Below are 72089 nucleotides of genomic sequence, written 5' to 3' on the forward strand. Positions count from 1 at the left end.
GGTAGTTTTAGGTGTCTATTACTTGAAATCACAAAAAAAAAAAAAAAAAAAAAACCAATTAACTAAGTTTTAAGAACCATTTTCATCTAAATTCATCCAAATATGTCCTAAATGACATCTACTTTGCTCATTTTCTTTATTTATTATCAAATTAACTCTTTCTTTCTCATAATATGTCAATAATAGGTAGTTTTAGGTGTTTATTACTTGAAATCACTAAAAAAACCAATTAACTAACTTTTAAGAATCATTTTCATCCAAATATGCCCTAAATGACTTCTACTTTGCCCATTTTCTTCATTTCTTATCAAATGAACTCTTTATTTCTCATAACATGTCAATATAAGGTAGTTTTAGGTGTATAGGGATTGAAATCACAAAAATGACAAATTACTTAAGTTTTATGAACCATTTTCAACCAAATATGGTCTAAATGACTTCTATTTTTGCCCATTTTCTTCATTTCTTATCATATGAACTCTTTCTTTCTCATAACATTTAAATATTAGGTAGTTTTAGGTGTATAGGGCTTGAAATCACAAAAAAAAAAAACTAACTATCAATATAGGACCAAATACGTCTATAATGATTTCTACTTTGCCCCATTTTCATGAAATCAATTAAATAAGTTTAGATTCTAAGTTATATTGAAGTTGTTACAGCAATTTGCTTTTCTTTGGTGTTGGCTGGCACTGTGCCTTTCCCAGGCACATCCTTGAAGTGCATCTTCTGAAAAAGATCAGGAGTTGTTGGTAACTGGCCTTGATTCTTCGCGGCCTTTGATTGTACATGCAGAAAATCATCGTTATTATGTAACATCACCATTACATAGTAATACACAAATGCCTTCTATTTTACTTTCCTATTAAACAAACGTTCCATCATTTTTGCATGTTGTTTAGCTGACATAGAACCCTGATAGTGGTTTAGTTCAACCACATTTTCCTTGGAACCGCCCCTTCTGTTCTTCCTGTTTTGGGCAGACCGCTTCTTATATGTCGGATATGTGGCAACAATATCCATCATCTTCTTGTGGACTTCCTCATTGAGCTAGCTTGGCTTGGCGCCATTCATCTTATGTGTGACTATGTAGAACATAACACGTAGGCTAGTTGCAAACTTGCTTTCGAAGGTTTGCTTCACATGCTTGTTCAACTGAGGTGCCCATGTGAATTGTTTCTTCGAATGATAAACTTTAAAAGTTATAAACTCAACTCTATCAATACACTTAATAAAACATGCATTAACTAACTTTAAAATAGCATACGTTGAACAAGTTCCACCAATATTTTTCCGTTCCTTCATCAACTTCTCCATAATTCCTCCAAGGGTCTCGATAGTATCCAGTTAGCGTACCGGAGACCACACTACTCACCTTGTTATCATCAAACCTACATTAAACGAGAAACAACCATGTTAGATGATCATCAACAAAAAGTAATATAGAACTTGTTAAAAGTAATAAATAGGTTAATTTTACGAAAATAAGAATATAAGTCCAATTTATTAAATGTACGTACGTACCAGAGAATAGTACGGTCTAAAACCGGCAACTCAATGTTGTTGTGTCTGTATTTGTGCTTGGGTGAAGGCGAGCTCCTGAATGGCACCAAAATCATGTGCCTCCGCTTCCTCCACTTCTTTGTCGTCGTCGTCGATCACCATGTGAGCTTTCCCCTTCCCCTTTGTTTTCTTCGACGATTCTCCATTTTTACCCCCGCCATGACCACCTGAAATAGTTGTTAGTAACATGACATGATATTATAAATTACAAGTATAGTGCAATGTAACAAAATTTTATACAAAAAGTAATGATTCATTATACGACCAAGTCATATTTTGATTTTACAATAACAAGCAAATTCTTAAAGGAGTTTAACATATTCTCCTATTTATTAATCTCATCACTACTATCACTACTGTAATCATCACTACTATCATCTAATAATACATCAATGTCATCAATCTTGTCACTATCACTAGAGTCGATGCTAGATGCATCATCTTCATCACTTGAGATAACAAAGCCATCGTCATTATCTTCATCATCATCATTTAGGACATAGTCTGGAATGTCACTCGATGGGAAAAATGTTAATTTTACTTGTGGGGATGGGGCCTACAAAAACTCTAAGTCCACCGTACCGGAGCATCAACCATTGACCTAGCTTATGTTTTAAACACAACCCACCATTGAACTCGATCCCGTTTTAGGCTAGGGTATGATGCGTAATACACTTGAGTCACTTGGCGACGGGGCCTGAAAAAACTCTAAGTCCACCGTACCGGAGCATCAACCACTGACCTTGCTTGTGTTTTAAACACAACCCACCATTGAACTCGATCCCGTTTTAGGCTAGGGTATGATGCGTAATACACATGAGTCACTTAGTAAGATAATACAAAGGGATCATAATTGGGGTATTTCTTAGTATGATTTACTTCGACAAGCTTGTATTGTTCATGTATGTTCATTCCCCTACCACAATCCATCCAACTACACGTAAGCAAAATAGTCTTGTACTCTTTTTCGGGACCAGTGTAGACAATTTCAATTATGTCGTCTAAAATGCCGAAGTGTAGGGTTTTGTAGTGACCCTCACTACGCGGAATGAAACCCCCAAGACCCGCCCCCATAATTAATGCAACTAATACAAGCAAAACATAATTAAAACATAATTAAGAGAAAGGATAAGAATTATACCCTCGACGCGTGCTTCGCTCTTACACCGAGATCTTACTTCAACCTCGATAATGCGAGGCCTCCAACGGGATCGTACCCTCGAACCCGACCCGATCGTCCTAAGTCTCGAAGGTTAGTCAAGGCCCGGACAAAATATAAACTTGGAGTTTTACGAATTTCAAAGTATACTCAACAATGGAGTTTCCTTTACTTTTCCACTCAAGTGTGTTCTTTCCCAAATACCCAAGCCTTGGTATTTATAGGGAAATGAACCCTTGATTTTCATTTCCCAACCAATGTGGGAGAATGAATAATATTGATAATTAATTTAATTCTAAATTAAATAAATAATCAAATAAATCACAATGCAACAAGTGTCAAGGGGGGAGAGAGAGTTAAGTGAGGACCAAGAATAAGTGGGGGGGACCATTGCCTTGCTCCCCAAGGAATTTCCCAAAGGTTGGTCCCCACCCCTCACAAAATCGGCATCAAGGGGCTGCTGGGCTGGCATCCAGCTAGCACGCCAGCAAGCAGTGCCAGCCAGCACCAGCCCAGCCAGCACAAGCATGATGCGTGTGGCTGTGCTGGGCAGTGCCTACGCTGCTGCTGCTTGCTAGGCGCTGCTGCCCAGCAATCGCACATGCATACGCAAGCCCAGCCATACATCACATGCACGCAAGGCCCAGCATGTATGCTGCTAGCGAGCCACGCATGTTGGATGGCTTGATGCTTGGCGATAGTGCTAGGCACACACGCACACGCACTGAGCGAGGATAGCATTGTGCTGGCACCTAGGCCACGCACATGCGCATTGCGGTGCACAGCGTGCTGCTTGGTGCTGCCATGCGAAGGCACGCACGCAGGCTAGCACATATGCTGCTGCGATGCTAGGCATGCACGCATGCCAGCACTTGTGCTAGCGATGGTGCTGCCATGCTAGGCACACACGCATGCTAGCGCCTAGTGCTAGCGATGGTGCGCCTAGCACACCTAATGTGTCTAGGCTTGCGCCTAGCCATGCTAGGTGCATGCTAGCTTGATCTAGTCTAGCGTTCACATGGCTAGGCCACTGTGATGCTACGGCTATGCTCGAACTTGTTGCTTGTGATTTTGCGACGTTCGGCCTCGACGCCCTAGGCTCGATATCCGACCTCTGTGTTCGTAAAACTCCGACGACTCATTAAATCCGTCGGATTAATTCGTCGTCTCGGATCAATTGTTCGATTGGGTTCGACCCGAAGGGTTCAGTTAAGATTAAGCTGTAATATTAATTATACCTTAATATTACTGATCGGAAGCGGCCTCCACCTAGGCATTCCGATCACTTGACCTTACTGAAGAATTAGCTCTATAATAATTCTGAACCCTCTATCAAAATAATACACTTGCTGGAAGGACACCATTCATTTTAATCTCCCACATGTCCTTCCGGACAAGTGTGCATACAGTGTATAGCCCATTTCCTATGTCGCTTAATGTCTCTTCGTGAACTATAAGGTAAGATTCATCGTCATCCTTATTACGTTCAGAAGTGTTTCTCGATCTCCGAGTTCGACTGTCAATAAGCAGATGATTTCTAAAATCCATCTGAACATGGCCATGCATTTTCACAGTCTCGCTCTTCGAGCGGCCTTGTAAACAACAAAGACATGTTCCCTATTGTTAATAGGAGGACATTCTTAGTCTTGCATTGTAAGTTTCTCTTACTAAGAGGACCTAATCTCCTGAGTGTTCCCTTATGATCCCAAGTTACGACAGACGTTAGGCAACATCAAAGAGACTAGTACTCAAACAAGAAAACTTCACAACACTCATGGTTAAGGAAACAGGTTCCGATAGCTATAATGAGAAATGTAATTACGACAATTTTGAATCTCTAGAAGTACTCTCATAGATCTTTCCAGTGCAGTTCCGAACTGGAACCTGTGGAAATGATTTATGACCATTACGTCCTTGCAGCACAAGAAACGGTGTTGTAAATCATACTACACACTAATCTCTGGTGGTCATCAATCGTCCATCAGTTAGATGACCTAGATTAGGGACAATTTTTGATTTAAATATTCAATGTTCACTTAACAGGTGTTTCTTTATCCAAGACATGGTCTTGATACCCTATTTTGAATATTTCCATAAATCGAATGGAATCATTATTTAATTCTAAACCAAAATTAAGTAGCAATGGAGTGAAAAATAATTTTACATTAAAAATTAGGATATTTTGGATTTTAACACCTGACAAAAGGCTGAAAATGGTTTTTAACACCCCCCAAAAAAAAACTTTTATTTTAACACCTCCCAAAAATATAAAAGTTGGAAGTTAACACCAGTTAACGATTTCCGTCACGGAAATTTAACGTGGGTCCCACAAATTGGCTTCAACTTCAATTTTCACCCAGCAAAACACGAAACTTCCTCTCTGAACCTTCATTTCATTGATTTTATCCATTACAGATTTTTGGTGCTCATAATTTACAGATTTACAGATTTTTGGTGCTCATAAATCAAACCATACAAAAAATAAATAAAAATTCAACACCGGTTCATCTTCTCCTTCGTTGGAGAACAAAGCGACTGAGAACTTCCATTTTTTTTACCACCAATTCCGCCGCCCATAAAGGGCCCTGTACGGCTACTGACCAAGCCTTCGCAGCCAGCAAACATGTTAACTGGGGACCGGCCACCAAAATTAAATCAACCACCCAAGAAACCAACCTTGCCCCATCCCGTTAGCCACCCAGCTCCCTCCCCCGACCGACGACCGGCGAACCCATCCCACCCCTTTTCCCCACAAACGCAACCCAACCCTCTCCCTTTTCCCCTGCTGCCCCGACCCAAGCCACCACACCGAAACCACAATCAAAGATCTGAATCGCCGCAACCACCACCACTACCACCACTCTTCTGCAACACTTTGCTCCAAACCCTAACGAATCGACCCGCCTTAACCTTTTCGGCCACCCTAACCCCTAAACCACCACACCGTAACTTTTTTCGGCAAACTTAAATTGATTTCTAGACGAGGTTCGATGGATCTGCGATTTGCTCTGATTTCGGGAATTGATGTTGGGAATTGATTTTTTGCGGTTTGAGTGAGGAGGTGGCTGCAGGGGTTGCGATTGTGGGCTGGTATTTGGAGAGGAGCTGATTTGGTTGCGAGAACGGGGAAAGGGAAGGGGGGTGGGTTCGGTTGGCAGCGTAGGGGTGGGGGAAAGGGAGGGGGGAGGGAAGGGGTGGCAGTTGAGGGGAGGGTGGGCAAGAACGAAGGAAAGAGTTTGGGATGGCAGCCATGAAGATGAAGGGAGGAAGAAGACGAAGAAAAGATGAAGGGAGGAATAAGAAGAAAAAATGGGATGGCAGCCACGAAGGTGGGTTTCGTAAAAAATTGAAAACGAAGGAGAGTTGAAGCCAATTTATGGGACCCACGTTAAATTTCCGTGACGGAAATCGTTAACTGGTGTTAACTTCCAACTTTTATATTTTTGGGAGGTGTTAAAATAAAAGTTTTTTTTTGGGGGGTGTTAAAAACCATTTTCAGCCTTTTGTCAGGTGTTAAAATCCAAAATATCCTAAAAATTAATTACTCCATTAATGAATGGTTTCAATACAGTGTCTTACATTAAAACATCAAGTTTAATTAAAACACATGTACAGTGAGTTTCAAAGCCAGTCTCCAACGTGCTTGATTCCCATTGCCTCAATGTGCTTGTTGTGTTTCACTTGAGGCAGAGGTTTAGTCAAAGGATCGGCCACATTATCATCAGTGCCGATCTTGCAAATTCTGATTTCACCTTCGGATTTCCATTCCGTTATCACGTGAAATCGCCTTTGGACATGTTTGACCTTCTGGTGCTATCTTGGCTCTCTAGCCTGAGCGATAGCTCCGTTGTTGTCACAGTAGAGATCTATCAAACCTTGATGGAGGGTACAACACCAAGTTCACTGATTAACTTGTGAATCCAAACAGCCTCCTTAGCGGCTTCTAAAGCAGCCAAGTATTCGGCTTCAGTTGTAGAATCTGCAGTGGTGCTCTGCTTGGCACTCTTCCAGCTGAACGCTTCTCCATTCAGATAGAATATGTATCCTGACTGTGACTTGAAGTCGTCTCTGTCAGTCTGGAAGCTAGCGTCGGTGTAACCTTCAACAACCAGGTCGTTATGGCCACCATAAACCAGGAATATATCCTTGTTCCTTTTCAGGTACTTTAGGATGTTCTTGGCCGCATTCCAATGCGCCTCTCCTGGGTTTGATTGGTATCGGCTCGTAACGCTTAAAGCATACGATACATCTGGCCTGGTACATATCATGGCATACATAATCGACCCAATTAGCGAAGCATATGGAATCAGATCCATTCTCTCTCGCTCAACAGGTGTATGTGGACACTGTTTCTTGCTGAGAGTTACGCCATGGGACATGGGTAGATGCCCTCTCTTGGCATTCTCCATGTGGAATCGTGCCAATACCTTATCAATGTAAGTACTCTGGCTCAATCCAATCATCCTCTTAGATCTATCCCTGTAGATCTTGATGCCCAATATGTACAGTGCCTCTCCTAAGTCCTTCATTGAAAAGAACTTTCCCAACCAGCCCTTTACGGACTCCAGTAATTTTGTGCTGTTTCCAATGAGCAGTATGTCATCGACATATAGGACTAGGAATGCGATGTCACTCCCACTGACCTTCTTGTATACACAAGATTCATCTGGATTCTTGATAAAACCAAACTTGAATCGCAGAAAGTCATCAGCAAGTAATCGTAATATTTCATAATCTGCGAATGGTTTTGACATCCATCTGCCATATTTCATAATCGTAATATGCAGCAATCGATAGAATAATCCGGACAGACTTTAGCATTGCAACTGGTGAAAAGGTTTCATCATAGTCAATCCCGTGGATTTGTCTATAACCTTTCGCCACCAGTCTAGCTTTGTATATTGATACATTTCCATCCTTGTCTGTCTTCAATTTGAAGATCCATTTACAACCAATGGGTGTGTAACCCTCGGGCAAATTCACTAAGTCCCAGACTTGGTTTTCAGACATGGAGTCCATCTCGGATTTCATGGCCTCTTGCCATTTAGCAGAGTCGGGGCTCGTCATAGCTTGCTTGTATGTCGCTGGCTCATCTCCATCCATAACTAGGATGTCTTGATCATCAGTTAAGACAATACCGAGGTATCTGTCTGGTTGAGATCTTGGCTGTTGCGACCTACGTAGGGTAATAGGTTGAGCATTTACATTGTGTGTTTGATTCTGACCAATCTTCTCAGCTGATTCCAAAGCACTTAGATTGTCAGTTTTATCAGGTTGACATTGTTGCTCGTCCTCACGAACTTCGTCGAGTTCGATTTTCCTCCCACTTGTCATTTTGGAAAGGTCTTCCTTCTCCAAAAAGACACCATCACGAGCAATTAACACTTTGTTCTCGGATTTATTGTAGAAGTAATACCCTTTGGTTTCTTTTGGATATCCTACAAAGAAACACTTGTCTGATTTGGGGTGAAGTTTGTCCGAATTTAATCGTTTAACATATGCTTTGCATCCCCAAATCTTGAGAAAAGAAAACCTAGGAGGTTTCTTAGTCCATAATTCACATGGAGTCTTATCAACAGCTTTTGATGGAGCTCGGTTCAGTGTTAGTGCCGCGGTTTGTAGCGCATGTCCCCAGAAAGAGATAGGAAGTTCACTAAGACCCATCATTGATCGAACCATGTCTAACAAGGTTCGATTCCTCCGTTTGGATATTCCATTCCATTGAGGAGTTCCAGGAGGTGTCAACTCTGAAAGAATACCATTTTCTTTCAAGTGATCATCGAATTCATGGCTCAAATATCCGCCACCTCGATCCGATCAAAGTGCCTTAATTTTCTTGCTAAGTTGATTTTCAACTTCTTTCTGAAATTCTTTAAATTTCTCAAAAGATTCAGATTTATTCGACATTAAGTAGATATAGCCATATCTACTAAAATCGTCATAAATGAAAATGAATTCTTAGATGTCTTAGTTAGTAGTATCAACTCTTGTCTAATTATATGTAAAACATGCAATTTCCATTGAACATATATTTGCAAGACAATTTTTGAAACAAATATTGTCAAAGTCTTACATTAAAATGACTAGGTGTCCAACACCATAGATCATAGTATGTTCAAAAGCATGATGAAAACTAAGATTAGTTTAATTACATGTCATAGACAAAATAGTGCATGCAAGCACGACCGAAAAACCATCTTCGTCGTCTACTTGTCCTTGCACCAACACTTGATAAGCTTCTCACTTGGTTCCTGAAAAGGCAATATAAAGTGAGTTATACTTGGTATCTAATACCTATGATAAGCTTAATTCACAAGTGTTTAGGAAGATACTTGAGACAGATGCTCCATTCCTCTCTTCCTCCTCCCGGAAGAGTTTGCATTCTCTTTTGTAGTGGCCTTGCCCACCACAATAGAAGCAACGCATCTTTTCCTTGACCTTCTTGAACTCCCTTCTCCTTGCTCTCAAGGGCCTCTCAGTCACTCTATATGCGGTGGCTCGGTTGAGTAGTTGCACCACCTCCATTAAGGAGTGTGTCTCCTTTCCGGCAGCTATATGCACTCTAAGTGCATCATAGCCTGAGTGGATCGAAGCAAGAAAGATATGCCCCGCCATCTCATCCTCCAATGAGATTCCGAGAAGCTGCATATGTTTGAAGAGCCTAGTCATTCCAAGCACATAAGGTTGGAGGGGCATGTCGGGTCTCAATTTGGCATTGTAGACCTCTGTCCAAAGCCGAAGCCTTTCCTTAGCAAGACAACCCACATTTGGTGGCTTTATCTTCATGTTTGAGAGTGACCTAGTCAGATCAAACACGAGTCCATCATAGTTTCCATTGTCACTCTTGGTGACTCTTACATTGACAACGTCCTCAAGTGCTTTGAGGAACATGTCCGGAAGGTAGGAGGAAAGGCTTTCCATCCAATCTTCAGGGATGGAATTTTCCATGAGTCGTGAGACTTTCTTGCAATTGGAAGACCATTATTCATGAGCCTCATCAGTCATGATCCCCTTAGAGAAGAAGCTTCGAATGGGAGTATCAAGAGTATACTCTAAGGAACAATTCCGGAGAATTTTCCTGAGTTCCTCCTCCCACTCCTTAAAGTTGACCAAGTTGAGCTTAATAGCCAACTTTTCGGGGATTTCTGGGCACATATGGTTGTTTTTTGAGTTACTTGCAGACATTGTTCTACAATCGAAAGAATTTGAAATGAAAAACCATTCATATAATTCAATAAGTTTAAAATCGTTCATGCAAATTTTCAATCTTATTGTGCATTTTATCCACGCATTGATAAATTTGTCCCTTTTGGGCGAGAATAAAATGATTCCGAGATCCTAAAGATCAAGAAATGGTTAAGCATGCTTTGGCTTGTCTTAACATTAAATATCTTAAGGTAAGCAATCCAATTGCTAATAGCTCTAAGCTACTCTCAGTTTGATAAAATGTCGCATCTAATGCATTCTTGACATTTTATCTCTTTTGCCACGACATCTAAGGACTCCTTACTGATGTCGTTGAGCTAAACCAAGACAACTTGTATACCTAGTATACCTTACGTTCCTAGGGAAGTAATGATGCCTCGCTTTGGCGTAGCCCATCACATACGCGCATTAGTTCGGTAAGTGTTGTTCTTGGAACGGCAAATTTTAGCTCAATATTTTAAGGGACCTAGGGTTTCTATGTTGGTTGATTTAAGTGAACTAAACTAATCGTCGCAACATTTGAAATCCTAGACGTGCATCTAACATTCATATATAACAATAATATATATAAAGCATAAATTGATGCATTTGGCAACTAGCATGACCCCTTGAAATCTTCAAATCTTCAAGGGTCTTCATCTTGGCTCGTCTTCATCGAAACGTCGTCTTGAGACATCTTTGCCAAAATAAAATAACTAGCTACTACGACTAAGATTAATCTAAAGTACAAAAATACTTAACGGTTCGCAGACCGTATTTAGATTTACAAAAATACATAACGGAACGCAGTCCGTATTTTCTATCCTAGTCGGGCCCTACTAGTTGCCTTTTTTCAATAACCTGTTTTGAAAACCATCTTCCATTCACCCATTCACTATTTGTGAATGGCCCATGCATATTACGAAATACATAATTAAACACGCAAAACTAGTAACTAACTTAGGTGGTTAATCCGATTAATGCGCCTAATTAAAACTAGTCAAAGTTGTTTAATCCATTATTTATAAAATGCAAATTGCTCAAGTAATCAACTAAGCTCCCACTAAATTCCGCATCCATACTTAATCAATCCGATTAATTAAGTTGGCTCAACCCATAATTTGTCAAAATTTTGCAAAAAAGGAAAACGAGGTTTTAACCTCATTAAAATAATTACATAAATATTTTAAAACCGGGAAAATTCTGATAAGTCGTGTTTTGTATATCTTATTTAGCTTATTTTTAGTTGGTTTTATTAGCTTTGTTGAGTGTTTTGGTCTATTTTGATGCGATTTGGGTTAGTTTCGATGATTCGATGCTTTTATGGGTAGTTTTGTTGTTTTTGATGTATTTCAGGAATAATGGAGCTAATTTGGATATGTTACGAAGCCATGAAGCTAAACCGAGGCCCACGAACCTTCACGAAGCATGATGATTGAAGAAAGAACGATTTAGGGCTTTCTGGAGCAAGGCACGACCGTGCCTAGTTGAGGCACGTCCGTGCCTCCAAGTCAGTATACTCATCAAATTGCTTAGACATTAGGCACGTCCGTGCCTAGCAGGAGGCACATCCGTGCCTATAGCTGTATTCAAAGACCAGCGCAGGCACGTCCGTGCCCATCATCAGGCACGTCCGTGCCTAGAAGTCAGAAGCTACCCAAGTTTATGCACGCAGGTAGGCACGTCCGTGCCTATGAGGAGGCACGTCCGTGCCTCCTAGGATTCTTGTGCACCAAGCCTTTTGCCGATTTTCTTATCTTTTCTAGGCTTTTCTTTACACTAAGTGGTATTTTATTCTTTCATTAAGTTTTTATTAGTCTCTAGTTTTACATTGCTTAAAAACCTAGTTCTCTCTATTAATTTGCATTGCTTTGTAATTCAAGATTCAAGAATTCTACTTTCAATTCCTCAATTCAATTCAAGATTCAGTATTTTCTTTTAATCTCTTGTTTCTCAATTATGTTTTCTTTAATTATTTTTGTTATTGTTTCTTTCAATATATGTGAGTAGATTCCCTATTCCAAGATCTAGGGTAGCCCAATTATGATTGATGCATGAATTAAATCTTTAAATTCTCTAATGACTTTTGCAATTGCTATGATAAATTGATTGTGATTATGCCAATACTTGGTTAGACGTAATCTTAGTATTGTGATTATTCCATTGTTTCTATCACAGCGAGAGTTAGGTTTAAACGGATTTGAGTAGATCAATTTAGGGTTTGATATTCAACACGAGAGTAGTTGGGTTTGATAATTGGGAAGTGAGAGTAATGTGTTTAATGTCTCTAATATGCATGATACCATGAGAATAGGCTTGATTGTATGTTAGGGAAGCCATTGATACTCGAGAGAGGCCTTGGTAATTATTAGGGTTTACTTTTCCCCGTTCAATTGTAATCGTATGTTAGGGGTAGAAATATAATTGCATCATTCGTGATTGTGGTGATACTTGATCTTGGATGTTTTAATTACCTGATTTCTTCATATTCTTTAGTTTATTTTCAAATTTTCCATACATTAGTTCCTTAGTTAATCGATCACTATTGATTCTTGCTTAGTAGGAATTTGAGTCTATTTAATTATTTATGAACCTTAGTCTCTTGGGATTCGACCCTTGCTTGCCAGTCTACATATTTTGTTAGGTACGCGACACGCCTATCAAATTCATAGCTCAAGTTTTAAGCAAAATAGCCACCACAATGCATGGTGCATTGCGTACCATGGCTGTTAGGCAGCAGTGGGCTGGCTGGCTGGGGCTTGCTGCCTCGCTGCCCAGCAGCAGCACAAGCATGCCAGCAGCCTTCGCCACACACGCAGCAGTAGCATCATGGCTTGTGCTGGCGCTTGGTGCTAGTATGCTGCGCCTAGCACAACACACTACGCTGGCCAGCACCAGCAGCTTGCTACGCATGCTAGCTCGCATGTTGGCGCCTGCCAACAAGTGGTGGGCTGGCTAGTGCTTGCTACCACGCTGCCAAGCATCATCCCCAAGCATCCAGCAGCCTACGCCACTGCCCAAGCCCGGTGCACTAGCACCCCTCGCCACACAGCCACGCACCTTCAATGCTCAGCCTTTGCGCGCACCATAGGCAGCCTACATGCGGGCTGCTAGGAAGCCCAGCTAGCCTTGGTGACACTTGCGGTTTTGCATCGATTTGCGTGAATTTTACTCGGGATTTTAATCCCGATTTATGTGTGGCATAAATTAATTCTAAATTTTATTTTAGAATCAATTTGAGGAAAAATAAAATAAAATAAGTCTAACTTAATTAATTTTAATTTTAATGGTGCACAAGCCTAAATCATCCAAAAATTTATTTTGAAACAATTTTAGGTCTTTCTTTATGCTTAAAATTGAATGAGTTATGTCCATAATTGATTTAGCCAATATGCAAATTAATAATGGATTTGACAAATGGGAGTTGGAAAATAAATTAACCATCTAATGATATCCAACTTTCATACTTGTGTAAAATACCAAGATTACATCTTCCAATATGAAGATTAATCAAAATTTTACTCACAAGTATTTGAACTTCATGGATTTTAATCAACCAAATATGAAAGAATCCAAACTTTGTTCAATATGGAATTTAGGGTTAAAGTTCCAATCATTTAAACTTTTAAATATTAGATCTTTAACATACTTAGGAACTTATAATTACACATTCACATCAAACATTCACACATTAATGCAATTTATTTGCATAATTGTGAAAAATCAAGTTTGTGTGACAAAAAGCATATCAACTCAAGCACTAATTAAAACTCCATAATTATGCTTAAGGATATTTAAAATAGCAGTAGATTAGGGATGCAATAATGCATTTAATCTAACCCTGTAATGCTTGCATTAATCAAGACTTAAAAAGATTTAAATTTTTCGTTGAAAAACGAAAAAACCCAAAAACTTGGGTTTCTGGTTCGAATTTGGCTTCTGGACAGTCTTCAAAGAGGGTTGAATCTATTTCAGAATGTCGATTCCACCCAAAAAAACACTATTTTTGAGCAAAAATCTGGGTTCAACAGCCAAATCGAGAAAAATATGAGTTTTAAAATTAATTAAAATGAGCTTCTAATCAAATTAGAAAAGCAAAACCAGAATTTAAATCTTACTTTAAAACACCTTAATTAATAAATAATTGCAAAAATTGAAAGAAACACCTTAATTAAACCCCCCAAGACCCGCCCCCATAATTAATGCAACTAATACAAGCAAAACATAATTAAAACATAATTAAGAGAAAGGATAAAAATTATACCCTCGACGCGTGTTTCGCTCTTACACCGAGCTCTTACTTCAACCTCGATAATGCGAGGCCTCCAACGGGATCGTACCCTCGAACCCGACCCGATCGTCCTAAGCCTCGAAGGTTAGTCAAGGCCCGGACAAAATATAAACTTGGATTTTTACGAATTTCAAGGTATACTCAACAATGGAGTTTCCTTTACTTTTCCACTCAAGTGTGTTCTTTCCTAAATACCCAAGCCTTGGTATTTATAGGGAAATGAACCCTTGATTTTCATTTCCCAACCAATGTGGGAGAATGAATAATATTGATAATTAATTTAATTCTAAATTAAATAAATAATCAAATCAATCACAATGCAACAAGTGTCAAGGGGAGAGAGAGAATTAAGTGAGGACCAAGAATAGGTGGGGGGGACCATTGCCTTGCTCCCCAAGGCATTTCCCAAAGGTTCGTCCCCACCCCTCACAAAACCGGCATCAAGGGGCTGCTGGGCTGGCAGCCAGCAAGCAGTGCCAGCCAGCACCAGCCCAGCCAGCACAAGCATGATGCATGTGGCTGTGCTGGGCAGTGCCTACGCTGCTGCTGCTTGCTAGGCGCTGCTGCCCAGCCATCGCACACGCATACGCAAGCCCAACCATACAGCATATGCACGCAAGGCCCAGCATGTGTGCCGCTAGCGAGCCACGCATGCTGGATGGCTTGATGCTTGGCGATAGTGCTAAGCACACACGCACACGCACTGAGCGAGGCTAGCATTGTGCTGGCACCTAGGCCACGCACATGCGCATTGCGGTGCACAGCGTGCTGCTTGGTGCTGCCATGCGAAGGCACGCACGCAAGCTAGCACGTATGCTGTTGCGATGCTAGGCATGCACGCATGCCAGCACTCGGTGCTAGCGATGGTGCTGCCATGCTAGGCACACACGCATGCTAGCGCCTAGTGCTAGCGATGGTGCGCCTAGCACACCAAGTGTGTCTAGGCTTGCGCCTAGCCATGCTAGGTGCATGCTAGCTCGAGCTAATCTAGCGTTCACATGGCTAGGCCACTGTGATGCTACAGCTATGCTCGAGCTTGTTGCTTGTGATTTTGCGACGCTCGGCCTCGACGCCTTAGGCTCGATATCCGACGTCTGTGTTCGTAAAACTCCGACGACTCATTAAATCCGTCGTATTAATTCGTCGTCTCGGATCGGTTGTTCGATTGGGTTCGACCCAAAGGGTTCAGTTAAGATTAAGCTGTAATATTAATTATACCTTAATATTACTGATCGGAAGCGGCCTCCACCTAGGCATTCCGATCACTTGACCTTACTGAAGAATTAGCTCTATAATAATTCTGAACCCTCTATCAGAATAATACACTTGTTGGAAGGACACCATTCCTTTCACGAAGTACTCTCCACCATCCTCACTTGATACACACACACCATAATTCATTGTATATTTGTGTTTGCCATGGGCATAGTTATGGAAATTAAATCCAACGACAAAAATCTGCCTCCACGTTCAAATACGCCTGAAAAGACACATGCCTAATGCTTGCAGGACATCAGAATTTGGTTTCTCTTCAACCACCTATCAACGTTTTCTATATAAACGTCACAATTCATGATGAATTGAATAAATTGAAGTGTAAGATGTAAAATTCATAATTATGTCACGGTTAGAACGTTTATATCACCTTGTGATGAAACCAATTAAAGAATTCAGCTTTGCATTTCTCCATGACTTCTTCTCTACGTAGATGAGGTAGAGTACTAGCTAAGAATGTACTCCTCAAACTTCCTAGGAAGTCAAAGACACGAGGTAAATCAGCATTGCAATCATTTTAATTGTTCATAACTTTGAATACAATTCATTCCTAAACATATTATACCTTTCGTATTCACTAAGAATGTCGCTGTTTCGTAACACGAACAAATGAGCACACTCGAGTTCCTTTTCGAGTTTTACCCTCATTTGACACACGACCGCTATCCACCGTGAACAACTCTGGTATTTCAGCGTTGTCCATTGTGGAGTCCACGTCGGCATTCACATTTCGCCCGAGATCTCGTGTTTTTGTGTCAACTGACGCCTAAAAGTAATTGGAGCAGAAGTTTGCTATCTCTTCGGTGAGATAAGCATTGCATATGGAACCTTCAACTCGAGCCTTGTTTCCAATTTTTTGTTTCAAGTGATTGAGAAACTTGCAATCATAGTTATATTAATGTATAAACAAGTCATGACAATGAATGGGTTGTAAAAAAGAGGATGTGAATGGGTCTTTAATTTACCTTTCGAAGGGATACATCTATCTATATTGAACAGGACCACATAACTTGCCCTCATATGGCAAATGAAAAGGTAAATGCTCCATGGAGTTAAAGAATGTAGGAGGGAAAACCTTCTCAAGCTTGCAAAGGATCTCAGCTATGTTTTTCTCCAATTGCTCCATGTCACTAACTGTGATTGTGTAGCAACACAAATCGTTGAAGAATTGGCTGATCTATGTAATTGCATTCCAAATATACCCAAGGAGAAATTCCCTCAAAGCAGTGAGCAACAACCTCTCATGAACACGTGACAGTCATGACTTTTTATTTCGTGTAGCTTACATGCTTGCAAATCTACGCATTTGCTCAAATTAGAGGCGTAACCATCAAAAAACCGCGGCTTTTTAAACCCACTCACACAAAACTTTTCTTTGAGCCTTGTCAAGAGCGAATGGATCCTTTGGCATGAACTCTTTTCCTCTATCATCCTCCTGAAGATGAAGCTGCGGCCGTTTACAATATTTGGCAATGTCATTTCGAGCTGATGGCGTGTCACATGTATGCTTTTTTACATCCATTATAGTGTGAATTAACTGATTAAAGAAGTTCTTTTCAATGTGCATGACATCTAAGTTGTGACGAATGAGAAGATGCTTCCATTATGGAAGCTCCCAATGTGTGCCTTGCTTGAACCACCTTTTTTTAGATTTTTTGAGGCGTTTAAGTGCATCGGGCCCATCTGTTGCCTTCGGAAGGTCTTTCACACATTCCCATAGTTCTTCTCCTGACATGATGTGTGGAGGTGCACCTTTTTCAACTTTGTTTTTACAAAATGCAGTTATACTATTTTGAAAAGGGTGATCAGTCGAAAGGAATTGCGGTGGCAATCAAACCAAGAAACTTAAACACCATGTTTGAGCCAAAATGCTTTGCTTTTCTCCATGAAATATGGACAAGCCTTCTTACCAGCTGTGGTCCAATCGGACAACATACCATAAGCCGAGAAGTCACTAACGGTCCATAGGATGGTTGCTCGAAGATTGAAATTCTGTTTCCTCGAAATATCGTAAGTATTTGCGCCAACTTCCCATAATTGTTTCAACTCTTCTATCAACGGTTGCATGTACACATCCAAGTTTCCCTTAGGGTTTTTAGGACTAGGAACGAGCAACGAAGGGAACATGAATTGCCTTTTCATACACATTGAGGGAGGCAAGTTATAAAGGGTCAAAATGACAGGCCAACAAGAATATTGTCTCCCAAACTTACCATGAGGAACAAAAACATCTGTACACAAGCCAAGTCGAACATTATGAGGCTCGGAGGATAACTTGGGAAAGCAACTATCGAGGTGTTTCCAAGCTTCAAAACATTCAAAGGCACTAAGCTACCTTTAGAAGTCTTCTTATATCGGTCGCTGCCACACACCCTACATGTAGATAGCTGAGCATCATCCTTCCAAAACAACATACATACTTTCAGGCACGCATGAATCTTTTGATGAGGCAGCTCCAACCCCTTCACAATCTTCTTGACCTCATAGAATATGTCGGCCATATGGTTGTTGCTAGGAATGACCAAAGAAGCAAACCCATCAACACATCTGTGGGGCAAATTATACTCGCACTTTAGACTAGTAATTCTAGCAGCCATCTCTAACATAGACAATGAACTCCCCTTGTATAATAGTTGTTCAGAAGCCTTTAATAAATCCAGAAAATTCTTAGCTTGTGCATTAGGCTCTTCCTCTGATGAAACACTAGCCTGTTTGGAATGCCCTTGACCTTGAGTATGACCAAAAGCATCAAAAACCATTTCACGATATTCATTGGACCGCCATTCAGGAACTCCTGGAAACCCTTCCCCATGACACATCCACTCATAGTAATTAGGTACAAAACCCTTGTGATATAAATGAATTTTAACCGTTTTCACATCCCAAAGCCGTTTATTCTTACATTTAAAAGACGGACACCTAACTTCATTCGGGTTACTACTCTCGGGATGATCTTTGACGTACTGAATGAATTCATCAACCCCTTTCACGAACTCTGGATTAATAGAATGTCCAACCTTCTTTTGAACTCTGTTCGTTTCATGATTACAACTTCTACACAATTCACGCATATGTATAATCACATTAGTCACAAAGCGTATTTAATATTCATTATTCATCGAAGTGTTATGAAAATGCAAATGAGATTTGAAATGATGTCCAAGGGTCCTTATCACTCAAACCTAACCCATCCTTGTACGTTTAATCCCACTAGTGAATGTAAGCCAGGTTTTCAATTCTATGGAAAATCTGGCAGCATTTCCCTATAATTCTCCAAGTACACGATGTAGGCGATTAGATACACCTACATATGTACCTAGAGAACATTGTAGAGAAATGGCAAGCCATGATATTCCCTATAATCAATAACAAGGCATACATTCACGACCTAAGTGAGAATTAACATATAAGGACAGTCCCAACCGGGGACTATTCAAGACATATTCCTAATGTGTATGCCTTGAATGGGTATCCAGGCATATGATTATGCAAATGATTCATTTACAAAATATATAAAGTAAAGGACACATGCATTATATTAAACAAATATATTATAATTTACCTAAACTAAACAAATATATTAAACAATTATTAAACATTATACAAAACAAATATATTAAACTAAATAAACTAACATACAATATATTAAACTAAACTAAACTAATATACATCATTATATTAAACTAAACCAAACTAAACTAACATATCATAATACAACATATTCATTTCAAATATTTCAACATATTTAAACATAAAATACAACAAACATGTATACACTACACAAAAAACAATGATAAACTAACATATATCTATATACAATTAGTCACTAACATGCCATGTATAAACTAAAATAAGAATTTTAGGTTTTATAATGTCCCTAACCTCTACATCTGCACTATTTATTGACAATCAAACCAAGTAAATCTACAAATCCAACAAATAATTAAAATTAAAAACTTAATTAGGATTATGGAGGAGGCGTTAGTTTTGATTAATTTAAAAAAAAAAGGGCAAGTCTTACCGGCTGCAGAACGGCGGGAGGATGGAGGCGGTGGTGGTTTTGGTCGCAACGGCGAAGGAGGAGGGTGGATGTTGTAGAAATGGTGATGGGTGGTTAAGGTTAACCGGAAAAAAAAAACCCAAATAAAACACTACTTACCGAGTGGCGGCCCAGGAGTCACAAGGGGGCGGCGGTGAAAGACGGGTGGTTGCGGTGAAACGACGGTGGTTGTTGTTGACATGGTGTTGATGGTTAGGGTTTACTAAATAAAAATAAATAAATAAATAAATCAAAATCCATTACTCTTACCAATCGATGGCCAAGGAATCAAAAGGGACGACGCTCACAGGCTGGTGGTTGTGGCGGATCAACGTTGGTTGCCCCCTTTCTCTTTCTCTTTCTCTTTCTCCCTTTTCGTCGTTCTTTCTCTTCCCCCTTTCTCTTTCTGTTTCGAAAAAGCAGATCTAAAGCCCCCCTTTTTTTATTATATTATTTCCGACGGAATGATTTTCTGTCGAAAATTAGTATTTCCGACGGAATATTTCGTCGGAATATATTTTACGATGGAACATTCCGTCAGTAAGTACCTTTTCCGACAGATTAAATTTCATCGGAAAATTCGAATTTTCCAACGGAATTTTAGGTCCATTGGAACGATTTCGTCGAAAATCGGCCTATTTCTAATAGTGTAAGCTTTTCCGGCCACCTCCCCTCCCCAGCCCCACTTCTATTTCAAACCGACCTCCCCCTGCCAACCTCCGTCCCTTCACCATTCCCCCTTCCTCATCCCCTCCCCGAACACCTCAAAACCCCTCCCTTTTCCCTCGCTTCTTGATTTCCAGCCACCTCCCAAACAAATTTTTGATTTCCGGCCTAATTTCACCCCCACCCACGCAAACTCACCCTTGAAATCTCGTCCAGCCTCCCTTAACACCCAAAAATTCTCAACCCCCTCAAAAACCAGAACCCCTTTTTTATTTCTAGATTTTGGAGTTTTGGGATTTTTCGGGTGTTTTAAATTCTGGGTTTCAGGGACATTGGAGTGGATTTTGGGGGTGGTTGTAGGGAAGGAGGGGGTTAGAGACGGCTAAAGAAAAGGAGGGCAACAAGAGTGGGGGATGGTCGGAAATTGGAAAAGGGAGGCGGAGGGGCAACAAGTGCGGCAAGGGTAGGTGTAGTCTAAAACTGGACAAAAGAGGGGGAGGCGGCGGCAAGGGGCTGGGGTTGGTTGAAAACTGGAAAAGGGAGGGAGAGGAGGGGCGGCAGGGGGTTAGTAAAGGTCACGTGGTCCAGTCAATGCGGAGTAAAAAGTCGACGACGAGATTCCAGCTCTTATAGTCTTTTACAACATTTTGCATTTTAACAGTACTATCTTACAACATATTTTATATAGATAGTTCCTCACAAAAATAAATTTTTATTAGCTAGTTTCTCACAAAAAATCCTAAAAATAATGATAAAACCGCTAGCCTATATATTCCAAGGCCATATAAAATTATGGACGATAAATGAAAGAGCAAATTAAAGAAAATCAGTGAGATCGAAGGAATTGCTGATGGCTTTGAAAGAATGAAGATGAGAGCATAGAAAATGAAGAACAGTTCTGATGTAGGGTTTGAGCATGTGAGGTGACGGAAGGGATATTTGGTTGTTGGGAAAACACCCTAGAGTTAAACTACCTAACTAACCACTAACCTAAGCATAATGGTAAGTAAGGGTCATTTTTCCACAGGGACTAAGGGGAATCACCAACAAGTGTTAATTATAATAAGCTAGACCGGATCAAGGATTGGAAGTTTATGGACTAACTATTTTAGACTAAAGAAATTACAAGGGAAAGAAGTGCTAGGGATAAATGGGGTTCACACCAACCAAACCAAATAATCGATAACAAGGATAAATCATGAACGAACATACATGGGTGATAGAATGGAAACTCAATGTTGCCTTCTTTCAAAGCCACAACACTAAAAATTTCCTAGACCAAACAACTAACATGATAAGAAACAAAGTCTTAATGATAGGATGTGGGTTTCTAACTCGAGTTTGTCTTTCGATCGCTCCAAGATAGCATGAAGTACAAATAATTGGGATTTCTCACTGAAATTACTACACTAAAGCATCCTAATCATAGAAACAAGGCATCCACATTCATGAACGGAGTATAATCTAATCACACAAGAGAAGACTCACAATCCAACTCCATTTCTCAATGCAAGTATAGGAAGTGAAGTACATGAGTATAAAGTTGGCCACCAAAATACACATTCAAACAATCAATTCATGAGCAAACAATCTTCAAACCATATAGAACACAAAAACATCTCAGATTTAATCAACCCATGGCTTAGTTGGGATTTCACCCAACCCCTAGCTAAGTAACTACTCACAAATCATGGATAAGAGTAACATTCTAACATTGAGCATGCAAGAATAATTAACAAGGATTAAGAGAAAATTAAGATTCACATAACCATATAAAAAAACAGAAAATAATTAAGAAGAGAAGAGAGTAAGAGATTACTACTTGAAGCTTCAAAGTTAAAGAGAAATGTTGAAGTTGAGAGAATAAAGCTTGAAATTATTATCTTCTACAATGCTTGAGTTTAAGAGATTCTAAGTTAAGATAACTAATTAATTAAAGATCTACATTGTTAATTAATTAAGAGGAAGAGCCTAAGAAGACTAAGGGTGAAGAAGATCTCCCCTACAAATGAAGCTAAAGGGATATTATATATCCCCCAAGTAAAAGGACGGAGAAAACAAGAATCGGCCCATCTACAGGTCGGCACGGACGTGCAGACCTGTTAAAATGAGAACAGTAGCTACTTCCTAACCTTGCACGGACGTGCAGGTCTTTGCACAGACATGCAACTTTTTGGCACGGACGTGCAACTTTTTCTAGCGAAACAGCTTCATTTCGAAAGGTCATAACTTCTTCATTACTCATCGGAATAAGGCATGTGACCAATCATTGGAAAGCTCTTGAGATGAACTTTAATCTCCAATTTGAATTACTTCAAAAAATTGAAGAAAAAAGTTATGGTCATTTGAAGTTGACCTTAGTGCAAATACCCTTCCAAATGCTCTTATTTCACTCTTGGACACTTTTCCTTGCTTCTTTCATTCTCCCATAGTTCCCTTATTTCCTCTTCTTATCTCCAACTTCTTTTTATCTTTGTCCAAAAGTTTCAAAGTGCCATCTTTATACCTAAATATACACCAAAACACTAGCAACCCTGTGAAGCATATGAGACACAAAAAAATGCATAAAAATAGAGTAATTAGTGAACTAAGGCATTGATATCTCACAATTCTAAGGCTCAAAATCACTCTAAAATCATACAAAATTACAAGCTACCATGAAGTGAGCTTTTAGAGTATGAAGTGAGCTAGGCTATTAAAATATAAGCATTAACACAAAACTAAAAGTCCAACAAATTTACTTTGTGTATGCTTAAGTTTTGGAACCGGGTACCCACCGTGTAACAGGTCCAAAAAATCAAGAACAGGGGAACTGGGACCGAATCCAAGAATTTGGAATTAGATTCGGTACTAGTGGAACGTAACCCGTTCCGGGTCTGGACCAGGCGGGTTCAAAGCAGTTCCTCGGGACCAGGTACCCACTTTTTCTACTTACCCCTACTTGTAACAAAATATGAAATCTCCAAAATTCTATAATGTAATTCCTTAAATAAAACACCACAATATGCTGACGTGACAAAATTTGATTGGCCCGTATTTAGTATTTTGATTTTTAATTTGAATTATTTTTTATGTCCATAATATAATGTATTAAAATTGTATTTTATATTATGTATTCTTTTTAAAACATGTATTTTTTTACAAAAATAGATAATTATAAATTATGAAAATCTATTTTTATAATATTAATTAATTTTTGAAATTATACTTATAATTAAAAATCAGAAAATCATTATAATTTGTTGAAAAAAAAAAACGAATTTCTTGTAGTGAATGTTCTTTTGTTGCAAAGAAAACGAATTTCTTGTAGTGAATGTTCTTCATTCATGTCATAGATTAGTCACCCATTCCCAAAATCATTGTAATTTGATCTCAAATCCAGCCTTAAGTCCCAATGAAAATCCGTCAATGAATTGTGTTTTTGGTCATTACTTTGTATGTTATTCACCTTAAGGTTCAAAATCTGGGAATCTTTTCTTTTTTTTTCTCTTTTTTTTTTATTTTTTTTATGTTTTGCTGTTATTTGTGATTTCAAAAACAATATTGGTAACGTATATTATGGTGACCTAAAACTCAGATTGTTCAATTTTGTCAAAGAACAAGGGGTATCAAGGTTGTAGAAGATGTAAAGATTGCATTTATTTTTTGTTCGCAATCCTAGTTTGATCCGAAAAGAGATATGTGATTTTTTTAATCTATTTGTATTTAAGGCATTTACCTATGTTTATTTTGGTCATCATGGCATCACCTTACATTGTTTAGGTAATGACCAAATTAAATACAAGTAAATGCCATAACCACAAATAGATTATAAAAATCGCACGTCTCTATTTCGAATCAAACAAGGTTTGCGAAAAATCCTCATCGATCGTTACCCATTAGTCATTAACAAAAATTGAAAGATCTGTGTTTTAGATCATCATAATACACACTACCAATGTTATTTTCGTCCTCAAAATTAACAAGCAACTTGATTTTTACATAATTAAAATTATCAAACCCTAAGGATGAAAATTGTATACTAATTATGTAAGAAAATTCGAAAACCCAATAAAAAAATCAGATCTTTGGACGAATTGTTGGTCGGAATTTGGTCTGAGTTCCGACTAGATTAAATTATACAAGATTTGGGGGGTGGTTAATTAGGATCATGAATGAAGAACAATGATGAATATTTGATTTTCTAAATTTAAATTATATTTTAATTTTAGGAAATGATTTTAAAAAAATAAAAATTGATTTTCAAATACTATAATCTGTATTATTATAAAAAAATATACTCATATTTACAATTATACATACACTAGATGAAGCCCGTGCGATGCACGGTTTGTTTGAATTTTTTAAAATAATTTTTTTTGTATTTATGCGCTAAAATTTGTTATATATTTAAATAAAATTCCTAATCTCAAAAGATAATATTTTATATTTAGTTAATTTAAACTTAAAATCCTCATTGGCCAATTTTGCTTATGTGGCATTTGAATTATGTAATTCTAAAAGAAATTAGAAATCTCTTATTTAATTGGCTACAACTAAAATTTCTAATCCTACATGGCGCGCTAAGAAATTTTAATCCTATATGGCTCTCTAAAAACTCGGGAAAAAATTCCCCTTCATATATATACTAATTTTGTGCCCCATGCGATGCCCGAGTTGTTTACTGAAATTTAAAATAATACTTTTTATCTAAAATGTATATATATGCTATTTGAATTTTCTAATCATAGATTAATATCACTTGACAATCATACTTGTCCGTTTATGGGTATTTTATAGATTAATAATCACTTGACAATCTTAAAAAATTAGAAGTAATTATGCACAACAAAAAAAGAACGGTTGTCTAAAGTTGTGATCTTTTTTCATCTGTTCTAAACATCTAAGCAAGGAAAGACCAACTGGTTGCATGTTAAGACTTAAGAGAATGGTTATATATAATAACATGTCTATTTGATTTTTTTTTTTCCTTTTGTACCTTTCTGGATTCGTCATTTGTATAAAAATATTGATATTTTATTGAAAATAAAATTCTAAACCAAAAGTTTTATTGAAAATAAAACTCTAAATTAACTTTTTTATCATACTAAATCATCCAAATTTTATTAAAAATAAAACACTTAAATAAGTTTTTTAATCCTATTGAATCTATCCAACTTTTTTATCCTATTCAGCAAAAAATATATTCAAATAAATCCCACTGTCATATTAATAATTAATTGTTGCCTACGTGACGCGACACTTGGTGAAAATTTAGAATGTCAAGTGTCGTTATCTCGTGGCCTGGCTGCAAGACCGGCTTTATTTACTTTTTACCCGAGTGATGCCCAGATTGTTGATAAAATTTTAGGATAAACTTTTTGGCTTGAATGTTAAATATAGTCATATAATCCCTTTCATAATGCAGAATATTTAGACATACAATATCTCTTATTTATAAAACTTATTTTTACTTATTCTGTACAACTGAAAGTATTTTTACCAAACTAATTTTTTTTTTTTTACTGAATAAAACTTATTTTTACTTATTCTGTTTTTTTTTAAAAAATAAATTAATGTATCATAAATGGATCTTATTTTAAAGATTTTTTAAAACGACATTTATGGTAGAAATAGAACCAATTTATAGGATATTTATTAAAAGTTATGATAAATTTTGTATATATGAAATATTAGAAGTTTGTCGATAATAAAACTCTATACTACATTTTTATCTTAAAAAATCTAGTTGAAATTCTCTTACTTAGCATCATATGTGTCACAATAATACCCATTTGTCACCTACGTGGCGCGACACTTGGCAAAAAACTAGAATGTCAAATGTCGATATCTCGTGACCTGGTTGCATGACCGAATTTATTTATTAGTGATATGATATTATATTATAGTACATTTTGGCCTTTTAAAAATAAAGGAAAATTTGAGTAACCAAAACATGTCACGTAAGCATGTTATGGTTTTTTTTTTTTTTTTTTTTAAATCTACCATAAATTATATGTTAACATAATTGGTCAAAATTTTGCCAGCTTTAACTTAAGTCTACAACAACAGATTGACTTCAAAACTACTTGAGATCACGTACAATAAAATATACGAGGAGTCAATTTTAATAGCATAACCATACCAAACTTGTTCTTCTAGTGATTAAAGTACTCCTTAAAATTGATTCTAATTCTAAAAATATTAAGGCGAAAAGGAAAGAAAAGAAATTTATTTTTTTTTCCCCCTTAAAAATATCAAAATGAGAGTTAGGAAACTTAATAAGGAGTAATACAAAGCAACAAATTGCTTAGACGACTAAAAAGATAAGAGAAGTTTAACATGGGAGAGCCTAATCTCGCGGTATACTTAGCTGTGAGTTTTGTAGGTTCGGCAGCTGCTATTCTTGCTTGGGTTGCCGAGGCTAAAAAGATTAAGGTACGATTTCATTTAATTTAAAACTTAACAATATAGTTCTCGAATTAAATCCCTGAAAATGAACGATTAGATTTGTTCACATTGATGACAATCAGGTGGCAGACGTTAGTATGATGGAGCTCGGAATATGCAAATACCCAAGTTCTCCGGCTAGCATACTTGGGTACATAGCAGCAGTGCTCGTACTTTTAAACCAAATAGGTATAAGTGCTATAGCTCGCTCTGCTTGTCGCGGGACAAATAATACCTACACTCAAAAATCCTTTGTTAATCCAACTTTCTGCTTCATTTTATCATGGTACGTAACTGATCGTTTTCATTTGGTTTTTTTAAGTCCAAAATTGTTGTATCATTATTACAGAACTTGGAATTAACGAGCGCACGTCTCTTTAATATAATACCAAGTATTTGTTATGCCCCATAAATTTAAACAACGTAACATTTTTTGTACAACGTGGGTTGTACTTGTACGTGCCCTTAGAATAATTGATACTTTGTATATGTAAATTTTCCGTTTTTGTCATACGTTACAGGATTTGTTCTGGTTCCGGAATTGCTCTCCTAATATCTGGTGCATATCTCAGCGGTCACCAAGAATTTCTAGCTGCAACAAAAGTTTGCTACACCTTAAAACCTCGCTTATTTGACGCGGGTGGCTCGATGGAAATTATTGGATGCACCCTAGGTCTGTGCTCTGCTTACTACTTCTGGGCTAATAGTCAACCAGCACCCAACCAAGCGGTTTCACATCAAGATGGCGTTGCAATGGCTGATTCTCGCGTTGATGCTGCCCCTACGTACTCGAACAACCCCAAGCAACAGCAATATGTTTGAATTCATGTCCTTAAAAGGGTGCTTCTAAAGTTTTAAAGCAGACTGTCGAATTTGAGATTTTTTTTTTTTTTTATTTTTTTTTTGAGGCATGTTATTAGCATTGAATCAAATGTTAATTTATTTAAGGAAAAATACACTTTAATAAACCCAACTATTGGCGATTTACTAGCAGACCAATGGCAGAATCAGCACAATTAGTGGAGAAAACGCGACGGAAATGCGACGGCGACGACATACGGGGTTGCTGATTTGGTGTGCGAGATAATAGGAAGATGCGGTGGTTATTGGTCGCGCTGCTGGTCGGTGTTTTGAGACGCGAGCTGCTAGGTTTTGTGTGATGAGATGCGGTGTGATGGTGCGTGGCTGGTGCGCAGTGGTTTACGTGGTGTTGCGCGGTTGTTTTGGTGGCTGCTATATGCTTTTAGGGGTCAGGGATGGATGGTAAAGGCCGGCCGGCTGTTTTCGGTGGTTAAGGGGGGGTTGGCCGGCCGGTTTTCGGCGAGGTTGGGGGCTGGGGTTAGGGTTCCGGTGAGGTTAGGGGGCGGGGAGAGGTGGCTGGAATTTTGTTTTTTTTTTTATTATTTTATGTTTAATATGTTTTTTTAACTCTTAATTTTGCACCATTCACATGTTGACACATGGCGATTTTTGAAAAAAAAAAAAAAAACAACCTCTTTCAGCAGGTCACCGGTCATTGGGACCATTAGAGGCAAACTGACCCCATTGTTAGGATTATTAGATAATAAACCTTAGTTGGGATTATTAAAAGTAAATCACTCATAATTGGGATTATTAAAATGTATTTTTACTTTATCTAAAAAGCTACTTTTTTATTGCTAAAATTTTGTTATTATTTTGAATATCGCACATATTTGTCAATGCATTACTTTGGCCATTAAAATGTTTAGTTACGTATTAGTACAAGCATACTTCACATAATAATTGAATATTATCTCCATTTAATTAAAGATCTACCAGGGTCGGATCTATTCATGTGCACAGTGGTGCACGTGAGTCACTAGTAAAAATAAAAAAAAATAAAAAAAAAAGAAAAAGAAAAAAAATGATGTTAGGTTTTTTTTTATATATCAAAGAGACCCCTTATTATAGATAGACGGTCTCTTTGATGCTGTTATTGCTACAACAGCTTTGCGCTTATTATAGATAGACGATCTCTTTGATGCTGCTATTGCATTTTACTTGGCTTTTTGCGCTGCTTTCTTTTTTTCATTAAAGAGACCGGTTATATTTAATAACTGGTCTCTTAAGTTATCTCACTTTTTATTTATAAATCTCACTTTTTATGGTGGTATTTTTCAAAAAACTAACATAATCAATTAATCAGTCAAAACTTGGCCAGCTTTGGCTTATTTATTTTATTTATTTTAAAGAGAATGACTTAAATATACTTGAGATTTGAGAACACGTATAATATATACGACTAGTCAACTTAGAAGTACAACTGTACAAAGGGCCAGTTCTTCTAAACTAATAAATAGCTCTAATACTAAAATAATTAAGGTAATGATGAAAAGGAAAATCAGAGAAAAATAGAAATTAAAGAAGATATATATTAATAATGTATATTAGGACTATTATTGAGCAACTATTTAAGCTGAGGATTATACAATAATCAAGGGAGCTAAGGTTAATATTCATGGGAGAGGGCAAAGTTGTGGTGTTCATTGTTGTGGGTTTCCTAGGTTTGGCAGCTGCTGCTCTTGCTTTTGCTGCTGAAGCCACTAAGATTAAGGTAATATATTTGTCTAATTTAATGAATTTCTTTTGATTATAATTCTTTAACAATCAAAACTAGCTAGTTAATAGATTATATTATATGTGTATAAGAAAAAAATTTGCCAGTTTATTAAGAGATAATAATAATGGTTGAACTTTTAAGTGACGATATATGACTCTTTGTGTTTACTATACCATCACGTTATTAGTTTGTGATGAAGAGAATTGAATAAAAAGAAATGAAGCATAAATTTATTTTTAAATGAAGAAACAAATTAAACAATCCACATACTCGTAGTAAATATGAAAAACACAACAAAATTCAGATTAGTCGGAATTTAATAAACTATGATTTTGTTCATGTTGATGATTATCAGGTATCGGATATTAGTATAACGGAATTCAATACATGTGAATACCCAAGCTCTCCAGCAAACATACTTGGATACACAGCAGCTTTGCTAACATTTATCGCTCAGATAACCATTAGTATTGTAGCTCGCTGTGCTTGTTTGCCTAGCGACTCCAACAGTCAATCCCCTGGAGTAACCTTTGCTTTCATTTTATCTTGGTAATCTTCTAAATGTAGATAAATTAAATATAACTACCAAGTATCATTTTTACTAATTTGCAATTAATCAATCTATAAAAAGCAATGAAAAATGATATATATTGCCCTAAGGGTTATGTATAAGAAGTTAAAAGAGAAAAGTATTTGTGAAATATCTTCATTAATTACACTGATTTGCGCGTGATTTTGTCATGCATTCCTATACTAGTCCCAAATAAAGAAAGATATTTAATGCTTATTTGTAGCCCTAAGGACTACATATAACATTACCCAAAATTAATTAGTACTTCGCATAAATTAAAGATACAATATGTAGAGCAAATGTCCATATCTAAGCTTAATCTTTAAATTTATTTTCATTACTAATATATGTGGGCCCACTAATTTTAAAATTGATAAGAGGGTTCACCGGCATGCCACGTGCAAGGGCTCCTTTCTTTAATGATTAGCACGACTTTTTTATTGTCCATTTTAGGCATAACCCATTTGACCACAAGGCATGCTAGCACGACACATGGGCCTACACAGCTCGGTCCGTTCCTAGCTTTATTTCCAACTTTAAAGCTTAGAGTGGAGGGAAGTTAATTGGTATGAACAATATGATTGAGTATTTCCTAAGGTCTAGGGATGTTAATTGACATGAGAGTTATTTGCTTTATTGAATATTGAATTGATGCCAACTTTCTTTCTTGTTAATTTGTCATTTGTCATTTGTGACAGGGTTGGTTCTGTTATAGGAATTGGTCTCCTAGTATATGCTGCTAATCTTAGCACTCGTCAAGAGTTTCTCGGATCAATAGGACTTTGCTACACCCTAAAAACTGGATTATTTGCTTCTGGTGGCGTTCTAGCACTTCTTGCTTGTATCCTTGGCATGTCTTCCTCCTACAGCTTCTCGACCAATCGCCGTTCATCAATAGCAGTTCCATATCATGGTGGCATTGCCATGGCAAATTCTCAGTTTGCTGATGCCCCTACGTAAGCAACAACAATATGTTTGAATTATTTTATACTTGCAACTAGTTTCTTTGTGGAGTTTGAGATCATGTCCTAATTTAATATAGTGCTTTTAAACTTTGGAATGAGATTTGCATAGTTTGTAATAATAGAAGAAGAAAAAATTGTAAAAGCATTTAATTGTACAAAGAAAAAAAAAAGTTGCTTAGAGTGCTTTGAAACTTTGGAATGGATTTGATAATTTGTATTGGAAAAAAAAATTATAAAACCATTAAATGGTAGGGGAAAAAAAGTTGCTTGACTCAATTATGAATTAGTTTGATGTCAATTTCACTCTGGTAGCCTATAATGACACAAGATTGGTTTTATGCTCAATCAACTGTTCACTAGGAAATTAACTAACTATGCTCGCCTAAACATTATTATCAATAGATTTCAATAATTGTTCCTTTGTACAATCCAATGAAAATATTAAGAGAATTCTAAGCAAAAACACGTTATGCATCTTCAAAAAAAATCCAACATATTTCAAAGCTAAAACACAAACAAGTTATGCATCTTCAAAAAAAAATCCAACACATACATGCATATCTATAAAGAACTCCTAGTTCTTCTAAATTCGCTTGTTCTCACTCCATGTTTCCCTACATCCTCCTCCGGTAGCCTTAACGTGAATCTTTCCCAACTCTTCATCTCCACTAGATCAACTACGGCGACATGTCCCGTTGAATTCCACCTCTTATGCTTCCCAAACAGCCCCTCCTCGACGTCCCTCTCCGGCCTCACCTCGAAGACATTATGATTTTCCACCTCGCATCCCAACTCATAAACCCCTCCCACATCCACCAAAGTCAACTCACTAGGTTCCGGCACAAGATACGCCCGACAAAGAGGACATGTATTGTGATCCTTAAGCCAAGGTTCCAAGCAAGTAACATGAAAAATGTGGTTGCACTTTGGCAGCAAACGCAGCATTTCGTCTGCCTCGAATGGGCTCAGGCACACCGAGCACTCTAGTGGGTCGGTATCATCCCTAAGGGCCGCCACCTCGGAGTATTTAAATATAGGGAAGGTTTCGAGGATGGAGGAATCTAGCCCAATGCTAGCCGGATGAGCAAGCCCATCATTGACCCATACTTGAGGTTGAGGCCTTACTTAGGGTTTGCAATAATTGTAGAAGATGAGGATGATGATGATCACGATGATTCCGGTGACCGATAACGCAAGGCCTAGGTGAAGAGGGTTTATGTAAGGTGGAAACCGAGATGATGTCCAACCAAAATAGACAAATGTAGAAACATGGTGTAGTAATAAGGCTTAGGAGATATTAAATTAGGAGGTTAGGGTGGTGATGTTTATTTGAGTGTATCATTATGAAAACAATGGACCTTTCGTTGACATAAATAAGATAAAACTTCAATTATGGTGAGAATGTTCGAACATTTGAATTAGGATATGTTTTGAGGCATTCAAACTAAGAAATTAAAGGACTTGTGTTGACAAATAATTCATTTGATATTATATATATATATATATATATATATATATATATATATATATATATATATATATATATATATATATATATATATATATATATATATATATATATATATATATATAGAGGAAGGCTCATGTAAGAACCCTCCTCTATATAAGAACTCAATCTTATATAAGAACCAATCTCAACCATTTATTAGTTTTGATCCAACCATCTAAAACCATCCTTTAGTAATGGCATTTCTGTAATTCTTTTTTTATGTTTTAAATTTTTTTCTACTCTTATGTTCTAAATCTAGTCTACCTATTTTCTAATTTTTTTTTTCTATGTTCCAAATTTAGTCTACTTATATACTAAAGTTTTTTTTTTTTTTTTTTTTTTTTTTTTTTTTTTCCTATGTTCTAAATTTTTCCAACCTATGTTCTAAAGTTTTTTTTCTTCTTCTTATGTTCTAAATATTCTTTTACCTATGTTCTAAATTCTTTTGCCTATGATCTAAATTCAGTCTACTTATGTTCTAAAGTTTTTTTTTCCTAAGTTCTAAATTTTTACTACCTATGTTCTAAAGTTTCTTTTTTTTTTCTTTTTTTTTGTTTACGTTCTAAATATTCTTTTACCTATATTCTAAATATTCTTTTATCTATGTTCAAAATTTTTTTTTTCTATGTTCTAAATTTAGTCTACTTATGTTCTAAAGTTTTTTTTTCCTGTGTTCTAAATTTTTTCAACCTATGTTCTAATTTTTTCCTATATTCTAAATTTTTTCTACCTATGTTCTAACGGTTTTTATTTCCTATGTTTAAAATATTATTTCCTATGTTCAAAATTCTTTTGCCTATGTTCTAAATTCAGTCTACTTATGTTCTAAAGGTTTTTTTTTTTTTTTTTTTTTTTTTTTTTTATTTATGTTCTAAACTTTTACTACCTATTTTCTAAAGTTTTTCTTATATAGTTATTTATAAATATTGCCTATGTAGGATTCGAACCTATATCAACTATGCATTTGCATAGTGCTCTACCACTTGAGCTAATAGATTTTTAATATAAATCAACACCCTCCCATAGAAGCCGAGGAAAACAATCACATGCAATGTAGAAACTCAAATGCGACAATTTTGCATAAAGAAGATCTATGGACACCCCATTGAACTTAAATCTCATCACCGGGACAAAAACATCAGGCACAGGGTGCAACTTTGTAACCTCAGGCATCTCAGAAAGCATCTAATGGAGTTCTTCGAAGAAATCTTCCTATATCCAGTAAAATATAACAAGTTAAGGGGCACTAAAGTAGCAAAAAATAATGGAAAAAGTATAGAAGCAGACAAAAGTTATATCTTACCTCTCGCGTAGCATGTCTAGGGGCAACACATAGGATATTTATATCAACTCCAGGACTACGCACCTATTTACAACAACCAAAAAAAAACAAGAAGAAGAATTTAAAGCATAAGAAAACAAATATCTAGAACATAGGAAAAAATTTAGAACATAAGCTGAAAAAATAATTTAAAACATAGGAAAAAATTTAGAACATAAGCTGAAAAAATAATATAGAATATAGGAAAAAAAATTACTACATAGGAAAAATTTAGAACATAAACAAACAAACATATGAAAAATAATTTAGAACATAGGAAAAAATTTAGAACATAAATTGAAAAAATAATTTCGAACATAGAAAAAAAATTTAAAACATAAGCTGAAAAAATAATTTAAAATATAGGAAAAAATTTAGAACATAAGAAAAACTTTAGAATTTAGGAAAAAAATTTAGATTATAGGAAAATTTAGAACATAAGCAAACCAACTTTTAAAACATAAGAAAAAATTTAGAACGTAAGCTGAAAAAAAAATTTAGAACATAGAAAAAAATTTAAAACATAAGCTGAAAAAAAAATTTAGAACATAAGGAAAAAAAATGTATAATATAGGAAAAAAAATTTAGAACATATGAAAAATTTAGAACCTAAACAAACAAACATTTAGAATATATGAAAAATAATTTAGAATATAGGAAAAAATTTAGAACATAAGCTAAAAAATAATTTAGAACATAGGAAAAAATTTAGAACATAAGCTGAAAAAAAAAATTTAGAACATAAGAAAAAATTTAGAACATATGCTGAAAAAAATTATTTAGAACATAGAAAAAAAAAATTTAGAACATAAACAAACAAACATTTAAAACATATGAAAAATAATTTAGAACATAAACTGAAAAAAATAATTTAGAATATAGGAAAAAAATTTAAAACATAAGTTGAAAAAATAATTTAGAACATAGGAAAAAATTTAAAACATAAGCCGAAAAAATAATATAGAATATAGGAAAAAAAATTTAAAACATAGGCTAAATTTAGAACATATGAAAAATAATTTAGAACATAGGAAAAAATTAAGAACATAATCTGAAAAAATAATTTAGAATATAGGAAAAAATTTAAAACATAAGTTGAAAAAAATAATTTAGAACATATGAAAAAATTTAGAATGTAAGCTGAAAAAATAATTTAGAATATATGAAATAATTAGAACATAAGCAGAAAAAAAATTAGAACATAGGAAAACTTTAGAACATAAGCCGAAAAAAGTTTAGAACATAAAGAGGGGTTCTTATATAAGATTGGGTTCTTATATAAGGAGAGGTTCTTACCGGATCCCTCCCCTATAGGAAGGCTCATGTAAGAACCACCCTTTATGTGAGAACACTCCTAATATATGAGAACAAATCTAAGCCTTAGGATCAAACGATATCAACGGCTCTAATAAATCCAAACTTTTGATATCAAATGATATACTGCTGCTACTCAGAAAAACAGAGCAAAGAACTACAAGCTTCAATTTCAATGAGATTCAAGAATTTCGAACACAATTCCGTTCGATTTTTGTCAGATTTCAGCAGCAACAAAAATCAACAAGTTTCTTAGATTATACAGGTAAATAATCAATAAAAGCTATGTTAGTTTTCTCCGAATGTAATTTTCTTAATTTTGTCAATATTTTCGAATTTCATGGTTTGAATGTTGGATTTTCGTTAAAATATTATCAATGAGTGATCTTAGCATCAAAATTTATAAAATATTTTTCAATTACATGTTAATCTTAGTGCTTGAGAATTTCAAATTGTTCAGTTCGAATTTTTTTCGTTAAAATTTTGGATAATTTTCGTTAAAATATTCGATTATATTCGTTAAAATTCAATGAGAAATTTTCAATTTGAGTATTTAAGAACTATTAAATTGCCTATTAATCTTATTATGTCCAGTTGAATGAGCTCAATTTTCGATTTGAGTATTTCAATTGAAGGTATGTAAATTGAGCATATATAATTAAAATGAGCAAAAAGAATTAAAATGAGCAAATACAAAAAAAAAAAATGAGCAACTATAAAATGAGCAAAATAAGTTGTGTTGTTGTGGTACAATCGTTCTTGTGTTGTTATTTTAAATTTGAGTGTCATTGTTGCGTTCTTGATGTTGCTGCTAAAATAGTTAGTTTTGTTAGTGGTTATGCTTCCTAGATTGAGCTCTTGTGTGTGTTCTGAAATCAGAAACTGATTTCAGTTCTAATTTTAGATTCTGAAATTACTGTGTGTGTGTGTAAGAGAGTGTGTGTGTGTGTGTGTGTGTGTGTGAGAGTGAGTATAAGAGTGTATATGTGTGCAGGATCTGAGAAGGAAGGGGATGAAGTTGATTCGATGTGTAGCATATGTGGGATTGGAGAGGAAAGCGAGCTTCACTGTTTGAAGGAGTGCGTAATTGACAGACATATTTGGGATACGTGTCAAGGTAGCTTACTATCAATTACTTTCTAAAAATATTAGACATGTCTGTGTTATACATATATTGATTGACCTGATATATTTGTCTAGAACTGGATAATTCCTTCTTGGTCTTTATAACCCTAACCTCAGTTCCTTTACACACATAAGCATCTGTATTAATCTTCATCACGCTAGCCCAGCAGTAGCTTGTGTTATACTTGTTAACTATTAGCTAAGCTGTGCTTTAGTTGCAATGTTGCAGTGATAGACGAGCAATTGTTCTTCTTTAGGTATGATTTTGGTTTTTAATGTATCTTTGATTTCATTATTTTCTAGATCTTGTTTTTTATTTTCGCTTGATTTGGGTGTGAATAGATTTGCATTGATTGGAACTGGAATCACAAAAAAATCAAATAGAATTGTTGTCATCATGCATATTAAGCTCATAATTGTTGATGTTTCAGGTACTTGTATGGGGATCTATATGCAAGCAATAATATATGGGCAACTACTGAGAATCCAACAAACTGTGAAAACCTTAGCACAGTAGCAATTAATGTCGTTTAGTTGTGTAAAAGACTCACCACTTCAGTGCAGTGCTGGAGCAACTACACTTCCAGCTCTGGGATACATATATTCATTTGCACAGGACAACTAGAAAGATGTTCTCAATCTAGCCAGCATCGGAGTTTACAAAGTTGTTTGCCCAAGCTGTTGCAACTATGCTTACTCAAAGGAGATTGCAAGGCCTGCCACTAGTCCAACTCCAAGTCCATCATCCCCTTCAAGGGGAGCTCATTCTCTTGCACCTCTTAGAGATTGGCTATCCTTTCTTCTCTGCTTCCTGATTCAGCATTTATTATTTTGAGCATTGTTTCATTTGCATTCAGCTAGGATAGTCGTATACTCGTATATATATATAGTTGTTTGTATCTCCGTGGATTTGAGAAGCGTGTTGAAATTTTTCGAGATACACATTATTGTAATTGGGAGTGTGTGTATATATATATATGTATTAATCTTGTTACATTTCAAACTTTAGTATATTATAATTAAAATAAAGCTACAAAAACAAAACAAAAAACAAAAAACAAAAAAAAAAAAAAAAAAAACGGAGAAAAGGTAGGGGTTCAGGAGAAAACCGCTACTTTTAAGTTGTAAAAAATCAAATTCGTACTAAATTATATGAGCAAAAAAAATGGTTTGAAATGATTTTATAACTATATAAACTTTGTTATAATTAAACTCTCATACAAACTTGTGTCTCCACATTATATAAATGAACCTACGTGGGATTCAAACCCACATCTTTTGTGCATTTGCACAATGCTCTACCCTTGAGCTAGTAGGCTAACGTATTTAAAACATTCAAACAACACTCACAAATGAGCATTAATTTGACAAAATGAGCAAGAATCATTTGCTCATTTGACAAATGAGCATTAAATAGTTTGCTCATTTGACATAGGAGCATTGAATTTTTTTTGCTCATTTGACAAATTAGTAAAGAATATATATTAATTTTTGACAAAATAAGCCAAAATTAACAAATGAGCAAAAATTTAGTTGCTCATTTGTTAAATGAGCAAATAGTTGGTAGCTCATTTGTCAAATGAGCAAACATTTCTTTAATCATTCATTAAATCAACAAGCATTTCTTTGCTCATTTGTGAAATGAACAAACATTTTTTTGCTCGTTTGTGAAATGAGCAAACATTTTTTTGCTCATTTGTGAAATGAGCAAACATTAGTTTTCTCATTTGTCAAATGAGCAAATAATTAGTTACTCATCTGTAAAATAAGCAAATATTTCTTTGATCAGTTAGGAAATGAGCAATCGAATTTTTGCTCATTTAACAAATAAGCAAATAGTTAGTTGCTCATTTGTAACAGATATATGTCCTTTCCAATGGTAACATATGTAATCTACAGACATCACAAGGAGACAAATTATCCAACAAGGCATACATAAGGGACACTGGGATAGGAGCATCAACAGATTAATTAATAGCAGCACCATATAGCATGGCAGTGACAACATCACAGCAAGCATCGATATGTGGTCTACGTATAGCTTTCAGGTACAACTTCCGTAATATTGTTGCTTGTCCTTCTCCTGTTACCATCTAGCAAGCCACTTCTAGGAGTGCAAAGAATATTACTCCCTAATTCCGTATACTTTGTATGCATCTTCGATTTCACCAAATTAAACAGAGAAGTGTAACCATTAAGGATCGACCACCAATATGTTAACTCCTCAGCCACCAAAGAAAATGGTTCTGCAGATAGTTCATGTTCAAGCACAAAACTAACAACAGCTTGCAAACCTGTTAAATACACACACACAGAGTACAATATTAGTCATTAATTTGCACCTGTGTAATGACCCCAAATTTGCACACAAAAGCTTTATTTATCTTTCTTTTATATTTTGGTTCACTTTGGAGCTATTACTTGCCATGCAGAGGAAAATTAATTGACACAAAACACTCATTACTAAGACAAACCGCCCAGAATAACCCAATTTTACAACACACCCATCCTTAGTGACAGATAGTAATGACTCCAAGCACCACTAGATGAGCAGCATTTCACGCTTGCACAATTCATGAGGGTTGCAATTTTTACTATACCAACGGTTGTACCTAGAGCTGTGTACAACCACACTCATTTTTTTGCTCATTTGTATTTTTGAAATGAGAAAAATTTTCAAATGAGCAAAAAAAATGAGTGTGGTTGTATTTAGCTCTAGGTACAACTGGTTGTATAGTGAAGGCTCTGCAGGAGAGGACCCCGGTAAATTCAAGGAAGATTTTCTTTAAGCTATATATGTTATAGGAAGATATATAAACCAAGAAGGTTGACAGGTTGTAGACAAATAAACCTACAGTTTCTAAAAGGCCATTGTATGTAAGTTTTGGTTCGGTTCTAATAATCTAAGTTGTAATGGTGTTTTTATGAATAAATGGGAGAAACAGGAAAGGTATGAAAGTGAGTTGAAGTAAAAGAAGCTTTCACATGAAAAAACTGACTGCAGTCATCCATCCCAATATGCATTTCAATGCCTTTGCAAATGGCACCAAATGCTAATGTAATACATGCTCGACAACTTCCAACGATATTGCTTTGTAATATCAAATCTCTCTAGACTAATGGCAGGCTATAACTAAACCATATTCAATGATATTCTTTTACAAAGCATAATTAATATCCAAAAGCAAAAAATGGGCAAATTAATTGACAAATGAACAAAGAATCACTTCAGTCCATCACAAACATAAATGGCACACGAAATTATAATCATCATAATGATTTGTATTCTACAAGAACCTACTAAAGCACTGTTCTATTTTTAGTTTTAACATTTTAACTTCATCAAAGTAAGTGGGACACCAGACAAACAGAAGTCTATATTATTATAGCTTGGTCACTTCAGCTAAAAATAGAAACAAATGAAAAAAATTCATTATCTTTCAGAAAATTAATATAACTAGTAGTTACCTCCATATATATGCTTGATAATTCTTTTCTTTCAAGTATACTGGCAGCATCAGAACTATCAAGCGTTGGAGCCAGGTACTTATCAACCAAAGAATCCATATAATCAATTTGTTTTGGGAGCGACTAGATAGATTCCAAATGTATTAATGCCTGCATGATGGAAACAACTTTCATAAGAGCAGCAAAAGAATCCCTCTTTTCCTGTCTCAACTTCAGTCTGGACAACAAGAATATTTCTTCATCAAAAAACAATTTATGGCATTTAGGACTGCAGAGTTTATGAAATCTTTATATATGTATTCTTATAGGTGTATAAACACCATGATGTTTCCAAATATCAATAAAATGTACCTCCAAAAGTGGCTTTGACAATTGGACATGATATCACAGGAACATCTCCAAATGTAGCTCCAACAAGGATATCTCGAGCTTTTTCAGCATTTCCATAAACCTACAAAACAAAGCAAGACAAAGACACTGTTATCCCATTAAGAACCTTAAGATAGCACAGATATTAGAACATGGCACAACATTACCTCATTGTGAGTAAAATAACGGCAAGCTGAGAAAAAAAATGAGGTTAACAGGAAGATTGCCCCACAAAGGTCACAGGCTCTAAAGGTTCAAACAGAGTAGGCATTGTCTCCAAATAAGAGTTGGAGTTTAAGGCTGCATGCAATTGTATATTTGATACTCCTCAGCTGAACTGTTGGGACTAGTGTAATGTTTTATTTTATTCGATTCATTACAATTTTTAGTAAATAAACATAGGAGATGTTCAAAACTTCACAAAAATATACGCATATTAACAATCACAATTAATAATATGATGTCAAGTTAGTGTTGATCTTCAGTAACATTACATATTTCTAGGAGCTTGTAGAATTATCAGATTGTAATCTAATATGCTGATTATGATTGCCAACAATCTTACGAGAGATGACAATCCAAACTACCTTGTAAAAGCGATAATAAATGTACAACCAATTCAGGAAAACAAAACATAGTTAACAACCACCAACAACCAAAAAACTAGCACAAAAATGGCACAACAACAACGATTCAAAAATCACTGAAATTTCGAACCTATATTCGAAAAATTCTGAACCTAAATTCGAAAAAAAATCACTGAAATTTTGAACCTAAATTTCGAGAAAAAAAATCACTGAAATTTCGAACCTAAAATCTGAACCTAAATTCGAAAAAAATTCATTGAAATTTCGAAAAAATCGTGGAAATTTGAATGAAAATAGCCGAAAATAAATGAAAATCAAATTAGAAAATCGCATAAATCAAATCGCAATAAATAAAATCGCAAAAATCAAATCGAAAAATCGCAAAATCTACTTGCACATCATGCGTTTTTCATGAAAATTTGAACCAAAAAAAAAAAAAAAAAAGGTACCTGATTTGAGCAATTTAGGTTGTTTTATGTGAAATTTGAACAAAAATTCTTCAATTTGCAACAATTTTGTGTTCGATTTTGGGATTTGAGGAGAGAGAAATACAAGAGGTTTGAAATTTTGAGGAGAAAGAGATGTTGAACGTGAAAGCCAAGAAGAATAGCAAAGAGAATGGAGGTGTAATTCAAGAAATTACGAAAATGTCATTATTATTTTTTTTTTGATGGTTAGATTTAATTTGATCAATGGCTAGATTTGTTCTCATATATATTAGAGTTCTCACATAAGGGATGTGTTCTCACATGATCCCATTTCTATATATATATATATATATATATATATATATATATATATATATTTGGTGAGAACCACCTTCTATGTGAGAACTCATCCCATATATTATTAAATCCAATGGTTGTGATTAATCACATAAACCTCCTAAAAACCACGCCTAACTGTCTTCTCTCTCCACCCAGTTAACTGACTTCTCTCTCCACCACGAAGCTTCATCAATGGCGTCTAATGAATAACTTCATCTTCATACAACTATCTCAATTATTCTCTCTACGCTGTTTTACTGCCGTTTATTGCAATCATTGAGACGCTTAGTAACGTTGTTTCTCATTGCTTCGAATTGGATTCCCCAAGTAATCATAAGCAAGTTCACACCGACCTCGCTCACTTGCTCGATTTTAGTAATTGCAATTGCAATCGCTGCTACAAAATCGAATTCGCCAGGTTATTGAATTGCATATTAATCTTAGTATTTGAATTTATTGTTATGATAATTTTTTATTATTGAGGTTTGTTCTGCTCTCATTGAATTGCATGTTTAATTGCATCAATTATTGATTTGATTGAATTTACTTCTTTGAAGAATTGAATCAATTATTTAGGTTTGATTAATTTGATAGAGATTGAAAATTTGAAATCAAATTTAAAATGAGCAAATAAATTGAAAATGAGCAAACCTAAATATGTGTAATAATATAGAAAAAATATAATGAGCAAAAATATATTTAAAATGAGCAAATACAAAACAAAAATGAGCAAATGAGCAAATGAGCTAAATAAGTTGGTGATGGTGGTGGTGGTAGGGTGCAGGGGACAGGGCGGCGGCAGGGGAGTGAGAGTGAGACAAGTTGTGGTGGTGATGGTGATGGTGGTAGGGTGCAGAGGCAGGGACAGGGGCGGAGGAAGGAGAGAGAGTTTGGTGGTGGTGGTGGTGGTGGTGGTGATTGTACGGTGTAAGGAAGAGGGTGAGAAATGGCATACAGCTTATTATCATGAGTTACAGAAGCAGTGAAAGAGGTAGTTGTAGCTAATGCTAATGCTAATGCTAATGCTAGGATTAGAAGAGAGAGAGTGCCCATATTATTGTGAAGAAAAAAGAGTAGAGAGAAAGAAAGTGGAGGGAATTTGTAGATTAGAGTATCATTGTTGCGTTCTTGTTGCTGTTTCTAGGATAGTTTGTTTTACTTGGGTTGTGCTTCCTAAATACTTATTTTCTTATTTGTCAAATGAGCATTGAGTTATTTGCTCGTTTGACAAATGAGCATTCATTTATTTGCTCATTTGACAAAAAAATCAAAGAATTGTTTGCTTATTTCACAAATGATCATTGAGTTCCTTGGTCTGCTTGCCTGTGCACAAGACCCACCCCCTTCTTCTTGGTCTGTTTCCTGCACACCAACCACACTTTCTTCTTCCACTTCCCTGCACAAACCTATCCCCCCTGCCCCCTCATATTTCTGCTTGCAGTTCTGATTTCAAAACTGATTTCAGTTCTAATTTTAGATTCCGAAATTATTGTGTGTATGTGTGTGTAAGTGAGTGTAAGAGTGTGTGTTTGCTTCTGGCCGTGTACATTCTTACTTAAGAATCTGATTTCAGTTCTAATTATTGAGAGTCTGTATGTAAGTGTGTTTAAGGGGGTGCATATTCACTTGTTACTATTTTGTGGAATTGTTAATGACTTGTTATTTCAATTATGTTTAATGATAGAAATGATGAGGAACAATGAACATCTTGACAGTCATTCTAGTACCATCGCAAATGTGCCAACTACTCCTACAATAGTAGTTTCTCCTAAAGTAGCACCTTTGCTCACTCTGGAGGAACAAAAGAATGGCTTCCAATATGCCCCAATGAGTTGAAACCAGCTATAGGGATGAAGTTTAATAGTCTTGAAGAGGGCCTTGAATTTTATAAAAGTTACGCATTTGCTTCTGGATTCAACACAAGAAAGTCTACAACTAAAAGACAAAGAAGAAGCAAAGAATTGAAATCACAGTATATCTTATGCAATAAGGAAGGATACAAAGAGAAAAGAAAGGCTACTGTTGAAAAAGATTTAAATAACAAGGAAGGAGAAAGCAATGAAGAAATAGCTTTAATCAAAGGAAGAGACTCGTTACTCGTGTTGGGTGCAAGGCACATATTGTCATAAAGCATTTTGATGATAACAAATTCATAGTGTCACAATTTCATGAGAGACATACTCATGCACTTTATACACCTAATTGCAATCTCTTCCTAAAAGAAGGAAGGAAAATGAACATATTGCACAAAAAAATAATTGTGAATAATTCTAAGTTAACACTTTCAAAGTCTCTTATGTTTCATGAATTCTCTATATGTTCTAATAAAAGTTGTTTGTTCATTTGAAAAATGAGCATTGAATTGTTTGTTCATTTGAAAAATGAGCATTAAATTGTTTGCTCATTTGAAAAATGAGCATTAAATTGTTCAAATGAGCAAGCAAATAATTAGATGAGCATTGAATTGTTTGCTCATTTTAAAAATGAGCATTGAATTATTTGCTTATTTGACAAACTGTTTTGTTCTTTAAATAGGTGAATATTGGTCCCTTTACAACTTTTTGAATGAGAAGGAAATTGTTGGAGGATATGATAACATTAGTGCATCTAAGCAAGATTTCAAAAACTTTCATAGAGATTTAAAAGCATACATTCAAGGAAGCGATGCTCAAATGTTCGTGAATAACTTTACCAACAAAAAGCTAATGTGGAGCGCTTTTTTCTTTGATTTTGAAATGGATGAAGATTATTGCCTTTGTAGAGCATTGTAGGCAGACCCCCTTTATAAAAAGAGTTATGCTTTATTTGGTGATATGGTACCCTTTGATACCACATACTAAACCAATAGGTAATTCATAATAATCACAATTCATTTTTATGTTATAATTATAGCTTAACTTAATGACTTTGTTTTAAACGAACTTAGTATAATTGTTTGCTTACTTCAATGTGAAAAGTGAATATCCTCATAAGAGTATGTATGTGGGCATTAAATTGCATGTTCATTTGACAAATGAGCATTGAATTATTTGGTCATTTGACAAATGAACAAAGAATTGTTTGCTTATTTCACAAATGAGCATTGAGTTATTTGCTCATTTGACAAATGAGCATTCAATTATTTTCTCATTTGACAAAAGAGCAAAGAATTGTTTGCTTATTTCACAAATGAGGATTGAGTTATTTGCTCATTTGACAAATGAGCAATCAATTATTTGCTCATTTGTCAAATGAGCATTGGATTATTTGCTCATTTAAAATTTAATCTGCATGTGTAAACAGGTACAGCATGGTGTTTACTCCATTTACAGGGGTTGACCATCATAAGGGCTCCATTTGCTTGTTTCATAGCAAATGAAGATATTGTGTCATTTGAGTGGCTGTTTAGATCATTTCTCAAGGCAATGAGTGGGAATGAACCTAATTGTATGATTACGGATCAGGATCCGGCAATGAAAATTGTTGTTACAAGTGTGTGTAAGAAGACTGAACATCGCTTCTGTATGTGGCATATAATGAAAAAGTTACCAGATAAGGTGGAGAAATCAATCATGCAAGAAGAAACTGGTTTCCTAAAAAAATTATGTGCTTGCGTTTGGCATCTTGAAATTGAACCTGCTGAGTTTGAAGAAATGTGGAACAAGGTGATGGTTGAATACCACTTGGAAGAACATGAGTGGTTAGGTTATATGTACAAGATAAGGGACAAGTGGATTCCGGCATATTTCAGAGATGTGTTCCTTGGAGGAATAATGCGTACAACATCAAGATCCGAAAGTGAAAACAACTTTTTCTGCTCCTTTATCAATCCCCATGTGTCACTAGTTGAGTTTTACTTGAGATATGAAGTTGCAATTGATGCCCAAAGACACACTCAAGGTCAGAATGATAATGATTCAAAGCACAAATATCTTGAGTGTAAAACACCACTAGGGATAGAAAAGCATGCCTCACATTTATATATTAACTCTGTCTTTTATGAATTTCAATATGAGGTTGAAATTGCTTGTTTTTCTTGTGGTGTTGATGAATTGAAGAAAGAAAATGGATTGGAAGTTGTAAAAGTAAGTGAAGGAAATCGGACTAGAACATTTGATGTTGTGTTTAATCCAACTAACTATGACACCACATGTTCTTGCAAGCTATTTTATAGACAAGGAATTCCATGTAGACATATGATTTGGGTTTAGAAAGCAAAAAGGTTTGAAACCATTCCTGAGCAGTATATGCTATACAGATGGAATAATATGGCACTGAAGAAACCAATTTTTGACTTGGGAGGAAACCTGTTGGAGCAATGTGATAATATAATTGACAAGAAAAAATTGTTAAATGATTTATGGTCAGAGATACACACTTGTGTAAGTTTGGCAAAAGGCAAAGATGAAGATATTCAAGACCTTGTGATACATCTTCAAGGAATAAGAAAGGATTTGGAGGCTAAGAGGATTGCAAGAAATAATGAAACAACAGCTGGAAGTGCAAACAACAAAGAACAAGACATTGAGCTATTGATTGGAGCTAGTATGCCAACTGAAATAATTGTCAAACCACCAAAAATTTCAAAGAATAAAGGGACTAGAGTTCATGTATCAAATGAAGAGACTTCAAAAAAGAAAGGGGCTGAGATTGATGTGCCAAATGTTGAAACAAGAGGTAGAAGTGCAAAAAGGCTGAAGGGAGAAAAAGAAAAGAATGTAGAACAAAACCAGAAAAAGAAGAGATTATGTATAGGTTGTGGTAAATTGAGTCATCATGATATTAGAAATTGTCTAAAAAAAGTGTAATGATGCTTTTATATAAATATAAAATTTAATATTTTTAGCACATCCCCTCATTATTTATCGAACATATAGAAATTTTATGTTTTTAATTTTGTAGATTTTATATTTCTTAACAGAATCAATTATGTGTCAAATGAGTATTTCAATTATTTGTCAAATGAGCAAATAGTTAAGCAAATAATTATTTACTCATTTGTAAAATAATCAAACATTTCTTTGACCATTTGGAAAATGAGCAATCAATTTTTTGCTCATTTATCAAATGAGCAAATAGTTAGTTGCTCATTTGTCAAATGAGCAAATACTTTGTCAAATGAGCAAACATTTTTTTTAATCATTCATTAAATCAACAAGCATTTCTTTGATCATTTGTCAAATGAGCAAATAGTTCATATAAACGCTAGGTATAATCGACAAAGTATTTCAAGTAAACACAAAAGATCCAATTTAAATATAACCACCACAAAAGTAACCATAATAAAAAATCAACACAAAAGATCCAATTTTGATTCAAATATAACCACCATTTTTACATCATTCAAAGACTAACAAAAATCTAATTTTGATTCAAACTAATTATCTAATTATGATTCAAATCGACACTACTAAATAACTTACATGTTGATAAAATCATTCTTTCTCTACTTCCCTAAACCTAGAAAGCCATATTAACACCACCAACTATCCAAATCAACACTACACCAAGTAAAATACTGAGCTTTTTCTTCTTAAGCCTTTTCTTCTTCACCCTTTTCTTCTTCAGCTTTTTCTTCTTCAGCCTTAACATAAACTTTCTTCTGCTTTTTCTTCTTTTGAGGAATTTCTTTAACGGACTGAATTGTGTTTATTTCACTTGAAATTATTGGCAGGGTGTACTTCACACGAAGTTTTTCTATTATTATCACCTGTAAAAAATAGAAAAGAAAAAATAAACATTAAGAAAATTTTAAAAAAATATAAATGCAGGAAGGAGGGTGAAGTAAGAAGCAGAAGAATAGAATAAGTACTAAGAAACCCATATATTGGCCATAGCCAGAATTTAATAATCGTCTTTTTTTATTATTAGATAAAGCTTATTCAGATTCAAAATCTGGCACAAAGTCTGATTTCCTTTACGATTATTTTAAACGAAAAGTAGCTTGAAATCTTACTAATAAGCTGCACAGACTGTTTATATTCATATGCAGCATACTTGATATGTAAGCCAAGACTATTAAAATGTTCTTATTACTTTATAAATTATATTCTAGCTTAATCTTGTATCAGAAGGCAAAGATATCAGTAGTAATGTGCAACAAATATATACAGATGAAGAAAAATAAGTTAGATCCGCTTAAAATTGTGTTATTGATCTGATTTATATTGTGGTAGCATATCAATAAATAATAAAGTTTTACTACATTTAAAGGTTCACTGGGTTCACTGCACTTTGGCTCAATGGCTCTACAGTTCATAGCCCAAGTTTCAGCCGAGGTGGAAAATGGAAGGTGGATGACTGGGTGTGCAAGGTCACTTTAGCAAAGAATAATTTGTTCATTTGAAAAATGAGCAAAGAACAATTTGCTCATTTAACAAATGAGCAAAGAATAATTTGCTCATCTGAAAAATGAGCAAATAATTGCTTGCTCATTTGAAAAATGACCAAATTATTGGCTGCTCATTTGACAAATGAGCAAGATTTAAATCACTCATGTCCTGCAGAAGGCGCATAACAATACATCACTAAGTGGCCAAAACCACACACACACACACACAAAATGCTAACTGAATGTGCTTCAGTTTAGTGCTAACCTTAGAGAGATGAGCTGAAATAACCAAAGATTTAAGATTTGAAAAATGAGAGGAGAACTGAGTGAAAACGAACTGGGCAAGATCACAGTTGATTTATAGACTGGATAATTTGATAGCCTTAGAGAAGCAAGCTACTTAGCATCCTTAATAGAGAGAGTTGTTATATTTCCATCATACTTGAATGATATAAGATTTGGGGCAAAAACTTGCAAATATTGTAGGTCATGACAGTGGTAGAACTCCAGTGATTTCAGGTTTGGGTGAGGGCTGTATTTTTTGCATTACTAGGCCATAATTAAACTCCAAAATAAATCTTTCAAGAGAAAAACAGGTAGATAAAATCAAGTTAAAAACATCGTCTGTGAGGTTTACAGTTCTTAGGAAAGACATTGGGAGAAGCAAAAACATGAGCAGGAAAATAATAGCTATTGGAATAACCAGGACTAAAAGATACGTTTAAATTTAGGTCGAGCTCACAAACACATCAAATGAGAAAAGAACAATTTCCTCATTTGACAAATGAGCAAAGAATGATTTGATCATTTGAAAAATGAGCAAATTATTGGCTGCTCATGTAACAAATGAGCAAGATTTATTTCCATAAGCAAATAAGACTTACATTATTCTTCTTCAAACCTGAAGGCCACATTGACAAACCCATGTATGTTTCCATAAGCCTCATCAATGAAACTCCACAGTTCAAATGATTGATATCTGTAGACTTCCAAGGAGAATCAATCGCAACATACTCCATGCGCTTGATATCGCTTGACATCACAGAGCTCTGTACATCTCCTCCATATTGCATAAAATTGCAAAATGCACTTCTCTGAAAATAAACACATTAAATGAGCAAACATTATAGATATTTCTAAAATCTAATCATTTTACTGAAATAAGCAAACATAATGTTAATAGACATTAACTTTTAAGTCGTACCAAATGTTTTAAAAGCTGTGTGTGATCTTCGGAATCTTCACTATAATCAATAACCTCGATATTACCATACTGTGTGTTAGTGCTGAAACATACCAAATAATAATGATCTCTTTCTTAAACTGGGAAGAAGAAAAGTTGAATGTCCTTCTTTGGGACAACAGTTTGGTCGTATAACTTCTTAGCAACCTCATGAAACATAGCATTCCGATGATTAACAGAATCAATCTCATAATGAACAAGACACTCCTACATGTTTACGAAAAAAAATAAAATTAAAACAACAGGAATACTGTAGAATAATTCAATAAAACAAAATAAATGAAAGAATATGAACTTACAGTAGCACAAAGCTTAAAAAAGAAACGAGCAGGAGAATTTGAGTCTCTAAATTGCTTATTACAATTCAGAATACTACACCGAGCATTAATGATTTCTGAATCAATTTTAGCTTGAGTATAAAGCTTTTCAAGTTGAAATCTCATGATTTCAACATTATCCTCTCCATTAACTTTGGATAAAAATACTTGTTCACTGCATAAAGGAATTAAGAAAGTTAGTATCACTAAAACAAATGGGAGTTAGTGTACAAGATAGCAAGTTCTATAATAAAAAAAATACTTACAAACGATTTTTATCATTATCAAACAGAGCTTCCAAGACACTTTTCTGAACTTCTGATAATGTAGAGTAAATGTTGATAATCCGAGACTTAAAAGGTGATCTAAGAAGCATTGATGGTTGAACTTTACGCTTCTTTAGAACAGGAACATCAACAGCACCTGCAGCAGAAGGACCAACATCTCCACTCAGAGGAACATCAGCATCAACAGCAACTGAAGGTCGTACAGTGGTTGGGGAGTTCTCCAGATCATCAATATTTTGAGAATCAAATCCTAAACTGAAAGTAGGAGTTCCAAATCCTTTTTTAATTGAAGATTTCAATCTAGATCGAATACTTGAACCTCTTTCAGCTTTTTCAATTTCAACTACAATAGCAGGACCCATTTTCAGAGAGACTATTTGCTATCTGAACGCTTTCAGTAGCAATCTTTATAACATCAATGGCTTCTGTTACGGTTGGACAATCAGCCCTAGCAAAGACTGAGGATTCAACATTCTTCTCATTAGCTGAAATCTTGGAAAATCTATCCCAAGCTTCAATGACAGCCGGATCTAGCCAATGCTCATCGTCTTGGCTAAAAGAAAGGCTATGATTTTCCGGCATAGCTTAGGAACTCAATCTTTGCTCGTCACAAATACCCATGGCATCTTCCCTCAGCTTCCGTATTTTCTCATTGTGAGGAAAATACTTGACAGCTTGTTCATGCTTTTCATTAAAGTCCATGTATGCCAAGACTAGGTTTGTAGATGCTGTTGCAAACTCCATAAGGCATTTCTGTAAAAAAAAAATACATAGTAAGATGAATATAAATGAAAGGAGTAAATATGAAATGAGCAAAGTGAATATGAAATGAGCAAAAATATAAAAATGAGCCAATTGAACTTTATTTGACAAATGATCAAAGTTTCCAGAAAAGTTATATAAATACCTTCTTTGGATCTTGTTCAGTTTCTTCATTTTTTGTACCAATAGGATCAGATTGTTCCTCAAAAAAAAAAAAAAAAAAAAAGTTAGAACAAGTTGAAAGCAAATATCCTAATTATTTGGTCATTTGACAAATAAGCAAAGTGGATATGAAATAAGCAAAGTGGATATGAAATAAGCAAATTGAACTTTATTTGACAAATGAGCACTAAAGTTTTGCTCATTTGACAAATGAGCAAAAAATTAATTGCTCATTTGACAATTGAGCAAATATATTTTTGCTGATTTAGAAGGTCCATTGATGTGCCATATAGAGCGCCACATTGCATCATTTTCCTAAAGGCAAGATTTGTTCCAATTCAATTCTACAAGCAATACCAAGGACATAGAAAAGCTAAGTATTGGTTGAAAGTGAAATACCATTTTTGGTTGTTTGCTGCCTGAAGGACCAACAAGCTTCAGATTTTTATCAAAAAGTCCAAGATTCCCCTTAAAAATTTCCAATTCCTCACAACTAGACAACATATTGGTTGTCCAACCTTTGAGGACTAAAGTTTCTCGTTTGGCTCTAACTTCCTCAATGACAAATTGATCAACATATAAAAGCTACAAACAAGTAAGATAGAAAAAATTAGTACATTAAAATTAAACAAAAATAAATAACAATTAATACATAAAAAATTAAGAAAAAAAACTTGGAAAATACCAGCCCCACCCCCTACTACCACCTACCTACACATTTCAATTCAGTAGCTGATCACAATTCTAATTTTAGAAATTGATTTCAAAATCTGATTTCTAAATCTAATTTCAGAATCTAATTTCATATTCTATTAAAGGTTGTGAGTGTGTGAATGTATGTGTATGTGTATGTGTGTGTGTGCACGCGTGTGTGTGTCTGTGTGTGTGTGTGTGTATGTGTGTGTGTGTGTATGTGTGTGTGTATGTATGTGTGTGTGTGTGTGTGAGTGAGAGTGTGTGCATGTGTATTTTCTTGTTAAAAAGTGTAATGATACTTTTATATACATATAACATTTAATACTTTTAGCAAATATATAGTTATTTTCAAATAGTTAGTTGCTCATTTGTCAAATGAGCAATTATTTAGTTGCTAATTTAACAAATGAGCAAAAACTTAGTTGCTAATTTGACAAATGAGCAAATAGTTCATTGATCATTTGTAAAATAAGCAAACAGTTCAAATAAACGCTAGGAATACCATAAGAAATAATAAAGACCCTGGAAAATATCGAGTAGGAAGCCCATCCCATTTCATCTTCGCCTTCACAAGAGAATCAAGGATAAACTTCGACCAACTTAAATCCTTGATTTTATCAACACTAGTAAAATATCTGAGAATGTCATGATTAACATTCTTGTTTTGTCCTCCTAGCATAAAATAACAAAATTAAATTAAAATGATCAAACAAGAACTAAAATGAGCAAAACGAAAGTAAAATGAACAAAATGAAATTAAAATGATCAAAATGAAAGTAAAATGAGCAATATGAAAATGAAAAGACTACCTGATATTAAAGTGGAAACACAAAGAACTACAAAATTGCGTTTGAACATTGGCCCAGCTGATCTATGGTTCTTCAAATACATTGAAAGCTCCCCAATGTTGACAGATAATGAGTTCTTTTTGAACTGTTTTTTCCATTGGGTGATGACTTTATCATCCTTTGAAAAAACATTTGCATCCATCTCCATGCCTCCAACTGGCAGCCCTAGGACCTCATGTACATGTTGTTCTGTAATCTTGAAAGGTTCGGAATCAGGAATATTCAAGGAACGACTCTGAGCATCAAAGTGCTTGACCAACCAAAAACCCAACTGCAAAGGCAGTTGGGACACTTTCAAAAACTCCAAGGACCCAAATCCTATAGCTCTAATTGCAATCAACTGATCTTCCGAAAGCTCCTTAAAAACATTAACGACAGATGAAGGTGACATCCTATTACGCAACGTCCCATAAACAACAGATTTTGATCCTTGCACTTCACCATCAGGATCCTCAAACTTCACATTCTGTTTTTCTTTCACTCCTTTTTCAACCTTATTTCCTTTTTCTGCTTCTTTTCACTGAGCTTCTCTTCTGCCACTACAGCCCCTGATGAACCAACATCAGCAGCAGCCCCTGATGAACCAACATTGGCAGCAGCCCTTGATAAACAAACATCGGCAGCAGCCTCCTTTTCAATAGAGTTCCTGCTCATACAAAATCATTAAAAAAAAAAAGTAAAATATCACATAGATTTTTTTTTTGGAAGTGTAGTGAAGAGCATACTTTACGGGAGGGTCTAGAGTATGCTATGATAGAGAAGCATAGGCTGATAAATTATCTAATGAACAATTGTAAAATGAGCAATCAATATTTTGTTCATTTAGCAAATGAGCAAATAGTTAGTTGCTCATTTGTCAAATGAGCAAATACTTAGTTGCTAATTTAACAAATAAGCAAAAACATAAATGCTCATTTGTCAAATGAGCAAATAGTTAGTTGCTCATTTGTGAAATGAGCAAACATTAGTTTGCTCATTTGTCAAATGAGCAAATAATTAGTTACTCATTTGTAAAATAAGAAAACATTAATTTAATCCTTTGGGAAATGAGCAATCAGTTTTTTGCTCATTTGTTAAATGAGCAAACATTTCTTTAATAATTCATTAAATCAACAAGCATTTAATAAGAAAATATAAAATGAGGAAATAAGAAAACACGTACATTATCCTTTCCAAATGTACATCCGTATAATCTTTAGCATTGTTAGGATCAGTAGCAACCGAAGAATCCATAGCAACGTTACAAAAAAAACCCGAAAAAAATGTAAGCTTACTTAAGCAAAGGAAAAATCAAATTAAGAAGCAAATTTGTAAGAGAAATAAAGAGGGGGAAGGGGGGTTCACCACATTTCTAACAAGAAGCAGAGGATCCACATTTCAGATAATGTCTTATTACACTGTGAACATGACAATTGCAAGGCTAGTTGAAGAAGCACCAAGGATTCACATAATCACGCCCAAGTGGCCTGGTTAACCAAGTAAGGAATTTAAAGCTAAATAATATATATAATCATACTACCCAGTACCCACAACATGCAGCATTACAACCCCTGCACCCAGCATTATCTTACACCCCACCCCACCCCACCCCGCCCCACCCAAATCTTAACCTACACCACACTAAATTCATCACCAACACAATTTCAACAATAATACATATTCCAAATCCGTTAAATGACTCTCTTGAACTAGCTGTAGTTTACAAAGAAGCTCGAGCTTTGTGAGAACAGGTTACTAGCATATGACTGCTCACTAGTGACTCAAAGACACAGTTCATAGTTCTAACTATACCCCAAAATTCCTTCAAATCAAAGTTTAAGAACTTTAAAGTTAAAAATATTGTCCTAAGTAGCACATCATTATCTCTTTGATGCAAGACAATTCAAAAATAATTCACACTTGTAATTGCATAAAAAGTACACACCACCTTTGACAGAACCTACTGCATCACCTACTAGTTTGATTGCATCACCTAATAGTTTGAGTTGATAAGATTATATGCGTGAAAAATAATACAAGGATAGATAGAGTAGTTTAAGTTAATTGTCAAATAATCACTGTTAATTGTCAAAGCATGAATAATTTAATGTAGCCAACATAGCTAATAATCACTAGACTAATTATACACCAATAACTAACAACTAAAGTGAAAACATAGCTAATATGCTTATAGACAAGCTAATACTCCATAGAAATTAAAAGTGAAATTACACTACTCCGATGAACCAGCTAACATATATAATTAATCATCGTTCAAAAGGCCAATGTATTGAACAAGAACATCTTGGTACAACTAACCAAGAAGATGACAGTTAGGTCAAGCACTCAAGCTGCTGAAAAAATTTTGCCATCTACTCCGAATATAATGTAAGACAAAGAGCCACAACATAATCGCAACAAAATAGCAACAAAACCGCAACATAATCGCAAAAAAATCGAGAAAAAATCGCAACAAAACCACAACATAATTTCGCAAATACACAACCAAAGCAAGAATACATGTTAAAAACTAAAATCAGGCAAAATAAAACTAAAATCAACATGATAATTACTCAAAAAACGAAAGTAAAACTAAAATCAACAAAAAAAAAACAAACTAAAACATAATCAACACAAAGTAACCTAAAATTAGTGAGCTGAAATCAACACAAATAAAACGAAAATCAAAACGAAAATAAACAATGAATGTAACCTATAATTAATTGAAAAACAGCAAAAATATAAACAATAAACTCACATTGACAAAGAATTGATGAAGATTGAAGAAGTTGTGATGAAAAATCAGAGAGAAAGACAGTAGAAAACCGGATGAACTTGAAGGAGGAGAGAGAAAAATTACGCGTGAAAGAGGAAGGAGGAGAGAAAAAAAACGCAGGAAATTGTTTTGAAATGAAATTGTTTTGTTTGACCAAGATTGTATTGTGACCGTTGGATGTAATTGATCCAACGGTTATAATGAGTCCTCATATATAATAGAGTTCTCACATAAGAGGTGTGGTCTCATATATATATATATATATATATATATATATATATATATATATATATATATATATATATATATATATATATATATAAATAATGATCAAATGTGTAAATCTTTAATCCGTTGTTATGGCTATTTGACTTGGACAAAGGCAGGGGTAGAGGGTGGTAGTGGCGCTCAGCCCATACAACAGGCTTCTTTTAAGTTTTTGTGTGGGCAAATGGGGGCATGAATTCCATTATCTAAAGACATTTTAATTCCTCTAGGCTCTAGTGGCTAGCATAATCCCTAATTCAAATTAACGTATATCCTTATCTTGTATTGTTTAAAGCGGTCTTTTAAGTGTTGCTCAACAAATAGTAAAAGTTATCCTACAACAATACTCTATAGAATAAACATCATATAAATTGTTCAATTCGCTTGTGTTAAAAACTAATTGTTCCACAATACAATGAACTTGCACAGTTTTCTTTAAAGTTAACAAGTGTAGATCACATATTATATTAGACAACATATTGTTATAAATAATGTTAAACAATAATATATGTAACATTAGTCCAACCAAATTACATGACTATATGAGAAAGTCTTGCCCCTAATCTTACGATTAACTTAATTTGAAAAATCTAACCATGTTATCTTCACACTTTAACCGATTACTGTGTACAGAGCAACTTCTAGTCAACTTCTCCCTCGTCATTTCTATTTTCTATTGTTTGGAAAAACAAATGCTCCGCTACCCCAGTCAACTTCCACTACGTGTCCATTTCTTTTTTTTTTTACTCCAAATTTTTCCAAAACTGAATTTTCTAACGCACTCTACACGATGTCGTTTGCCCCCTCGACGACCTCGGTCCCGGACCTACTCCCCGACCCGCCAACGCAGCCTAGTTTCATCTGCGTTGACTCGCCAGGTCGGGGAGCAAGGTCATCCCGGCAAAACGGGCACGTACTGTGATCCACTAACCAGCGGTTCACACATTCAACATGGAACACATGTTTACACTTGGGTAGCATACGTAATTTTTCATCCATCTCAAACTGGCTCAAGCACACTGAGCACTCTAATGAACCCTTATCGAGCCCAAGGCCGGACTTCTCGGAGTATATAAACACGGGAAAAGACTCGAGGACAGATGGGTTGAGTCCGCCTTGGGCCTGTTGGGTTGTTGTTTCACTAGCCGACCACCATTGGTAGCGGTTTAACCAATTACGAACTAGTACAAAGTAGACAACGATTAATAGCACAACAAACGACCCCACCAAAAATCCCTTGTTCCAATCTGGTTCCGAGGAGTGGTAAACATGGATGGATTGTGCTCTTACGAGTAAACGAGGTTGTAACATAGAAAAAAGGATTAATGTAATGAAGAAGCCGGATGCATTGTAGTAATGTTTGTACATGATGATTAGCACAACAAACGCCGCCACCAATAACCCCTTGTTCCAATTTGATTCCGAGGGATGGTGAACATCGATGGATTGTGCTCTTACGAGTAAACGAGGTTGTAATAAAGAAAAAAGGATTAATGTGATGAAGAAGCCGGATGCATCATAGTAGTATTTTCTAAGCAAGAACATCTTGATTACGTTGAAATTATTAGTAAGGTTCAAGGAGAAAATTATACTATAATGCCAATATATGACAAGCTAGGTATATATATATATGTATATATTAAAGCATACTTAAGGACGTGAATTACACTCCTAATAGTATAGACTACTGTTTAAAGAGATTCTAGAATAAGGATGTATTAAGTAAGAAAAAAAAATTAAGTCAATGTCAATGGTCAATTGATTACGATTATTATGAATCTATTCAAATAATAGTGGTAATATTTGTCCATATAATTGTGGAATAAAAGTGAAGAAATATACGTTATTCTTCGTGAACGTCTAATGTACTTCATATGATGACAATCATAGTTTGATGTTAGTCACGTTACAAGTTAGTCCATGGCGATGAATTTTCAATGGGATGGAAGGGTTCGACCGTTTTAAGTATTCAACAAAGACTTTTGAGTTTTGACTAGTCTTTAAGGCTTACTTTGGACAGGGTATGGTTCAATATTTTATCAATCTTGAAATCTTGGCTTGATTCTATTGGAATTTTATGAGCCACAAAATTGATCTTACATTCCGCTATATTATTATCAATAGATTCAACACATAATTGTGAGGAAACATTCTTGTATTCTTTCAGGAAAAAAAGTGCACCCTCTAGTACAAAATATTTCATGTTCATGTACTGAACATATGAATGAAGAAGATGCATCTAGTCATTCTAATGCACTACGCACGCGAATGCATAATGTATACATGTCACATAAAGTTTTCATGACCTTACGTGATATGCCGCAATTATTTCATGTTATCTGGGTTGTGTTTGTGATTGGTTTCATCTAAATTTCATGTTATTTATCAAATATATAAAAATTTGTAACTGTGGGTCAAGTTGATTGGATTCGATTTGGTTATTCTTGTTACTATCATGTTGGATTCGATTTTTTTTTCCTCAATAGTTCAAATTGCCAACTCTTATCACGGCCAGAAACACATTGCCTATTGTGTGGGCAAGGAAGCAGTACTTTGGTTACAAGTGACCAACAATTGACCCTTAAGACGTTTAAACCACACGTTACATTGTAATTGAACTCGTATAGAAGTTTTTGTTTTTTTTCCAAATGTGACACACGCCCAAACGAAATGTTACACATAGTACCCATCATTTTATGTCCATCACTACTTTATTTTTTTTTATTGAATAAGTTGATTTAGAAGAATATTATACTACAAATAAAAAATTTAAATTATCATACACCCTCTGTCTTTGATAATTGGCCAAGACTTCATTGGTCATTCACAACTATTATAACACAGCTACAACTCCTAGTCAATTTATTTTGGACAAATTCTTTCCGTACAGTTTCCATTGTCCTTAGCCCGGACCTTTCTTCATCCTCTTCTATCCAGCAGTCGGTTTCCGCCAAGTGTCCAGTCGAATTCCATCTCCAAATCTTACCAGTAAATTGAACATCTCGTTTCACTTCAGCTGTATCACTTACAACCTTAGCTCCCGACCCGCTTCCAGACTCATAAACACCATTCATATGCACCCGGACCGACTCATAAGGCATGGAAACAAGGTCAGCCCGGCAAATTGGGCATGTAGTGTGAGACGCCAACCAGCGGTCCACACATTGAAGGTGGAACAAATGATCACACTTTGGCAGCAAACGTAGCATTTCTTCCTCCTCGTACGGGCTTAAACACACGGCGCACTCTACCGGTCCCTTGTTGGATCCTCGTCGTGCTACATTAGAGTACGCAAAGACAGGAAAAACCCTAAGGATCGCCGGGTCAATCCCAACCCGGGCTCGATGGAGCGACCCGGGGTCCCGTGAGCTACAGAAGCGATTGAAGCATGCGTAAACAATGTAGTAAAGAATGGCGAAGATGATGAATGAGACTACAGCCACTAGTCCCATGTAAAGCGGGCTCCATACCGACTTTGAGTCTGAGTCTGAGTCTAAATCGCCAACATTGATGTATTGTGCTTTCGCAAGTAAAATAGTAGGGTGAAAAGAACAATAGTATAATGTGATGAATAAAATGTGTGTGTAGTAACAAGGTTTGCTAAACAATAAAATCATGTTAGAAATAAGAAGAGATTAGGAAAGAAATAGAGGAAGCATAGAGAAAATGGGAAAAATGAGCAAATATATCATGATATGTTAATGAAAATTAGCTGTTAATTTGTTCAAATTAGTGCCAACATACTAATTAGTGAAGAGGAATTGAATGATTACGAGAAAGACTTACTTTATAGTATCTTGAAGCCAAATCGTGAAGCCAACATAATATTTATGGGCTTAAAATTTGTGCAATTTAATAAAGGGAAGAGAAGTAGAAAGTGGCATGCCATTAGTAAGATTATATTGAGGAAATTAATATACTAAAATAAGTTTTGCCACTACCCACAAGCTAAGGGATGCGATCGTTCTTAACAAAAACATAATAAAATCAAGTGATCAAGGATGTGATCGTTGACGGTTGGTAGGTTGCATATACTTAATTAGCAGCTAGTGATTTAGGTTTGACATTGCAATTATTCCTTGGATATACTCTTGTTTAGATTGATTATGTTGACCGAGTATGCTCTTATCGATTAATGTGAAACAAGTGATAACGATACGGAATACTACCTAGACAACGTAGCTGACCGAACCGTACGTAAAGCTCAATTAGAATTCTCCAAAAGAATCTAACAACAACAATGAGACTTTTTACGAAACCTAGCAGATCCAAAATCCTCATCAACTCGGCTAGATATTCTATCTCACATCGTACATGTGTAAGTATCATATGGCTCCAAGCTTATTATAAATAGCATTAAGTACCCCGTTAATCCTCATTGGAGACGATTTTTGACACATTGTACTTTTACTAGCACCTCTCTCTCTATATATACACTTCTATATTCGATAACTTAGGCCTCGGAGGTAGTATCCTCGGTTAAACCTCAAAAGGGTAGCTAACATTCGTTATTTCCGGTGTAGACCTTGGCCATCCCATCCATACACGACTTATACAAGCATTCAGCCATATATGCCACACACTTACTACCTTAATTAGTCATCCACACAACTATACATTCAGTAGCTACCCTCATGATGACCATATATAGGAAATATATGCAACTTATCTTACGTCCACAATGTTATTATACAACTACTACTCCTAGTCAAACTACTTCTCAAAAAGTCTTCACGTATTGCCTCCGGTAACCTTAACCTGAACCTCTCTCCGTCCTCATCCCCGTCCCGTTCGATTTCTGTCAAGTGTCCGGTTGAGTTACACCTCCAAATATTGCTAATATACAGACCCTCGTGAATTTCTTCTATTTTCTCTAAGGTATCAATTCCAACCTCCGCTCCTAACATGCTTCCCGACTCATCAACATTACCCGATTCTACTCGAATCATCATCTCATCATGTATGGAGACGAGGTTAGCCCGACAAAGTGGACATGTCGTGTGAGCCGCCAACCAGTCATCCACGCAATGAAGGTGGAACACATGGTTACACTTGGACAACAAACGCAACGTATCTTCCTCTTCGAATAGGCTTAAGCACACGGCACACTCTAGAATTCCCTTATTAGACTCAAGGCTTGCCACATTAGAGTAGGTAAAAACAGGATAAGCCTCAAGGATGGCCTTGTCGAGTCCACCTCGAGGTCGTTGTGGTGGCTCAGGTTCCGGCGGCAGCCAGCAAAATTGAATAAAGCATGCGTATGCAGTGTAGTAGAAAATGATGAAGAACATGGTTAAGAACGTAGCCACTATTCCCGTGTAAAGCGGGTTCCATATCGAGTCTGAATCCAAATCCGAATCTGAATCATCAACATTGATGTATTGTGCACTTACAAGTAAAGTAGGAGGATAAAAAGAAGAAATAATTAAGAAAGATGTGAGGAGAAAAATGTATAATTGGTTACAATGTTTGCAAATAAAAGAGATCATGGTGAAAATAAGAAGAAATGGGGCTAGAAATAATAGAGTACGCATAAAGGAATGAAGATATACTTATAGTTATAGCCATATAATGAAAAATGTATCATATAATATACTCCCTCCGTCCCATAATATATGAGACGTTGGACTTTTTTCACTATTTATGCATTAGCTTTGACCATAATTTTTTACTAACATAATAAAAACATATTTTATCATAAAATATGATGTTAGATAGGTATTAATATAAAGTTTCATAATATAATTTTTAAAATAATTTTCATTAATATTTAATTATATAAAAATAAAGTCAAACTAGTACATTAGCATGTGTGCAGTGTTAACTGTGTCATGTATTATGGGACAAAGAGAGTATTTAATCAACTACCAAACAAGCTTGGTGGAGATGGTGGAGAACTTACCTTATAACTTTAAGGTCACAAGTTTGAGCCCCACCAACTATAGTTGCTTTGGGAGTAGTGGGATTCCCTTACCTCCCCCTCTACTCTCAAGCATTGACCTACGGAACTGGCCTGGTTGGCTTAACTTGTGAAAGGTACCGCTCTAATAGGGTCCTTCATCTTAGCTTAAAAAATGTATATATTTAATCAATATAGCTTACTTGATAGCTGAAATCTTGAGTAGAAAGTGGCATGCTATGAATTGGTTTTTACTTTTTAGGTTCTCTTGAATTCATGCTTGATTTCAAGCTTACGTAATTATCTAGTACTTGTATATATTAGTTGTGGTAGCTTATACATAAATCATTAGGATTGTATATATAATAGTCCATTTTTTAACTACGTTTTTAATCATGATTAACGCTTACATAATGTTTAAATCGTATCTAGGTAGCTATTTGTTTCATAAAACGTAATGACTGATTTCACATACGATTGATATCAGAATTGCAAATTAAGCATGATCCACTCTTAAAGTCTTAATACGTTCTAGAAGATATTACTTGTTGCACAATAAGTTATGTGGAGAAGCGTGTTAAGTCTGACCGTTTAACAAGGCGCCGTGATTCACACCTATTAATTGCCCAGTGTATACAGTGTTACTTGTTGTTTAATTTCTAATTTTGCGCTACAAAAACCCATCGAGATAAAATTCACAGAGGACTGAACTGGAGCGGACAAGATCGAAGAAAATCTGGGTCGAAATACTATCTTCTTTACATGTTACTCGTAATAAAGGGGTATAATTTATGAGACATAAAATATTCCTTTGTTGCAAGGAATATGAAACGGAGGTAGTATATGATTACTCCCCGGTCCGATTCCAAAAAAAAAAACTGTCTAGGACTAAGTCAGTTTAGGATGGTTCTACTCCATAATTAAACTAATAAAATTCCTAAATTGATTTATTTAATTTCTTCAATAAGTTATGAACTTGGAAAAATTGAACTTCTTCTATTCTTTTTTAGTTACACATGTATTTCTATTCCTATCATGTTTTTCAACACACAACTTTATTGATTAATATCTTTAATTAGTAATAAGGAAAAATTATAAAAAGTTGATGTTAATATAGTATACATTAAGTGCTTGTTTGGTTTAACATGGGAAATAAATTTCCCCACGAAGTCATATACTATGGGAAATAAATTCCCAAATGAAGTCATATACTATGGGAAGTTATTTACCTTGCTAATTGCATAAAAATTATACAAAAGTGTTTGGTTGACATCATGGGAATTAGTATTTCTTAAGAAATAACTTCCTATGCATTGTAGGAATTCACTCACCTAGGGGGGAATTGGTGAGTTATTTCCCATGCTATGTGGAAATTTACATTTCCCTTGGAAATTTTATTTCCTAGGAAATTTCTAACCAAACACAACATATTTTAGCTATTACTTAGGAATTTCCATTTCCAAGGGAAATACCTTCCAACCTAACAAGCACTAAGACGGTTCAAACAAGATATTACATGACTTTTTTTTTACATGACTATGTTTTATTATACCTATAAATCACACAATCTAGTCAAAGCAAAATTATAAATAGTATCACAGGACAAAATATATCAACTAAAAAATTAGAGAAAGTATTTTTAAAAAAAAAAAAAAAAATGGCACGAAACAGTTAGTTTTTCTTATTACTTTCGCAACATTGAGCGGCGCCAAATCTTTTTACGGATTGCTTTTTCTGTTTTTCACCTCTTTCGCTATCAAATAAATAAAAACTAAAAAAAAAAAAAAAAAGAAATTTAAAAAGGCCCAAATTGATCCAGTCCATGTTTTGGACCAAACTTGTTTTGTTCCTACCGTACTTAGTTCGATCTTCGAATCTTGAATGTTAAAATTCCAATTTCCAGTCCGGTTCAGTTGTGGAATAATTAAAGAAGACATTGGAATTTGTGGTCTTGTGGATAACAAAGTCTTCCTTAATTATACAGGGTTTTGATACCTCAAATTAATAAAGGTTATTTGGATAGTAGTGTAGGACTTACGTCTTTCACCAAAGCAAATCCTTGCAGTTTAGGACTTATAGCAAGAAAATATCTATCAGTAAGCTCATACTCACCTAGAGTGTTACATGGGGCAAAGAGTAAGAGAATATCCAAATCTAACGTACTGTTAGTGAAGATTGATCTCGCAACGTCACTGACATTGTGAGATATAATCCTTACCCCTATACCAAATAAGAGCTTAAGGGGTATTACTTTTTTTTTTTTAAGGGAAAAGACCAAATACATCTTGGTAAATGATAGTACATAAAAGCTAGACCTGATCATGGGCCGATTCGGGCCTTGGAAAAATAGTTGGCTCATTTCAAACCCAAGTTTGAGCCAAAACATTTGTACCCAAACCTGATATTTCAAGCTGATTTTGAGTCGGCCAATTATAACTAAAAGTCTAAAACCAAGATTTTAGGGTGTCAAAACCCATATTAAAAAAAAAAAAAAAAAAAGGGTTCAAGCTAGCCCAAGTCCGAAATTAAGAGTAAAAAACATACTCCGTAAATTTTTCTATGGACCCTGGTCCATCTAGAAATAGGTGCACCACGCCTATACTTTTGAACATTTAGTAAAAAGATCTGAATAATTGCAAATTTTGAATATTTAGTAAAAAAATCCGAACATTGCAAATTTTAAATATTTAGTAAAAATATCTGAACAATCACAGTGTACCACGCCTATACTTTTGAATATTTAGTTAAAAATTCTGAACAATCGCAAATTTTGAACATGTAGTATATTAAATACAACACTATATAATAAACATCAATTTTTTGAAAGAAGCTTGTCTGACTCGTAATAATTCAATAGTTTTGTAATATAAACTGAACATTTACTACATATAAAATGACATTTCTTTATAAAATATGAACATATAAAATTGGATGTTTATGGTCATTTTTTGTGACGTGTTCATATTTTTTTACTAAATGTTCATTTTTTGTAAAGTGTTCAAATTTTTTTACTAAGTGTTCAAATTTAATTCCTTTTTGCACTATTTCTTGTTTTTCTTCCATGTCAGTTCGTCAAATTGCAGAGGGGAGAGAATGTGTAGTTCAGCAATTGAATGACGAAATGAAAGAATTAGATTTTTCGTCAGTTTTATTATTTAAAAAAAATATGTTTGTTGATCTGAGAGCGAAATTATGAAAAAAAGAAAGTGTTATTCAAAAAAAAAAAAAAGAAAAAAGAAAGAAAGAAAGTGGGAGTGTTTGGACCTAGAATTTTAGCGAGAAATGAAGTTTATAGCGTAAATAGGCCTGTGATCCAGCTATTCTAAATGGACAAGGGTGAACAATAGACTTGTTGAACATACTCAAACTCAGAAAAAGTTTGGGCATGCTACTTTTGATCAGCTCTCATTAAAGCATACTTCGTATTGTTTTGCAATAAAGAATTGAATTACCATCAATATTGCAAGCACAAGAAATGTTAAAATTTATAACTAACACCAAATTACAACAATTCACATTTATAAGACCAAAACAATAACCATTTGAATTTAATTATTAACACTCCACTTCCAGATAAGAATCATTCCGCTAGCTTTAATTTGCTATGTACTTAATTATACAAGTTACATACAGATCGAATAATTTAAATAATAGCGAAAAGTCAACTCAACTCAAATACATGATTAACAACGTTTAACTCCATAAACAAAGGGTAAATATTCAGTTTGAACAACAGTCAATGATAAAAATTAATTTCTCTCCAGTAATGTTACCATATGTACATATATTAATTAACCTCCACTACTGCACAACCTTACTACAAAATATCACTAACTACGACCCTTCTAAAAAATACTAGGGTTCCTTATTATCCACCCTTTACACAATGAACGCCCAATAAGGTAAAAACAAAATGATTTTTAAGAAATCTAGGTATAATAATATAATGTAAGCAAATCTTTAACTTTATACAAAATACTAAGTTTGGTGTAGGTGGTTAGAATCCTGCCTTGTGATGACTTTGAGATCGCAAATTTAAATCTTGTCATTTTCGTAGACTAGTATCTTATAAATGAGGGTTCGATTGGATCAAACCATGTGAAGTCAAGTCATCATTCTAAAACAAATACATGTATTTACAAAGTAGTGAAGTACACATGCAACAAAAATCGATGAAAACTGATACATACTACCCTAGATAAAAATAATTATACTGATTGAAATAATCGTAATAATCAATTGAAGAAGTTATACCATTTGAAGTTGATCCATGATTAGCTATAATGTCAAGATCATCACGACAAGAAGGGCAAGTTTTATGAGAAGTCAACCACTTATCAATACAAGAAAGATGAAAAAGGTGATCACATTCAGGCAAACATCTTACCAACTCTCCATCTCTAAACTTATATTGACAAATCACACAAAGGGGTGATCCCTTGCCCATCTTTGGCGGCCGCCTCACCGAGTAGGTGAACGTCGGGAACGTCCTAAGCAAGGTGTATCCGATCCCAACTCCACCTCCTTCAACCACCTCATCATCAATCTCATCGGTAGATTCCATGTATGGCATGCGAGAGGGACCTGCACCAAAGTGGGCCCCTCTCGCATAAAAATGATCCTCATTATTTTTTGGAGAGGATAACCCCGAGTTGTTCAAGACTACCATGAGAAATAGTGCAAATAAGGCACCGGATAGAAAAGCCATGGCCATCTTGGTGGTGGCGGAGGTGCACGGAGAAAGAGAACCACCATCGCCATCACCGGCCGTGGTGGACGATGAAGACTTAGTTGAATCCGTTGATTTGTGATTGAAAAGGTTGAGATTTTGGGCGTTAAGCAAGAGTAGGAGACAAAGGATGAATAGGAATATTAATGCGTGATGTGTATGATTACAACAATTTTTGTTGCACATTGCTTAAGCGAATCAATTAGATCTTTTGTCTTTTGGATGTTATATAATGAATAGACCAAAGTTTCTATTTACTTTCTCGATAAGATATAAAATAATGTATGTTTATATAATTAGCTGTTAAGTATTTGTAAATTCGCTTAATATGATGAACTTATGCCATTACGCGTTAGTTTTGCTTGTTGAACGAGTTTACATGACGTATTAGGGAAACATAAGCAGAATGTTTCAAATTAAAATAAACACTTATGAAAATATAAAATTACAAAATTGTAATAATAAAAAAAGAGAATAGTTTGACGGCTATAATAATTTATGTAGTTGGTTGGAAATTTCTTGTTATATGAAACAAAGTGGTAGTTGCAAGTAACAGATAATTGACTTATAAGGGTTATATATGATGCAACATTATATACCACGAATAATTCATGATGATCATATATGCAACATTTTAGTTTTATTGGAATACAAGAAAACTTGTATGATGAATTGAAGATGTTTAACACTATTTATAGAAGAAAATTTTTCCATTTTAGTGTCGTGTTATATAGGCAAAATCCATTTTGGTGGCTTAAATTTTGCACAAAAATTCACTTTAGAGAGATGAAATTAACTAATAATACTCAGAATAAAATTATCAAAATTAATATTTTTTTTTTCTAATGATTTTGTAAAACACTGTTACATTTTTTTTTTCTTTTTTGTTGTTATGGAGTAATTAATTAAGTTCCAACTAAATAAAGTGTTGAAAAAATGAAAATTAACAGAGTACTTAAATTCACTATTCTAATCGGAAAAGTCAAGATTCAAGCGATTGAATTGAAAACAACATTTATTTCCCTCTTGTTTTGGCTCATGTGTCACTTGGACACATTCACATACCAAATCTCACTTAATTAGCTTGCACCTACCCTCTATATTCCACTTTTAATTGACTTCATCCCATCTAGAGTCACTAGTGAATTAAATTTATTTTGTCAAATTGAAATTATTAATTTCCAACGTAAGCTAAACCCTAGCTAGTATATAAAGGTTGAGGGCTTTAAATTATTTCAAAGATATTGGAGAAAAAAAAAACTATTTTATATTAGCCGGAGATTGGGGAGAATGAGAATAAGATAGATATAACATGTATTTACCGATAGTATAAAGCCATTAGTAATCTTAGCAAAACCGTAGTAAAATATTTACCACAATTGAATTGTCGTTAAAAGGCCAGTTGAGTCAATGGCCGACGGTTTAGCCATCACTAAATTGGTTAAGCCTTATATATATATAGAGGAACCTAAGCCATCCAATTTCAGAGATTTTAATTTATTAACTTAGAAGTAATTTGCTTGTGGACAATCTGAAGTAATTTGTAGATCCCAAACTTTCTTGTATATAGGAAGAATTGAAGATAGGAAGAAATTGGGCATAAGGAATAAGATTAAGAAGATAAGAAATCATATAGTGACAAGAAGGTAGAAGATATTTATATCAAGTACGTACTTCAATTTGTATTTGGTAACACAAACTACTAACGCCATGTGTCCCCTATTCTTTTCCTCCTTTCTTTTTTCCTTTTTCAATAATCTTTTTTTCTTCATAAATTAATAAAACAACACACACAACCTCATTCTAATTCACTATACAAATTTGTGGTTTATTTCATATCCCTAAATTAATACGAGTATCATTTACAAGTGCATTCTTTTAAATGTCAACTTCCTTTTAAGCTCTTTTTTTTCTAATATAAAAACTTAAAGTAAAAATGAAAAATAGCTACATAATTATTTTCAAACTTAACTAATAATATTACTCCGTAATAGTCTAGTCTATGCACCACACGGGTCAATTCAAACTACTAGACACGTTATTTTTAATGTTGGGTACGTATTGGGTATATATTAGCTCACTGGGAAAATAGGAAATAGTAGCAACTAAATAATTACTTTATTTATCGACTAATTATACAGTAGCTACTAATAAAGAAATGTATAGTTTTAGATTGTCCAGGAATGGCAAGCTAAGGTTATATTTTAATTTGTTGATGAACCCTCTATATTTTGTTATCACTTTCATCATGATCGAATCTTAAGACTATTCCTACGAAAAGCTTGCATTATATTATACGTTACTTGTTGATAAAATAGTGTTATTAACTAGCATATTGTCCGTGCGATGCACGGTTTTTAAATCAAATTATTAATTTCGTAAGGAAAAACTAAAGATAATTCAATTAGTAATAAAGGGCAGATTTACTAATGGTCGATACAAAAATAAAGGATTTTAATTTAAATAGTATTTTATGTTATTGCATTTCTTTTAATTTTTATATTATTATTTTGTTAAACGAAAAACAAATGAGAATGCTTTACATAACTATATAAGAGAAGTTTCATTTTCTATCTCCGTAAAGAAAAAACTAAAATTTTGTTGTGATATCATTCGCTTTAATAACTACAATCTAATACATGTTTTACCCGTCGCATTCACTAAATCTTAGACACAATAATAACCTTATATCTGACATTGTACACCAGTATTATATTGTATATGATATATGGAGTAATATTTATAATTAAGAATTAATAGATATGGAAAAATATTTTAATACAGATTTGGGAAATATGAGAATTAAAAATATCATAATTATATGATTTGGTGATTTTTTTGTATATAATTTATAATAGTTAGTCGATGGGATTGACAAAAAAAAATTTAAAAAAAAGGGAGGGGGAGTTTTGGAGGAAAAAGACTACACTAGGAAGTGACATGTGTCATTCCTGGTATTTGTTTTAGTATTATAGTAGATTAGGTTTCGTGTCATGCACGGTAATTTCACTATTATTTATAATTCAGCACTATGTTTTTAAACAAATAAAAATAAAATCTTTTATATATGTATCGCATGCAGACAAAATATAACTATAGTATTTTTTTTATGTACATTATTTGAAATGAAACATGAAATATAATGAAAAAGTGAATTAAACTAATAAGTATTTTAAAATTTTGATGCTAAATTGGTACCAATTTTTATTTTATTAACTAAGTAATTAAGTATTTTAAAATTGTATATTTAACACTATGAGTAGGAATATTAACCCCAATTAATTTCTTCAGATCATTAGATTTAAGGTTTTCTGCATTAAAAAGATAAAAATTGGATTGTAACATAAATAATTACTATGTGTTTAATACAATTTGGGATAGGAAAACATGTATAAATTATCATGCTTTTGATACATAAACAACTAAAAAAAAAAAAAAAAATCAGTTAAGATTAATATTATCTGAAAACGATGTTATTAGTAAGTCGATTCCTAATAAGAAAAACAGTTAAATTTTCTAAATAGAAAATATAGGAATAACAAATATTTTATTACAATAATAATATAGAATGAATCAATTATTTCAAAAACACATCAATTTTTATTTTTTTTTTTACAAATTTACTGCATATAAAATATACTAAAGATTTAAATAAATATAATGCTACATATGAAAGTGTTGTCATATTGTATTTTTATTTTTATTTTTTTCATTTTTTTTATTTTTTTGAAGGAATGAATGAAAGATGAAAATTAAGGATTAATATATACTCTCGTATGCTATACAAAGTAATAGATATTAGAATAATATTTTATGGAAAATATGTGAATCACAATTTTGTATACATGAATTTGGTGATTATTTTTAATATATTTTATAATTAGTAGTTGATGACATCGTAAAAAAAATTAGAGGAAAAAAGCAGTATCAGGAAATGACACATGTCATTTCTAGTATCTGTTTTAGTATTACGTTATAGAAGAAATAATATAGATATAAAATACTATTTTATACAATAAAAGATGTGAAAAAAATGTGAATCACAAATATATATTTTTTAGGAAAGTGAATCACAATTATATGATTTAGTGAATATATTAAAAGTATACATACTTTACATTAAGTAGTTGATGTCGTCAGTCAAAAAAGTAAAATAAAATAAAATAAAATTAAAATTAAATAAAAATAAAAAAAAAGGGAGAACACGATTTTGAAGGGAAAAACAACACCGGAAAGTGACACGTGTCATTCCTGATGTCTGTTTTAGTATTATGTTATTGATTGAAAAATGTCACGAAGGTGTCAAAGTGCATTCTTTTTACAATCTTATCAAGTCTTTCAAGTGGAAATATGTGAAACACATGCTCCAAAGTAGAATTCAAATATAGAAACACTAATAACCTGATTGCTTTGAAGCTTGTTAAAAATTTTATTCTATGCCGACTATGGTTCTTTAAGAGGAAAGCTTCCTAGTCTAGTAAGGTTCTTCATCTTCATTTTTTGCAATAGAATAATATGAAGGTTATTTTTGGATTGATATTTGAAATGAGCTGAAATTATTAGTAAGTTAAGTGAAATTATTATGGTGTCTAATCACTTTAGATGTATGGTAGAACTAATTTCTTAAAGTTGCTTCAATTGCGTTAATAAGTTTTTTCATATATTTAATTATAAATAGAGATGAAAATTTTAACTTTTTTTTGTTTGGTGTTTAGAGAGCTAGCTACAAGGGCAAGCAGTGGCGGAGCCACATTGCTTTCAGTGGAGTCCCTTGACCCCACTTGAATTTGCAAAATTTAATTTCAATAGTAAAATTTGGGAATTTCTCATATTTTCTATTAAAATTTGATCATTGGATCATAATAGAATTTAAGAAAATATATTTTGACCCTACTTGATTATATGTCTAGATTCGCCTCTAAGGGCAAGTGATGAGAATCGATCTCAGATGCCTTGGAACAGTGGAACATGGAGGAAAATTCTAACAAAATTAGGTTTCCCTTGGCTCATTCTAAAAACAAAAACCTTCTAAGTCCCTGTTATTTTGAGTTGTGTATCTTTCTGCTTTGCTGAAATATGCTCTACTCTACTAAGAGTGCTAACATTATCTACTTTGTCTACTGTGCTATATTCTAAAACCTGCTATGGTGAGCCCCTACTCGGCTCTACTCTACTATGCTCTTCTTAATAAATAATACTTTAATTAAAAATTGATAATATAATTAATATAAATAATTAATAATTGATAATTTGTTGTGAAGTAGTGAGAAAATACAAGATATTGGGAGAGAATTGATCTGTGTATCTTTATTCCATATGATGGGGGTATATATACATACAATATAACTAGGGTTTGTTTGGATAACAATAAACCCTACATCTAGAATATTTCGGAATGATACTAGGAGTATAATGGCCATCCACACATACAATATTTCATAACACTCCCCTTTGGATGTCCATTATTGAAGATTGTGCCTCGTTAAAACCTTACTAGGAAAAACCACGTGGGATAAAAACCAAATTAATGAAGGAAAAAAGAGTACACCATTCTTCATAATACTATACGCTAAAGATGCTGCCTCATTAAAAATCTTACTAGGAAAACCCAATGTGCCCTATCGGACAAAACCATGGCTAAGGGAAAAAGAGTACAGCGCGAATTTTCTCTAATAATAATAATAATAATAATAATTGCTCTGCTAAAATATTTTTTGTTTTGCTCAAATCTAATCTACTCTGCTGAAATTTGCTCTATTCTGCTCTGTATGCTGAAATCTACTTTGCTCCGCTCAGAAGCTCAAAAAAAATAGGGCCTAACTTATTGACTATGTATGATGATTAAGAAAAAATGTAGGCATGTAGGGTCTTGCATTATTATTCAATTAATTTGCTTCAATGTTTATGAATATCAAATTATTATATATTTTGTCAATATGTATTTAGAGATATCAATAACCAAAGATATACATTGATAAATGTGCACGTTCAAAATTAATACTTATACAAAATACAGAATAGTTAGTATAATATGTACTTTATAAAGGAAGTAAATAGTTGTATATGGATGCAAAACATTGTGAAAATATCAAATTATTATGGATACAGAATAGTTAAAATAAAAAGAAAGTCATGTCACGTAGCCATCCTTTTGATGTATAATAGAATCACACAATATACTTTTCCTCTTTGGTTGACTCTTGATGATAAATAATTAGTAATTGATTAATTGATTAATAATTAAATTGTTCCTAATTGTAGCTCTAACAGCGAAATAAAATTCCCTTGATTTGTATTCCAGAACTCTTTGTTAATTTGCCTAAGGTGACTCATTAAACTTACATTTAATAATTACGAAGTACTTGTATATAATAAGGTAAAATATCGTTGTTGCTTGTGCAATTAAATAGGATAGGGATTTTTCTATACTTTTTCGGCGGTCGTGGCTGTTGCTAAATTATTACCAACAAACCTCTTTTTTCAAAAATCTATTTTGAACTTGACTTATTTTAAATAAGTCACCAAAGTAAAGTAACAGCCTTTGAACAAGGGATAAAAGATGATTCACTTTGCTAAGAAATCAGAATAATAAAGGCTTTGTTCAAAGTTACCTTTCAAAATTACTTCAA

At 34.4% G+C, this 72089-nt stretch overlaps 4 protein-coding genes and 2 long non-coding RNA genes across 6 annotated transcripts; 3 read left to right on the top strand and 3 right to left on the bottom strand.

The window, feature by feature from the left end:
- Positions 1-28958: 28958 nt before the first annotated feature.
- On the top strand, positions 28959-30869 carry LOC110736065. Its single transcript, XM_021916213.1, has 3 exons — positions 28959-29182; positions 29544-29737; positions 30458-30869. The coding sequence occupies exons 1-3, from the start codon at positions 29087-29089 to the stop codon at positions 30717-30719; spliced, it is 552 nt and encodes a 183-aa protein (XP_021771905.1). The 5' UTR covers positions 28959-29086; the 3' UTR covers positions 30720-30869.
- Positions 30870-30956: 87 nt separating this feature from the next.
- Positions 30957-33407, bottom strand: LOC110735935 (RING-H2 finger protein ATL11-like). The gene is made up of 2 exons (XM_021916109.1): positions 33281-33407; positions 30957-31848 (listed from the first exon to the last, which is right to left on the bottom strand). Exons 1-2 carry the CDS (start codon positions 33405-33407, stop codon positions 31286-31288), a joined length of 690 nt encoding a protein of 229 aa, XP_021771801.1. The 3' UTR covers positions 30957-31285.
- Positions 33408-35022: 1615 nt separating this feature from the next.
- On the top strand, positions 35023-37189 carry LOC110736066. The gene is made up of 3 exons (XR_002514194.1): positions 35023-35134; positions 35864-35986; positions 36426-37189. It is a non-coding gene; the product is annotated as an uncharacterized LOC110736066 (long non-coding RNA).
- A 553-nt stretch (positions 37190-37742) lies between these two features.
- On the bottom strand, positions 37743-41176 carry LOC110736067. Its single transcript, XR_002514195.1, has 4 exons — positions 40868-41176; positions 39814-39913; positions 39463-39612; positions 37743-38288 (listed from the first exon to the last, which is right to left on the bottom strand). It is a non-coding gene; the product is annotated as an uncharacterized LOC110736067 (long non-coding RNA).
- A 1695-nt stretch (positions 41177-42871) lies between these two features.
- On the top strand, positions 42872-46678 carry LOC110735936 (protein FAR1-RELATED SEQUENCE 7-like). The gene is made up of 6 exons (XM_021916110.1): positions 42872-43016; positions 43721-43786; positions 44468-45180; positions 45223-45249; positions 45376-45841; positions 46629-46678. The coding sequence occupies exons 1-6, from the start codon at positions 42872-42874 to the stop codon at positions 46676-46678; spliced, it is 1467 nt and encodes a 488-aa protein (XP_021771802.1).
- An 8614-nt stretch (positions 46679-55292) lies between these two features.
- LOC110736068 (putative RING-H2 finger protein ATL36) lies at positions 55293-56413 on the bottom strand. Its single transcript, XM_021916214.1, has one exon. The coding sequence runs from the start codon at positions 56375-56377 to the stop codon at positions 55616-55618; it is 762 nt and encodes a 253-aa protein (XP_021771906.1). The 5' UTR covers positions 56378-56413; the 3' UTR covers positions 55293-55615.
- Between the last annotated feature and the right edge of the window lie 15676 nt (positions 56414-72089).

Source organism: Chenopodium quinoa, unplaced genomic scaffold, assembly GCF_001683475.1.
Source record: "Chenopodium quinoa cultivar QQ74 unplaced genomic scaffold, ASM168347v1, whole genome shotgun sequence".
NCBI lineage: Eukaryota > Viridiplantae > Streptophyta > Magnoliopsida > Caryophyllales > Amaranthaceae > Chenopodium > Chenopodium quinoa.

Excerpts from the sequence above, each read along its gene's own strand:
- LOC110736065 (XM_021916213.1), top strand. The coding sequence starts at position 29,087 with ATGGGAGAGGGCAAAGTTGTGGTGTTCATTGTTGTGGGTTTCCTAGGT. Across the intron at positions 29,183-29,543 it reads CTGAAGCCACTAAGATTAAG|GTATCGGATATTAGTATAAC; the intron begins GTAATATATTTG and ends GATGATTATCAG. Across the intron at positions 29,738-30,457 it reads TTTGCTTTCATTTTATCTTG|GGTTGGTTCTGTTATAGGAA; the intron begins GTAATCTTCTAA and ends CATTTGTGACAG.
- LOC110735936 (XM_021916110.1), top strand. The coding sequence starts at position 42,872 with ATGATGAGGAACAATGAACATCTTGACAGTCATTCTAGTACCATCGCA. Across the intron at positions 45,250-45,375 it reads ATGGATTGGAAGTTGTAAAA|AAAGCAAAAAGGTTTGAAAC; the intron begins GTAAGTGAAGGA and ends ATTTGGGTTTAG. Across the intron at positions 45,842-46,628 it reads GCCAAATGTTGAAACAAGAG|AAAGCCATATTAACACCACC; the intron begins GTAGAAGTGCAA and ends CCCTAAACCTAG.
- LOC110736068 (XM_021916214.1), bottom strand. The coding sequence starts at position 56,377 with ATGTTCTTGCTTAGAAAATACTACTATGATGCATCCGGCTTCTTCATC.
- LOC110735935 (XM_021916109.1), bottom strand. The coding sequence starts at position 33,407 with ATGCCTGAGGTTACAAAGTTGCACCCTGTGCCTGATGTTTTTGTCCCG. Across the intron at positions 31,849-33,280 it reads TTTGAGTTTCTACATTGCAT|TAAGGCCTCAACCTCAAGTA; the intron begins GTGATTGTTTTC and ends GCAAACCCTAAG.